This window comes from Lissotriton vulgaris, chromosome 4_1, assembly GCF_964263255.1.
Source record: "Lissotriton vulgaris chromosome 4_1, aLisVul1.2, whole genome shotgun sequence".
NCBI lineage: Eukaryota > Metazoa > Chordata > Amphibia > Caudata > Salamandridae > Lissotriton > Lissotriton vulgaris.
In genome coordinates, this window is record NC_141691.1 from 354,669,522 (window position 1) to 354,741,610 (window position 72,089).

The window sequence follows — 72,089 nt, forward strand, 5'->3', positions numbered from 1 at the left end:
ATGCAGTGGACTCCATCACCCAGTGAACCTTAGAATAAAACATGAGTGTCTGCACGCAATGTTTGAGTTTCAAGTGAGTGGTATATTGAATATTCGTATTTGTGTATACATCTGTACACAAATCGATATATGTGTGCGAGTTATCGAACGCGAGCTGCTCAAAGTATGTGTGTATGTATAGGTCCAAAGCTCGCATGCAAGCACAGTAAATTACACTATTGGGAACTTGGAGTAGGGAGCCATAATTCAATGTAAAGAGGTGAGGATGCCACACTCGCAAGGTGTCTACAATCCTCTCCTCTTTCCTGTGAGTGCTTGTTCGTAGCACATGTTGTCATTCCCCGTGTTCAGGCCATGCCCACCCCATTCCAGCTGACTGGTAGCACAGAAAGGTGTATGTGTGACAACAAGCATCTGTTCTTGTTAGAGAGGGAAGTAAAAACAAATGTTATTACTCGAAATGCCCATTTTTACCACTTGGCTTTCACCTTGATGAAGAATTCAAACACCCACAAGTATCAGTGCGAACTGAAGCACACAATGACGTGGACACTGCTGACTTTTTTACCAGCCTTGACGTCTAGGCCCCTCTGAGGTTTGTTGAACACAAATAAGACCGAATACTAACTACCAGGGTGTACTTTTAACACCAGCAGTCCTCAAGCGACCACAAAGGGGACAGGTGCATCAGCAGATGAGGGCAAGTGGTTGTGACTGTTCCAGAGGATACGAGGTCTCCACCCTTGAGATTCTGGTATTTATTCATCATATAGAACCACTGACCACTGCTCGATGGCTGGATGTCTAGATCCTCCAGTGTTCACACGACCAACAGCACTAACTCAAACTTTAGCATTGGCACGTGCCCATTGTCTCAAACGCTGCCTAGCTCCCATCTAAATCTTGGTCCCTAACCACCAAGGTATGCTCAACTACAATCAAACATGATTACCATCGGTGCAACCAAACTCCACAGTCTACTGGCCCAGCCTGAGCTCCATGAGTTAATGATGAATGGAGTTTGTTCAGTGAATGAGGTCTGTAGCTTGTGACAACCCAAAGGCAAAGAAATGGTAGCCGAACCACTGCTTGGGCTCACTGAAAGCACCAACCACTCCTGCATGATCAAGAAAAGGAGAACACAGAAAATGGCCAAGATGGAAATGTACACTTGTGACCCCCTCCCTCTTCTGACTCATTATGAAAACCAAGGACCTCCAGTCCTATAAACTTACAAACATAACAATCGATTTGTAAGCCATCGAATTATAAGTCAAACTTGGTGTTGATTCAATAAGGGCTTCGGTGCTGTACAAACAGACACAAGTACCCACATTCTAGATAGGTCAATCTTTTATGTCACTGGTAAACTAAAACAGTGGAAATGACCGTTTCACTGAAGAGCATCCCCAAAATGGACAACCAGGTAACAATTCACCAGAAAAAATGTGCAAGGAACATATACAGCGAATGACTTCAAGTTCAAAAGACCTTTATTCGAATTTGATAAAATTCATAAAAGTACCGAACACAGCAAAAACACACATTTACATATAATACAAAATAATTATATAAATAACATTCCATAATAACAAAATAGTTCATACAGTGATTGAGCAGTAAATTTCATTATCTTATAAAGTTTTTACAGTAGTATCATTATGACTGATTCTGATTTCAGGGACTTTCCATTGTCTTGCGTGCACGTATGGCTAGTCTTAAAAAAGTGCTGGTGCGAAAGGTCAGTTCATCAGTGTCCAGGGTAAGCAGCAACATATAGGATTCCTGAAGTGTGAGAGGTCTAAGTTTTCTAAAATATGGGGTTAAAAGCCATTTGATATATCTCACATAAAATTTGCAGAAAAACAGAAAGTGCAAATCATCTTGAGTGCTTATACCATCGCAAGGGCAGGGGGTAAGATCTGTACAATGTCGGTACCCCAAAGGAAAAGACAGCAAAAATTTCACAGTTCCTGCCCTTAGACGAAATAATAAAGATCGCTCCCAGTTTGACATGGGAAGTGAGAGGTAGGGCGGCATAATTTGCATACAGAGACCATTTCCTATGTATTTCTTGACCCTTGATTTCTGAGATTCTCTTCCAAGCCGTTCATTACGGTAAAGTGCATAAAGTGCCTTTTGGACCTCGAATTTATCCTTTAGTTCGATAGCCGTTGGATCAGTGAACAAGATACCTCTACCAATTTCATTAAGTGTTTTAAAAACTTCTTTGAACCAGGGGATCTGCATGCCATTTTCACAATTTAGGCAATCCTTAATGATGTTTTGTGTAAGGACAGCAGCATCATTCCTCCAGATTCTAATCCAGAAGAGAGCTGGTCTTGCTTTGATAAAATCACTTATGAAGGGGAGGTTGAGTTCATTATGGCAGATAAAATCAGAAGAGGAGATCGGTACACCCAGCAATTTTCTGCAGAAACGGTTTTCCTCTCTTTGGATACTAATGCTGCTGACCGATCCCCAAACTTCAGCTCCATACGTGGCAACAGGAGAACACTGTAATTTAAAAATCTTAACAATAGCCTTTGTGGCGCCGATTTTCTTTGGGCGGGGGAGACTCAGGACAGAATTGTTGGCTTTTGAGAACTTGCTCGTGGCGTGGGCCACATGCCCACTCCACGAGCTGTTCGCAGCGAAAACCAACCCCAGATAAGGAAACTTATGGACAGATTCTAATTTATCTGTTCCGATTCGAATTGTGCTGAGTTTCCTTTTGCCCGGCCCACAGGACATGATAAAAGACTTTTTAAAATTAACTTTCAAATCCAGCCCCTCCATAAAATTTACAAAACTATGTACAAGCAGACGTAGAGCGTTAGGTGTACGTGCCATAAGGACAGCGTCGTCTGCATATAAAAGCACGGGTAGGGGGTTGCCTAGAATTATTGGGACATCAGGGGTAGCTTTCTTTAGACAATTGGACAAGCCGTTAATATAAATGATGAACAGCAGGGGTGCTAGAACGCACCCCTGTCTCACCCCCCTCCCTATCTCAATGGCTCCCGATACCTCTCCGCCCATCCCGATACGTACCCGTGCTTTCAGGTCAGTATGGAGATAGGCTAAAAATCTAACAAGAGTGGCATCAAGACCATTCGACAGGAGAATTAACCAAAGCTTAGATCTGTTCACAAGATCAAATGCGGATGAAAGATCCATAAAAGCTAGGTAGGCAGGGGATGAGCGGGCAATGCAATATTTGTCGATTATCAGTTTTAAATTTAAACATTGCTCGACTGTTCCTACCCCGTTCCTGAACCCCATCTGACAAGGATCTAAGAAGTCAGTATCAGACGCCCATTCCAGTACCCTATTATAAATTATACGTCCTAGTATTTTTAGAGTGTTATCCAGAAGGGAAATGGGACGATAGTTTGCTGGGTCTGATCTGTCTCCCTTTTTATAAATAGGAACAATGATACTAGTAGCCCAGGTGGCAGGCATGGCTACTTGTGGGAGACTGTTAAAGATGTTAAGGAGTATTGGTGTCCATAGCGCAGCGTTATGTTTAATAATATCGATAGGGAAGCCGTCTGGTCCGGGCGCCTTGTTACCTAGACTCTCTTTTATGGCTTTCCTGACTTCTTGGTCCAAAATCTCTAAGCCTTCTGTTTGGCCCATATTAGGGAGAAGGTGCTCGTCAGAGGGGGCAGCATAAATATTAGAAAAATGGGTCTCCCAGGCTGCACTGGTTATATTGCAGCTGATTTGTGTAAGCTCTTTGCCCATTTCCCTTGTTCTCCTGACAGCCGACCAAAATGGGGCGCTGCCACCCAGATTGGCACTGATGACCAGCTTATCCCAGTGTTCGGAGAGCAAGTTTGCCTTCCTTTCCGATATTTTATCTTTGTAGTTTTTCCTGGCAGCTCGAACTACATCTTTACATCTGGGTTTAGCAGAGAGGGCCTTTCTTAAATCTCTGTTGGCCACGGAGCAAGATGTATCAAACCACCGTGGCTCTTTGTGTTCAGTAGGGAGTGGGACTGACAGGAGGATTTTTATATTTGAGCATAAAGCTTCAAAGTCTATGATCAATTTTTCATTGTTTGTGCTTGGGGAAGAGAGGGATTTCAACAAATCGGGATGTGCCTCCTGAACCGTATCTATGATGGCCCCACAATCAATTCCCCTCCATTTTAGGCGAAGGCCATCAATTGAGGGTGTAATCCCTTGCCCCGTTTAGATTCATAAAAATTGGACTGGGTACGAAATTAAAAATAGCTAACAATGGATTGTGATCACTGAAAGACGTTTGCACCACAGAAGTTTTAATTAAACAATCTGTTAGCAGAGGTGATGTAAATATGTAATCGATAATTGAACCGTTATCCCTGCCCTTAAACGTAGGGGCATAAGGAAAATTCATATCATACCCTACACTCATTACATCAACAAGATCAAAATCAGAAAGTATGCTGATCAGTTCCAAACCCCTGCGGTCATTACAGTAATCAAGGTTAGTAGATCCATAGTTCTCTATAAGTTTCACGTTAAAATCACCCCCAATCAGAATGCTAGTCTTGGTATCTACTGACAGGGAACAATCAATCGTGTTTAAAACCTTGGATAATGCAACAAAGTTTTTGTTCGGTACAGCGAATGACTTGATTTTTTTTAGGGATTTCCAGTCCTCTAACTTTCCTGGTAGTAACTTGGGTACCATTTTTAAATAGCCTCTTCTGGACTATGACAAGCACAGATGGGCTGCCTGAGGCCTGTGTGCATCCCAAGATGCAGGAAGTTGAAACAGTTTATGTAGTGCAACAGCGTTGGGCCACCTCCTCCTTGCTACCTGTTGCACCTTTGGACAGGGAGTCCCTCTGTTGAGCCATGATCGCTGTATGAATATCCAGACAAACATCGTTCACAATTCACCTGCTTCATCATGACCAACAATATCTGGGCCAAAATGGCATCATGTACAAGGCTATGTTCATACCTGAGCGAATGCAAGGATACAACTAACCACATACACACCGATAACCAGCTGCCTTATACTCACTTGTACACGTCCTCTGAAATTTCAGAAGGCTCTGTGCACAGCATACCTCTACTATCAGGTCTTGTACCTACCTCCACAGGGTAACACTCTTGATCAAGGGCGGGAAGGGCCTTCTCCCACATATAGATCCAATGCCGCAAGGAGCGGAGCTGGCCTCGCACCTCCGCCCTCCACTCGCTCCAGGATGCTCTCTTCCATTCCCTGAAAGGCAAAGTGAGCTGGAATATTCAATCAACATGCATCCTTTACAGGGAAAGTAATAGCACAGGACTCTGAAGAGCCTATGTTTCTAGTACATGGAGGTATTTCTAATTTTAATGCAGGCAAGATAACCTATAAGACATTTAAATTAATTAGATATTCAGAACATCGTTGGACACTATAAGCATTAAAAAATACATAAGCAATAGTGGACCTCAGTAAAACAAGCATTGGCATAGCCAATAGGTCTCGCCTTTGGGACCTTATAAGTTTTTATCCATGCAACAGTTGATGTTGTTGCACCAAGGATATTGTGCTGCACAACTAAATTCTTATAAGGTCCCAAAGACGAGACCTATTGGCTATGCCAATGCTTGTTCCCTTTTACCTTTACATCTATTTGTTTTGCCCTTCTTTTCTTTCTATCCCTGTTACTGGGCTGCGTCCCTGCATTCCATGTGTCATTCCCTGACAACAAAATGTTCTGTTTCTCCAGCTGGACTGCTGGCAGTTGGATTTTAGCTGCAGCCTGAGCTGGTGGTCCTTTAATTGTACTCCTGAAAAAAATCAGCCTAAAGCCTATGGAGCGTTTCATGAACTTCTTTAGAATGCACCAACATCTTTGTGCCCCAGAAAGAAGCCTGGCACTGTTGTTTTCTTTTCTTGTCTTAAGAAAAAATCCAAATAGCGTCTAACTACTTTCTGTCCCTGTGCTCCAGAAAAAGACCCACACCTTGCTTGGATTTCTCTTTTGGACTATGAAAAATCCAAAGAACATCTGGCCCTTTGCTGGGGCATAGAACAGTGTGCCTCTGCCCCAGTAAAGAGGCAAATTCTGCTTGCGTTTTTCATGTCCTAAGTAAACATCTGATCAGCATCTGGTGCCCTTGTTGAGGTACAGAACTGTGCATGTGCACCAAAAAGAGACAGACATTGTTTGAATGTTTTTCTTAGCCTAAGCATATGGTTCCTTTCTGAGGCACAGCCACACAGTTCTTTTCTATCACAATGCTTCTCATGCAGAGGGGAACATTCTGAAACAAAGGAGCTAGCCTCAAAATGAAAGACGTGAACGAGGAAGTTGGGATAAGAAGGGGAGCGGCTAGGGGCAATCTTAGTCCTTTCCCTTCTAATGCCCATCTCCTGGGACATTTCTTCAGTTTGTGGGAGTTAGGTGTGGTTGGAGGGAGGGTGATAGCAGCTGGGCAGTTCATCCCACTTTCCGCCCTCCCCACCAGAAGACAACCTAGATGAGCCAGTGTATTTGGATAGGGAAGTGCTGATGGTAGTGATGACTGCTCTCAGCCCCTCCCACAGCTCTACCCACCAGCACAATCTTGGGGAGGACCTGCAAGGCGCTTGTGAGTCTTTCCAGGAACTTGAACTTTCTCGATCCATCTGCTACATTCAATATGGTCTTTCATTCTTTTCTTTTCTTCTACTTTGACTCTGCCAGGCCAGCATTCAGAACCAACTCATGGCACTCCTCATTCCTCACTGGCTGTACTGGCTGTACTTCCTCCTTTCCGTTCCAATATCAAAAGATTTCATGAGGCATTTTGCCATGTTCTTTATTGAACCATACTTTATTCAACATTTATGTCTCCGCTCTTGCTTCTATTATTAAAATATTTGGCCTTAAGTTTACATCATATGCTGATGACACTAATATCTTAGGTAGAACAGATGGCAACACTTGACTCTAGAGCTGAAACTTTAGACTTTGCCTCTCCAAAGTTGCAGAGTGGGTGACTGCCAATTATGTTTAGCTCAACTCAGACCATACTGAGGTTCTGATTATTGGTGATTCTGTGTCTCTCTAGTCTTCACTCTGGTCGCCCTCCAATCTTGGCCCCACCCACTCTTACTCTGGGGATTGGCCCATATTATAGCATGTCATGTATCTTTCAGTCGAGCACGCCTGTGCTCCAGGCAGACTACGTGGCTGCAACCCAGGCCCCTTGAATCTCTTAAGGTATTGTTTGCACACAAGGTGCACTAACTGTGCAGAAAACCGGCTGTGAAGGCAGCCGATGTAGCTGCTTTCCACAGCCCCTTCCACACGCTTAGTCAATCAAATTATAGTTAGCGTACTATGCCTAGAGCAGAGACGGGCTCAACCATAAGACAGAGGAAATGCTCTAATATGAACCAATCCCCTGTGCCTTGACTAAAATCCACGACTCGCTTTGCTTAGGTCGCTAGTAGTAGGTGTTTCGATTCTTCTAATTCCTGGAAGTTAATCAATAATTGGTTATGGCACCTCTGTGCTGCCCGCAAATCTAGTACTGACTGGTGTATTTTTGTTGCCATAGATTTGGAATCATAAGTGGTAATTGCATAATACCAACCTTCAGAGGCATCTTGAGCTGAATCGTTTCCTTTTATCACTGCGTAGGCCTAATCCCAAAGGGGCAATCTTATTTAATTAAAGCCCTTTTTAGGTCGACGTGCTTCCATATTATTTTTAGGTCGATGTGTTTCCATATTAATTTATAGTATGTATTTTTTTAAACCGCATATTAATTATATCTCCCTCTATTGATTTACCACAAAGTTGGATGTCTTGTAACAGCTAATATAATTAAATGTTTATTTTGCATCTTTCTGCAGGCTCTCTCCCGTGGCTGCTTGCCGTTGCAACAGACTGAATATTATCGAGCCCCATAGCTGCCTTTTGTGATTTCCCGTTTGCGTTCTGTTTCTACTTATTTTCCCATTGGGTGTACACGTTCACTTTGCGGCCCGTTTATTATACAGTGCGATCTCGCCCCGAAGGTATTCAAGGGCATAATGTTTATTTCTGATCGTTTTGCAGGCTCACTCTAGTCGCTGCTTGCCGTAGATACATATTCAACCTCCCCCCAGCTCCATAACTGCTTTTGTGCTTTCCCATTCGGTTTCTGTTTCTACTTAATCTGTCCCTGGGTGTACCACTCCCCTTTATATTAGCCGTCACACTCCAGCACGGTGAAGATTTTATGAGGGGGCTGCATATAATTTCTTGACATAACGCTTACATAGTGATATATATTATAGTCACGAGAATTTCTTATCATCAAATTCAACTTTTCGGTATCAATGATCTCCTCTACATTTTATTTACTCTCCCCATGGTGAACAATTTAAATATATTTTAGCCGCCAAGCTCCCACATGGTGTAGCATTTTTGAGGGGGCTGCATCTGATTTTTTGACGGAGCGCTTACAAGGTGATAGATTTATAGCCAAGGGCATCTGCGTTGCAGTAATGTCCGTAATGTGATGCATCGCTAAATACTTATAAGGTCCCAAAGGCAAGACCAATTGCATTGCAAATGCTTGTTTCTATTGAATTCCCTGCTATTACCACAAATATTGCTTGCAACAAGCACAAATGTAAGCACTGCCCCACGCATATTAAAACACCTGCACACTGTGTCTTCCCATTTGGGCAACTTTTTAGTTATCCGATTGGCTAATGAGGGCTACTTCTCTGTTGGTGCCCGGCCCATCTTGTGGCCCAGTTCGACCCTGTATACCACACTATGTTAACCCCTGCTTGGAATGAGAACAGCATGTCTTACTGTTGCTAGCTATCACACGCGTAGGGTTTCCTGTTACAAGTCATGTAAATACTTCAGTACAAAACATTAGAAAAAAGCAGCTAGTGTTGGCTTCCTCCTCCACAATGCTCTGAGCGGGACAATTGTTCTCCAAAGGGAGATCTTTAACAGCCTACTTCCTCAAACCAGCAGCGGAACAGGCAGTCACTGTACCTCCCCGTTCCTATTTCAGATTACAAGGGTCGGCTTGTTATTAAAAGCAGGAACAAACTTTCCTCGTTGGAAAATAAATAAAGCAATGTTTCTATCACCTTTATTTGTTATATGTTTCAAATATTAGTCACCTAAATGCAGACAATAGACTGCATATACTGGCATTTGCAAAAATGAGTATGTGGCACACAGAAAAAAGGGTGACTCGTACCTTGATTTTACATTTGGAACTAGATATTTGAAAAGTTGTGAATGTTTCCATGAAGAAATAGCAAGTGATCCCTGTCGAAAATGTAATGGTATTTGGTTTCTCCATGATTACCCGATCGGATTTACTAGTAAGTCCCTGGCATAAGTCCCTGGCACACTGCACTGTGTGTGCACAGGTAAGTCACATGCTACTAGTGGGCCTGCAGCACTGATTGTGCCACCCACATGGGTAGGCAACAAAAACATTTTTCTCAGACCTGCCACTGCAGTGTTTGTCGGTGCAGTTTAAACTGCCTTCTGATCTGGCATGTGTACACATTTGACAGGCCCAAACCTTCCCTTTAAGTACATGTAAGGCACCCCTAAGGCAGGCCCAAGGTAGCCCCCTGGGCAAGGTGCAGCGTATTTAAAAAGGTAGTACATGTCCTGGTAGTGAAATATGGCTAATGTCATTTTTTTACTACAGCAAGGTCTATATGTTCCATAGGTTAGCATGGAAGCTGCTTTGTAATATCTTACAAGTGTACCTTCCAATTCGAAGCTGATAGAAAATTAACATACATAATTTAGTGAATTTGGTTTTTAAATTCCGGATCTGAAAATGACAATTATAGAAACTTGCTGCGGCAGCAAGCATCCTGGGACCGGTTTCGGTTTATCACCCCTCTTCAGCCAGGCTAGACATGGGTTCCTTGCTTGGTGTGCCACCGGATTCAATCTAGCCAGGATGCTTTTTTGCAGTCCTGAGAGGACTCAGCCTGGCAGTTCGGGCTGGATTGTTCCTGTGAGGAGCAGAGTCACGATTGATTTGCATATGGCTGGATCCAAACTGGGGTGGCATATTGAGCAAAAGAACAATGGATTTAACCCAGATCTCTTAAATGGGTGTGAGTGTTGGATTTATTCTTCATTCCGTCCATCATTTGTTGCTGCAGCACTTTTCTCCCTAAGTGGGATGGGTATGCTCAGAAGTGGGTCCCTTGCCCGCTGTGCTACTGGAATCAAGCATGTCTGTCTGATCAGGGGTGATACTCTAAAACCGGTCCCGGCAGGCTTGTTTCCAGTACAGGGAGGACCGGGCTTGGCAGTTCGGCCTGGACTGTTCCCATGTGGAGCAGGGTCAAGACTGATTTGCATATGTTTGGGTGGAAACTGGGGTGGCTTAGTGAGCAAAATAATGATGGATTCAACCCAGATCTCTTGACTAGGGGTGAAAGTTTGATTTATTCATCCTTTCGTCCGATATTTGTTGCTGCAGCACTTTTCACCCTAAGTGGGATGGGAATGCCCAGATATGGGTCCCTTGCTCACAGTGCCACTGCTTTCAAGCTAGCCTTGCTGATGAGGGGTGATACACCAAAACCGGTTCCAGGATGCTTGTTTCCAGTCCAGGGAGGACCCGGGTTGGCAGTTCAGGCAGGACTGTTCCCATGAGGAAGAGGGTCAAGACTGATTTGCATATGGCTGGGTCCAAACTGGGTTGGTGTGTGAGCAAAAGAATGATGAATTCAACCCAGATCTCTTGACAGGGGGTGGATGTTTTATTAATTCCGTATTCCGTCCATCATTTTTGCAGCAGCACTTTTAGAAAGTTGGCTTTTTTTTCTTACTTTAACCATTCTTTGCCTTTGCCTGTCTCTGAATACACATCTGGGTCTGGATGACAGCTGGGCTGTTTGTGCATTCACTCAGGGCAGTCAGACAAAGAGAGCTGAGGTGTGCCCTATATATCCTGACGGCCCATAACCTGGCTGATGGGCCTTCCTGAGCTAGAGTGGTGGGTGGAGTTGACACTTGCACCTGAATAGGGATGTGTCAGTGACCTTATAAAGCAGTCTCCACTCCCCTGTAGTGTTTCTGGAACCAGGGCATGAAAGGGCAGGGTCCTGTAAACTACAAATACTTTTCTTTGAAGTTTGCCTATTATAAAGACTGAAATGGCTATAAGTACTGGATGTCTGACACCATATACTCAGAACACTTCTGGGTTGAAGACATTCTGCCAGGAAGAAGAGCTGTGTTGCTTCAAGAGGGAATGCCACTTTGCAGTTTGCTTTGCTGTGCTGGCCTGTTGCTTGCTGCTTCTGTCCTTGGAGTGAAAAGACTGGACTTTGCTTTCTACATCCTGCTTTCTGAGGTTCTCCAAGGGCTTGATCTGAGCTTGCCTTATGTTAAGAAGTCTCAGGGCCATCAACGACTTCACCTGCCAGCACCTGGACTCCTTTGCTGAGAGACCTGCCTTGCCAAGTGGTGCCAAATCCAGGTCCTGGGCCCTTGGAAGCGAGTGCTGGTACAACAAGGAGAGAAAACAATGCATCGACTCCCAGCGTCATTCAGAACTGGTGCATCATATCAAAACCCGATGCATCACTGCTGCCATCACTGAACAGTGGTAACCCAATGACGCAAAAACTATGGCTTTCAGTGTAGGCCCTGAGTTTTTGCTGCCATGCTGCAGAAGAACCACCACTGCGTGAGTCTCGAGCACTGCATCACCAAAGTTTGTGATGCACTGTTCTGACTCCGACTCGGCGCTGGCTTCACCTGTTTGGAATTGAAGCAGTACTACTTGACCTTTGACACATCAGCTGATATGGGCGCCAAATTCATCAATGACACAGCACCGCAGTAAGGAACCGAGGTATTGTGCCAGCAAGCAACGCATCACCTCCCCACCGCCATGCATCATCACTGGGCATTAGTGGCTCAATGACTCTGCACCACCGTAAGGAACCGGCACATCACTCCCTACAGCGAGGCATCACCTCCTCTGCGCAATGCACTGTCACCGACCTGCATAGCAGTAAGGAACCAACATATCACCTGCCTCTTTAATGCCTCACCTCTTCTGCGTCATGCATCATCTTTGATTTTTACCGCATCTAAAGTACTTTGCATTGGCCAAGCGCAACCATTGATTTCTAAAGAACTATACTTTTCTTTAACTTTGAAAATTCATACCTTGAGTTGTGTATGTTGGATTTTTGTTGTTTGGGCTTGTTTTATTCAGATAAATATTGGCTAGTTTTCTAAACTGTCATGGAGTACTTTTGTGGTGTTTTCAGTGTGTGTGTGTGTGTGCGTGCGTGTGTGTGTGTGTGTACAAATACTTTACACATTGCCTCTGAGATAAGTCAGACGGCTCTGGCCAAGTTGCCAAGGGGGTGAGCACAGCTTATTCTGAGGGTGTAACTTACTTACCCTGACTAGAATCAGGCCCTGTCTCGGCTTTAAATTGTGGAACTCTCTTCCTGCAGCTTTAAAGAATTGTAATATTGTTATATTAGCCCACTCCATCAGACCACTTATCTGTACTAATGCCTTGCACCTGGAAAGCCTTTGGGGTAGCTGCATGTATTACAAGTTGCATAATAATAATAGAGTGAGGGTCCCTACTTGGACAAGGTGCAAACCGCTGCCAACTAGAGATCTAATTATTAACATCTATGCTGATCGCGGGATAACGCCGGTTGGACAGTGGGTTCTGGCGTGTAAGTGCGCACTGACTGCTCCTGGTATCCCTCCCCGTGGCTGGTGTGTGACACATCTGGGCTCAGCCTTAACAACTTGGGAGCCCCTGTTGACAGCATCATAGTGCCTTTCAGCTTTTGCCTCACGGGAGACCTTTTTGGCAAGTGCTGCTGATCATTGCAAGAACACAATATGGCGTCTACAAGAGGCCCTAAGTCCGTTCAAGTGAATAAACTTGATAAATATGCCTTCTCCAGAGAGAGTGTGGAGGGATATTCCCCCAAGCATAAGGCAGCCGGTGATCAGGGGAACCCAGACAAAGACCCCACACTCAAGGATGTCATGGCGGCAAACGCGGATATTAAATCCTCCCTTGAACATAAAATGGACACTATATCTCTTGAAGTCAACCTCATTCAGGCAGATCTTAATTAGAATAATGAAAAAACTTAAGCAGGTGGAACTTAAGACTAACAGCCTGATGGAGAAAACTTCTCACATACAATCTGAGATAGGTGAGCTGCAAGCCTTCAGGAAAATCGTAGAGACAAAAATGGACGATTTTGAAGGACGTCTTATACGCAACAACGTCTGAATATTAGGGGTTCCAGAAAAGGCATAGGGGAGGCAACAGATCTGTTTGTGGAAGACCTTATCCTTCAACACCTCAAACCCAAAGGCCTTGGGAACTTCTTTGTGGTGGAGCAGGCTCACAGACTCGCGGGGGGTCGTCCGAAGCCGGGGACCCCCCACGTCCGATCCTAGCTAGGATCCTCAATTATCTGGACCATGATGCCATACTTCAGCGCGCCACAACAGGGGTCCTTTTTCGATTTGAAAATGCTGACATTTCCTTCTTACCCGACTTCACTCAGATGGTTCAGAAACAGCGACAGTCTTTTCTGGGTGTTAAGAAACAGCTCTGAGATAAAGGTCTCAAATATGCAATGCTTTTCCTGGCTAAACTTCGAATGGAAGCAGATGGAAGGGCCTGGTTTTTTGATCTGGTTGGAGTCCCGTAAGGCATGAGTTTGGCAGCAAGGGGGCCGGGAGGTCTGGCTTCGGAGCACTGAAAACAAACTCGGAGTCATTTGAACGCTTGTATATCCCGCCAGAGAACTGAGGGTCCGGGGTGCAACCTTGGACGGCTGATGTGGTATTTCCTGAGAACGGTAAAAGGGGTGATGCCGATCAGACTTTTGGAACTCTCTGTGATAGATTGTTTCCTCGGGGGGCGCTAGAGGGCGCACTGCGAGATGGCTGACTACTAAGTCGGCTCCGCCGGACGGGCGCGTCTCCTCGAAACCCTTGGCCCTGAATCTGTCCCGATTCCAGCGGAAAACGGCGAAATGGACGGCTGATGGACTCGCCTCCACACTGTGGCGACATCGGCCGGGAGAAGAACCGCACGCCGAAGAAATCGGCATAACTTCTCACGGAGCGGACCGGCTAACCAAAATGGCGGCGCGCGGCCGAGACGACCGCAGTTAAAACCAAGCGATGCCGCCCTCGGACGGCCACAGGACAAACCCCCTCTCAACGCGCTAGCTCTGGGGCGCTAGAACCAGCGACTTTCAGGTACGATGTGCCTGTGCAACATGCAAAAATCTCGGCGGACAATATGCGTTCCACGGCGGCCAAAATGGCGGCGGCGGTGAAACGCAAACTCGGCGACCCTGCGCCAGACGCTGCCAGCTCCCTATATCGATGCACCAGCGTGACACAAGGCGCGGAAATACCACTTTGTGCAGCTACTGCGGCGCAATAGGAGGACGGAGGTGAGCTGGGAAGAGCGCGCAAGTTGGAAGCTGCTCGCCGCTGCTGTGCGCTGCCCTGAAGGCGCGAACTAGACCCGCCATCGCACACGAGACCGCCCCACACGGCCAGGGAGGTACAGGGACACGGCAAACACCCTGCACCATATGTACCGCCACAGGACACTCCTGCACAGCGCACTGGGCTGACCTGCACCACTGTCGGGCTCAGTGCATGGCCCAATGAGTAGGGCTTCAACGCGGAGGGCGACTGGAACACAGCTGCGACACACACGGACAACGACCAAGCCAGCAATCCCAACGAGCCCACTAGTCACTAGCCCAGCTGCTCCCCCGGGTACGATGAGTAAGCCGGACAAGCAGCAGTCGAAACTGCCCTTTGAAGCAAGGAAGCAAGCGACGAAAACGGGCGCTGCCCAAGACACTGACGGAGACCAGGCACTGGAAGAAGGCGCCGGCATGGAGGCAGTACTAAGGGCTATCCAGCAGAGTCTACATGACATGAATGGCAAGATGGACAGTGTCGTGGCGCGGGTGGACTCTCTGTCTAACAAGCTGGAAAACCACGAGGAGAGACTGGTGGAGGTGGAGCGCAGGATCTCCTCGGTGGAGGATCACTCCAGAGACATCGCAAAAACACACAGCGCCCTTGAGAGGACCCTGGAAACCCTGAAGGCGAAGGTGGAGGACCAGGAAGCGAGGTCCCGCCGCAACAACGTGCGCATCTCGGGCCTGCCGGAATCCACCAACACGGGCAAGATGGAGACGTACGTGGAGAACATGCTGAAGGACATCTTTGGGGCTGGCAGCTTCTCTGATGTCTTCCTGATCGAACGCGCCCATCGTTCTCTGGCCCCCACTCCGAAACCAGGAGCTACGCCTCGAATAATCATCGCCCGAGTACTCAACTACAGGGACAGGGACACTATACTCCGACTGGCGAGGGAAAAGGGCGCCATTACCCATCAGGGCAACTCGCTGGAGTTTTACCCAGACCACACCATGGCGGTGCAGCAGGCCAGGAAGGAGTTTGCTCCAGTGAAGAAGAAACTCCGTGAGCTGGACATTGGATACGCGATGCTGTACCCTGCAAAACTTAAAATCCTGACGGATGGAAAGCCGGTGGTCCTCACGACGGTGCAAGCCGCGCAGGAATACGTCAAGACCCTCACCAAACGTCGGAAAAATCAGGAGAATGCGGGCAGAATGAGCGACAACGACTGACAATGCGATGGCTCAATGTGTGTCTCTTTGGACTGCTTCAGCACTGTTGGCGACGCACGACGGACACTACGATCTGGGTGAAACATCGCGTGGCACGCCACGAGACTGGGGCTCCCACTGCTGACGGACTCTGGATGGGAGTCGTGCATGGCGGTAACGCAGTGAGTACTATGGGGAAACGTTAATGCAGAACCCGCACATGAGCATTGGGCCTCCACTGACTAATGACAAGTAGCTAGCACGATGAGCTACCTGCGACCTTACTGTGCAACTCCGAGACACTGACATTGAGGGTGGTTGGCACTGCCTACGTGTGTTCCTATACTTTGGGGGGGGGTAAGAAGAACGATGATGGTCACTAAGTGCCTGCGAGGGATCGGGGATGGGGTAGGGGGGATAGGGTATAAATGTTGACGATGTCATAGCATGCAAATCGCGCCCGTCCACATCCACTATGTGGATGGAGATGTGTGCTTCGGGCGGCACCCCCAGGAGGGTGTTCCCCACAAAAAGTTTACTCACAGTTCTGAAGTTCGGGGGGGAATGGCTTTGGCAAAGTTTGGGTGCTAAAGTGGGAGGTGGGGGGATGGGGAAGCTGATTGTAGTTACTGTGTTTGCACTGTGTCTGAGAAGCATTGCGACCTCTTTTGTTGCCTTCATTGCGAATGTTAAGAATGCACTGTTTCATAGGTGGCCACACAGATCACACGGCGCACGATATCGCCGGACCACGTGCTAATGGCGCGCTTTGACACACTCAACTTCATCACATGGAATGTCAGGGGGCTGGGGAACCCGAAAAAGAAAAGGCAAATGTTTGCGTACTTTGACAGGCTTAAGGTCGATGTGGCCTTCCTACAAGAAACTCACATGGCACCCACTTCCACATGCAGGCTGGGGAACAAATGGGCAGAATCCACCACTGGCTCATACTACTCATCGTACTCCCGTGGCGTCAGCATCTTGATCAAAAAAGGGACTCACTTCAAAATCACAGACACGCACACTGACACAGGGGGACGCTATGTAATAGTGGTAGGCGAGACGAGACACCATAAACTGGCTCTTGTGAATGTATATGGCCCGAACGTGGATGATGCAGGTTTTTTTGAAAGGTTATGGCATATTGTAGCTGATGTACAAGCGGACAATGTTATCTGGGGAGGGGACTTCAACGTCACACTCAGAGATGGGCTCGACAGGGCAGCGCACACACTTGAGCAACATAACAAGGCGAGGGAAATGCTGCTTGACGCAATGTCTAATTTGCACGTCAGTGACCTGTGGAGGATACTACACCCGGGGGAACAGGTAGCCACACACATCAACGCTGCAAACAGGAGCTGGTCCAGATTAGACTTTTGGCTAGCCACTCAGGACGTCCTTACCTGGGTGGAGCAGATAACGCATCTCCCGAGAACACTGTCGGATCACAGTCCTGTGCTCCTACGGTTAAGGATCCCACACTATGTCCCACCGCCCTACACCTGGCGCTTCAACGCGCAGGCCTTGCGCGATCCGCTTTATGTGGATACAGTCCAAACAGCGATCACCGACTACTTTGAACTAAATGCCCCCACCACGGAGGACCCATGCCTCCTATGGGAAGCATTTAAAGCGACAATACGGGGCGTGTGCATTAACACGTCTGCTGGTATACTGAAAGATATTCGTCACCAACTTAACAGGAGGGAGGAGATGCTCCGAGACCTGGAACAGCGCTACACGAACACTGGGGACACGGCACTACTAAGTGACATACAATAAATATTGTTAGAATACAACACGTTTGCCGATGACGAACTCAAATACATTTTCAAGAGAACAACGGCCAGGAGATATGGGGAAGGGGGTAGGCCGGGCAGGGCCCTAGCAGAGAAGATTTGCACGGGAAGGGCGCCACAACATATAGCGACTATACGTACCAAACACGGCACACGCGCACATGACATGCCGACCATTATGGGCGAATTCAGGGAAACCTATGGGGCTCTATATGAGGCCAGAGCACAGGTGCCACGGGAGGAGATTCTGGAATACATGGCTGACGTAGAGATCGCCTGGTTGGCGGACGGGCACAGGGAATATTTAGCTAGGCCCCTCACGACACAAGAAGTCGTTGACACTATCAAAAGACTCCCTAATGGCAAAGCACCGGGCCCGGATGGCTTCGTCATAGAATTCTATAAAACGTACGCTGGCACGCTAGCACCACATCTAGTGAATCTGTACGAGGCCGCACATGAAGCCCAGACTCTGCCACCGTCCATGAGAGAGGCGTTGATCATCGCCATACTGAAACCTGGTAAAGACGAAGAACAATGCGACTCATACCGCCCTCTCTCATTGATAAACGTCGACACCAAGATCCTAGCCAGCATTCTGGCGGACCGACTGAAGCCACTAATGCCGATGTTAATAAGACCAGACCAGGCGGGTTTCATCCCAGGCCGGTCGACCACACACAACACTCGCACCCTTTTTGCTCTGGCGCACTACCTGGCCCCGGATATCAAAGCGGTTGCTGTCTTGCTGGACGCGGCTAAGGCATTCGATACGATTGACTGGCCGTTCCTGCACGCAGTCCTACTCCGGATGGGGTTCCCCCCCTTATTCATTGGCTGGATCACGATGCTGTACTCGGGCCTGACGGCCCGCATACGGGTAAACAAACATCTATCATCCCCGATAGACATCGGACGTGGCACCAGACAAGGATGCCCTCTATCGCCTATGCTGTTTGCCCTTATACTGGAACCCTTGGCTTGTAAAATAAGACAGCACCACCACTACTCAGCTATTCAGTTACCTACGCGGCCCATACACATTGCCCTGTACGCGGACGACATGGTCCTATATGTGAAAAACCCGGAGTCAAACCTCAACCCCCTAATGCGGGAATACATTAAATTCGGCCAATACTCGGGTCTCCACATTAATTGGAGCAAGTCCCTCATACTCCCACTGACTGATGGCACCCAGCCCACGCCGCTGGATTATCCCCTGGAATGGCAGGAGGAGCCGACGAAGTACCTAGGCATCTGGTTCCACAGGGATCCAGAGCTAGTCATCCGCACCAACTACGGGAGGACTGTCTCTGCATTGGAGGACAAGGTCAAGAGATGGATTAGTCTGCGCTCTCACTGGCAGACAGACTTGCCATTGTGAAGATGGTGCTCCTGCCCAAATTCTTATATCTTTTTAATAATATACCTATTAAGCCCCCGGCGGAGGTGTTCTGTAATATTAAATCTCTCATGCTCTCCTTAATCTGGGCGGGTAAACAGGCCAGACTGGACCTGCAGACTCTGACACTCCCATACGCTAAAGGAGGTTTCAAGGTGCCAGACATCTACCTATACTATCAGTGTGCACAGGCGCAATACGCACATTACTGGTTTCACGAGATTCCTTTTTTGACGCACGTGGCTGTTGAGCATGGAGATGCTGACCCCATCCCACTAACGAGTATATTAACACACAAACGCCCCAGATTACACGAACATGATATCAACCCAGTGAACACCACAATAGAAGCATGGAGGACACTAAGTAAGATGGCGCGTTGCACACCACTCTATGCACCGACACTCCCATTGGCTCACCACCCGGCACTGTCTGTCACGCAAGAACAGGTGGGGATGGACCTTCTTAAACGCGCTGGCATAGACACCCTTGGGGACTTGTACAGAGAAGGGCAATTTGTACCGCTGAATCAGCTAACATACATCCAGAATCCAACTCTGTTGTTTAGCTTCAACTATTATAGACTTCAGAGGGCGGTGAAGGAACACTTTGTGACTTTCCCAGCAGAACCGCAAGCACTCGCACCACTGACACTCGTGATCAACACCCCCTCAGCCGCACACTTGGTGTCTCGACTGTCCCGCAGCGCGCAATCTAGCAATGGTGGTAACACTACAAGGGCCAGGGAGAAATGGCAAGCGGTACTGGGGGAAGATCTCACGGAAGAGGAATGGGAGGCCTCCTGCATGCTTACGGGGATGCTGACGCCTAACGGGAATCTTAGACTGATCCATTACAAATATTTGCACCATATGTACCACACCCCTGCACATCTACACAGATATGGTCTGAGAGACAACTCTAATTGCACTAGGTGCGGGCAGGAACACGCGGATTTCATACACTTGGCATGGCACTGCGATGCGGTGGCACAATACTGGGATCAGGTGATACGGACACTCAACACTATGTTGGGGGCCCTATTGCCGTGTACTGCCAAAGTCTGTCTCCTGGGATTGGTGCCACACTTGCGAGCGAGACGGCGTAAACTTTGTGTGATTGCGCTATTGATGGCGAAGAGAAGAATATCCCTACATTGGAACAGTAAGCGAAAACCAAAAGTGAAAAACTGGCTGGAAGATTTGGCCTATTGTAGAGACACCTTAGTCACGTATGAGGAAGAGTTGCCTATGGGGTCCCGCCCCAGAGACTTTTGGGAGCCCTTCCAACAATATCTGGTGTCAGTGGCATCTGATGATAATGAGGGCTGAGCGCTCAACTGCTAAAGATTTATTGCCACTATGAGATACAATTGGTGGGGCAATGAGGGTGGGAGAATGCTGTGACACAGTGCTTTGAGTTTTACAGGGGGTTATTGCTTTGTTGTTTGTAACGTCCCCCCTAGGTTATGGGGGCTTTTGTCGAAAATACCAAAAAATGTAAGACTGATCAGGCAAATGTACCATGCGGATGCACTGTCGACATCATCGCCTACACTGCTACCGAACATGCGCCGCCGGACCTATGGTTGTCGGCTGATGGGCTGTGTATGGATAAGCTGATCATTTACTCTTGCGTACTTTGCAAAGCCGGCCTTCTAAGGTTGTAGGCGAGATTGACTGTACTATTTCTATGACAATGCGCAATAAATGTCTTACCCAAAAAAAAAAAATAGATTGTTTCCTCTCAGAGCCTAGCTAAATGCTTACCTGGGGAGGGTTGTGGGAACCGGGGGACATCGCACTCCCCAATTTTCTTCATGTAGTATTAGACGTTGGGCGACAGGCACTTTGCCAGTTTGGTTTGGGCAGTTACTAGTGCAGAGGGCAGGGCAGCAGGGAGGGGGGTTGTTGGTGGGGGGTTTGAAGTGGTTTTTTATTATTATATTTCTCATCGATGAAAATGCTGCAGGCGCAGCGAACAATCAATAGACTTCCTAAATTACCAATGCATACACAGTGGGATAAAAGTTCCAACATATTAAGGTGGAAAGTTAATGGGCTTGGGGTCAAAGTTAAGAGAAGTATCATCCTTCAATATATCAGGAAACAGGCCCTGATGTTGTGCTTCTCCAAGAGACACACTCATGTATAGCATTGAGCAGGAGTGGATATAAACTAGTGGCGCATACAGGATTTATGACTAGTTCCAGAGGGGTGGGCATTATGACAAAGAACACATTCCCCCTTAGCGTGGACTCCACTTGGACCGACGACAGGGGTCGATATGTAGGCATCACTGGATCCTGGGAGGGGCACGTTATTACGTTATTGTCTTTGTACATTCCAGCTGGCCTCCTGACCACCACGTATCAGGATCTCCGCACTACCCTTCTTACTCTGCTGATGGGACTGTTGCTGCTGGGAGGTGACTTTAACTCTGTAGGTTCGAGTGGGTTGGATCGTTACCCCCCTTGTGATTTGGGGGCCTGCCTCTCGCTGGCTACCTGACTTCATTGAGGCTATGGGGTTGGTAGATAGTTGGCGTACATCGAACCCCGAGAAAAAACAATACACTTTCCACTCCGGTGCCCACCACAGCTTCTCTTGACTTGACTACATTTTGGTACCCAGCTGCTAAATCTCGCATGTTCACGAGGTCCGACACTTAGCCGGAGGCATATCTGACCACTCACCATTATGGGTACATATACTCCTGGATCACGTATGGGTGGGCAGGGTTGTTCCGATCAACCCCTGATTCCTTTGTCATCCCAAAATCCGTAAGGGTCTTCCAACCACTAAGGCCTGTTATTTTAGTGAAAACCAGGGTACTGTGGCCTCGGTCCAGATGCTCTGGGAGGCTTTTAAAATAAAAATTAGGGGGCAAGCCTTGTCCCTAATATCAGGTCACAAGAAGAAACAAAAAAGGGAGGTGTCCGACATAGAAGACAACATTCATTGACTTGAGAGGGAGTTGGAGAGGCAGGATACACCTGAAACACTCCATCTATTGTGGCTTAAACAGGACGAATAGGAGTTAATTACAGACGCAGCTCGAACACGGGGGAGAGAAAAACTTGGGAGACTCTACGATCTGGGTGACAAAGCTCGGAACGTAATAGCCTGGCTTGACAAGCGGGAATGGGCAAGTAGACTGGTCCCGGTCCTCCACGACACTACCAACACCAGCATAGAGACCCCCCAAGATATTGAACGTCAATTCGCCATTCACTTCGAAGCAGTGTATAAAGCGGTGGCACCCTATACTGAAGACGACTCTGCCAAATTGTTGAGGGACATACACTGCCCACCCTCTCTTTGACTGAAAGACAATTAATGGATAGTCCTCTAACTACAGACGAAGTAGCACCTGCAATTAGATTGCTTCACTCTGGCAAGGCCTCTGGTCCCAATGGGATCCCAATAGAACTGTATAAACTTAGCCCTGATAAATTGGCAACCCACCTGAAAGTTATGTTTAAAGAGAGCATGTTCCGCGAAAAGACTGTATATGTTGCTCTGGGCTGCCCCAAAAAGTGGTCCCGGATATGGGGGCCTTGGAACTCGTACAGAGGGGACATTTGTACTCCATCTCAGCAACTTGCCCTAGATGACTTGCTTTCTCCTTGAGTTGTCCTAACTGTGTAAAATGTGCATAATTGTTGTCAGATTTTGCCACGCATGAACAGAGATTGTATTGATGCCATGATTATTTGTAAGTCGATGATTGTTAATAAAAAGTTATTAAAAAAAACCTCCACCATTGAGGTCCGTCGTAAAATCTGCCAGACATGGTGACAAGCCGCCGGCCCCATATGCATGTTAAGGTGACCAAACATGTGGGAGCTCACAATGTATTCACAATTTTCTAGCAGAAATTCCACCTGTGGTGGCAGGTGCTGATGGAAGTCCTGCCACCAAGTTTTCTCACGAAAATGTCCCTGACCATGGCGGATACAGCCTCTTTGTAGTAGCAACATCCGTAGCCGTCACAGAACACTCTCTTGGTGAGGGTAGAAATCCTGCCACATTCCTGGACTGAAAATCAGGCAATAAAGCTTTAAATTATGCTTTCAGATGTCGCTCCATTTAAAATTGTTTCTCAGTTTTGAACAGAATAACCTCCTTAAAGCTTTCTAGTTTGCCTACAAACAAAAGATCAAACTCTGCAGGAGGTCTGGAAAATTAAATACTTTCTAACAATAGCCTTAGCCTGTTGTGAATATTTTCTACGTGTATGTGCATCATATAATATGGTGGCATTGTATCGTCAGATGTAGTTTAAAATTACTTGAATTGCATTGTTATCATACGTGTGATATTAATTGCTTATTGTAAAATATCGAGTAAGCTCCTGGTGCTTCATAATCTTTCCAGTAGGATCAAATATAGCCCCTTTTAAGAGAATCATAAGCATGTTTCAGTAGGATAAAACATAGGGGCATATTAGCAAGAACCTCTTTAAAATTATCGCAGTTATAGCGGCAGGAAACTGCAGCTAAAACGGAAATAATTGGCTAGCTAATATGCGTTATAGAATTCCAATAGAAGCCCAGGTTAGATGTGCAGGACATCTAACCTGGGCTTCTATTGGAATTCCATAACGCATATTAGCAAGCCGATTATCGCCGTTTAAGTGGCAGTTTCCTGCCACTAAAACGGAGCTAATTTTAACTAGGTTCTTGCTAATATGCCCCATAGCTCTTTAAAAAGCATCATAAACGGGGGGCGTGGCCAGCAACATGGCCGAGTGAGTCGCACATCGTTGCAGCTCCGGCGAGCCAACTAAATCCATCGTCCTTTACCCCATCCAGCAGTCAAAATAGCCCTGAACAATGGTGGAGAGCAGGTCGCAGCAAGCCACGGGGGATTTAGACACCTCCAGGAGAACGGCAAGTGGAAAAAAACACCGACACAGATCAGCGCCCGGAGCCGGAGCCGGAATCAAGATGGCGGATTGGGAGCTGAGCCAGAGGCCGGGACCCGCGATTATCCGGGGAGAAAGAGAGCAGCGCACCGCAGCGACCGAGGGCCGCCGAGCAGTAAGTGAGCCCCAGGGCGTCTGGCCCCGACATCTAGGAGGGAGCGCACAACGTGAGGGCTCTGAGGGTAGGCAGTCCAAACCTTCCATGGCAGCTTCCGGAAGGGAGGGTGTTGCGACCCAGAGAAACGTCTCCCTGTGGAGGGGAATACAATATGCCTCCCCCCAGCCTACCGGGATCCGACGGCACCCCGAGGGGCAGGGAGAGACCGGGAGCCCCTTGCAGCGTACCCGTCGCCCTCTCCCCTCCCCCCGACTCCCTGCGGACTGCAAGGAGAGGCGGTGAAGAAGGAGAAAGGCCCACGGACGGGAAAAGACCGCAAAAGGGGGCACTCAGCCCCAGAAACACACTGGGCATTTTGGGCGGCGATAGAGGGACACGCCGAGTGGAGGGAAGGTACCCATCCCCCCCCCGCCCCCTGCCTCACATTGACCGGTGGACCCGGAGTTGGCATAACGCGAGGGACAAGCACTGCATCAAGGAAATACCCGGGACTGACATTGGGACCTAGGGAAGACCGGGGCAGGCCCACATGGAAGACAGACGCTGAGGACGTCTGAAACCACTTAGTCCGGGACCGAAGATAACCCCCCCCCACCCTGCCCTTCCACCCTATAGTGATGCCCACCAACTCTGGCCCAGGTATACCGCGCACCACTGACAAGACGCGAAAGGGAGCCCAACAACTCCTAGGGGGACAGCTGAGGTGACGCAGACCCTGGGTCCACAGTTGATTCACACACCTAACAACACGCGGCACAATAACACTGGACAGGGCCAGCAGAGAGGCGACGCTGTGGACGGCAGAGGTGGACGCAGGACCGCGAAACGGAACACAGATATTACCCTCCCTCGTCCCCGGTTAAGGGACCGGTCCAACATGGGGAAGAAAGACGCGGTCCCCAGGACCTCGCGGCAAGCTCCTATAGACAAATTTGCAGTGGTACCACAGATAAACGGTCTGGAGGGAGCTGGAGCAAGCTCAGACACGGCACTGCTGATGGGGGCGATACAGGCGTCCAGGGAGGACATTCAAGCCTCCCGAGCAGCCCTGGAGTCGAAGATAGGAGAAGTGGGGGTGGAGGTCAACTTACGAAGCCAGGATGTTCGAAACCTTACGGAGAGAGTCACCACAGCAGAAACGAGGTTGAGCAAGGCAGAGGACATCATACACGCCCTACAGATGTACGTTAAAGAACTGAAGGACTCGCACAAGCAGCTGCAGTGGAAGGTGGATGACGCAGAAAACAGGGCGAGACGCAACAACCTCCGCTTCGTGGGATTTAGGGAAGGAATTGAAGGGTCCAACATGGTGGAGTTCCTGAGAATGTGGCTAATCAAAACACTACCCCAGGCGACATTCTCCAACTACTTCATTATAGAACGGGCACACAGAGCACTCCTTGCCAAACCAGTGGTGGGGGCACGGCCCAGGCCGATCATTGCGAGATTCCTAAACTTTGCCGACAGAGATGTAATCCTACGCGAAGCCAGAAAGCTGGGTGAGATAAGGGTAGAAAATTCGCAAATAATGATCTTCCCAGACTACAGCCAAGAAGTGCAGGAGATGAGACATTCTTTCGACACGGTGAAAGCAAAATTGAGAGACCTAAAGATCCAATATATGCTCCTCTTTTCAGCTAAACTTAAAGTCATCTATAAAGAAAAAACATACTTTTTTACACATCCAGATGATGCATGACAGTGGCTGGAGGAACGCTAGCCGATCCAGAGACGAGGGGACAGGGAGCGAGATGCGGCGGCGGCGGGCCCCACAGCAAGGAATCACTGGGAGACAGTGAAAACACAAAAGAGACGCACGAGGAAGGCCCAAACGACGCCATACCCCCCGCAGAACCGGAGTCCCAGGAGGCAACAAGACCCTGGATCTCCACAACAAGACAGTCAGGCAGTGTTGGACTTGGCCTTTTCCCGCAAAATTTTTCGCTTTTGACCCCCTTGTCTAGGATGTCTCCCCCATGGGATTAAACCTGTATAGGCCATGAGTGGTGTGAGACACCTTGTTGAAAATGTAATGACATGTAATAATGTGAGCACTTGTAAATTTCCCATTTTAGAACTGCACCTGACTGAACTGTATTGTATTTAAAATGTATGCCATGGCCATGGGTTTTGCCACTGGACTGCCATAGGTCAGCGGTCTAGATAATATTACCCAGCTACCCCTAGCTTTTGGAGGGAAAGCCTGGCACCCAGGGTACTCACCCCCTCCCCTTGAGCCAGTTTAGGCCAGCTTTGCCAACATTCTAGAAGGTTCTGGAACTGCCTGGGAGGAGGGTATAAGTAAGGGGGAAGTGCCACCAGAGAGTCAGTCAGCGCTGGGACAAGATAGAGAGGGGACCTGCTGTGAGGTGCTACCGCCACATGGGCCTGTGAGCTGGGCCCTGCACCCCTATAGACCCCCCCTCTGCTGACCCAATGGGGCTCTGACAAGGGAGGGCACCAACCCAGGTCCCTGACACTGTGGGGACCGGGAATTACGCCAGCGCTGCTCTGAAAGAGCGCCAAGAAGGGAAGGAGCCGAGTGGATTCCCCCCAGGAGGTGAGGAGTGTGCCCCTGGGACCGGCTGTGGGAGTGTCCGCCCCCTTGGGAAGCTGTGGCCCCCTTTGGATGCACGGGGCTGTGAGGAGCCTACTTAGAAGCCCTGGACTGCCTACCTAAGCGCTGTGACTCCCAAGACTGTTACTGCCCGAGCGCTGTATTCTGAAGGCCTGCTGTGCTTCCCCCTCAGAAGTACTGACCTAAACTGTACTGCCTGGGAAGCGCTATAACTTGGAAGCGCTAGAGAAGGGCTTGAGTTGTGCCCCCGCTGCGTGGCTCGAGTAAGGAGCTGGGGAGTGTAGCCTGAGGGAACTGAGGTGATTACCAAGCGCCCCAGGAGCCTGCCACACGGTTTGGCGCGCTTTTGTCGTGAAATAAATAATTAAATACGAGGGAGCCTACCCCTTATCACAGCCGGAGATCACCGTCGCAGCCCAGGCGCTGAGGAGACTGTGGCGCTGCTGGGAGATTGCGCCTGGGACCGTAAATCACCGCTGCGACCCGGCACCGTCGTGGGGAGCCCCCGCTGTGAGGAGCATCGTTGCGGCGGCCCCCGGTACCAGGAGCGGGCCGCCGAAGTGCAGAGAGGGCCGCGCTAGGCCCTGAGGCCGTCAGGTTCCCCCATCACATGACGGGGGCCCGGCCGCGTCATCGGCCCGCCCCCGCCGCGCACTGATTGGCCTGCACGACAGTGACCCTTGAAGGCCACGCAGGGATTGGCTGCCGGCCGGGCAACCAGCGAAGGAGAAGCCGAGGCGAAGCCCCGGGCCCCCGTGAGGTAGGAGGGGGACCCGGTTGAAGCTTCGGTGCAGGGCCCCCGTGGTCAGGAGGGAGCCCTGTGAAAAACGACCGAAGCGGGAGTCCACCCCGCCGGTCTGTGGCCTGGATCGAGGAGGCCGCGAAGAGCAACACAAAGCCCTGGGTCCCCGTGAGGGAGGGAGGACCCAGGTGAAGCACCATTGCGGGGACCCCGTGTCAAGGAGGGAGCCCCAAGAGAAGCGACCGGAGCGGGGGGCCACCCCGCCGGTCTGTGCCCCACGCGAGGGACCGGTGAGGTAGGCAGGGCCGGGGCACACTGTCGGTGCCAGCCCCGCCTCCCGACCTGTGGGGGCCAGAGAAGGGAGCCCCGCTGGGGCCGCCCAGAGGTGCAGTGACCCCCCCCGGACCCCCGAGAGGAGAGGGGGGGCCCGAGGGATGCCACAGGGAGGGAGGGGCCTCGAGGCACATTGCCGGTGCCTGCCCCCTCCCCTGGAAAGGAGCCCTGGTTCCTACGGTGGAGAGCCTCGGGACCCTGAGAAAGGGGCGGAGCCTAGAGGAGGCCCAAAGCCAGCAGGAGTTGTGTAACGGGGCCCCCATAGTGAAGAGGGAGCCCTGGTTGCGGCGCTGAGGCCTGAGTGAGGCCTTGTGGGCCCGAGTGACCGGCGCAGATCACCGGGGAGTCCTGCGATTCGAGGCACATTGTTGGTGCCTGGTCCCCCCCTGCAGAGGAGACCCCAAAGGATGCCTGCAGGACCTACTGAGCCCCGCAGGAGCCATCGAGGAGAGTCCGGTGAGTGGGGCCTGTCTTAAGTTGGTGGAGGGGGGGCAACGGGGTACATTGCCGGTGCCCGCCCTCTGGGACTGTGTTACCCTGTCAGGCACCCCGTATGGCAGAGGGCACCTGTGACTTGGGCTCCAGATTTGTTAAACTGCCCTACCTTTCCTGCAACTAACTGCCCTACCAGACAACTCAGGAGCAAGTCGGTTGCCCTTATTGCATATTCTGGGGTAGAGAGTCTTATTCCCCCTCATTGTAAATATAGGTACCTACCTTATGGGTTGTCCTGAGGTCCCCAGTTATAGAGGAAGTCTGGGCAAGGAAATGTCTAAGGGAGTCTAGAAGTAATGAGGGTTGGCTGTTGTGTACACCCTGATGTTGATATCCCTAGGTTGTTGGTAGAGGGAGCCTAGTTGTTTCCTTACAGGTGTTCCTGGTCTATGAGGAGGGCCCCTACCTGATATTTATGCTGGGCGATGTATGTTCTGCCTTATGTTGGTCAATAGGTTGGCCTGATGTGTTATTCCAGGCCCTTGTTTATGTACCAGATTAATGGGCCAGACGGGCTGATTCAGTACAGGTGTTCCTGTCCATGATGTGCCGTGATGCCCTAATGTTTTTCCCTTACAGGGGTTGGGTTGGCGTTATTGTGCATGATGTATTTCTATGCTAATGTAGAATTTTGCAATTACAGCCTTCCCTTAAGGATGAGAGTCTGAGTTGGCCCCGCCAGATTGGCCCCAGATCGAACGTCATTTTGATCCCATCCTTTTTCTTCCTTTCAGCATGGCCTACTTCCTATGTAAATAATTCCCCCCTTTATTCACTTGGCTCTGGGGCCAATTGGCGTCCTGTTGTGACACTACTGTTTTGCATTCTTTTGCCTTGCAGGTTGGAAACACTACTAAACTACGTATCTTTTTCCAACTCAAACTGGTGTCCTGCCTCTTTTGTGGTGTGCCTGGTGTGTTGACTGTGGGTACTGCGTGAATGCTTCACATGTCCTCGAAGTTTGGCTTGCCCGCTTGATGCCATGCTACCCCTTTGGAGATATGGGTAACCCCCATTTCTTACAGGCTGGATCTAGGTTTCGCAGTCTAGCAGCCCTGGAACGCTCCGATGGAGAGGAAGACACAGGTGGCATCACGTCGGGTAGCGACGAGGAGGAGGACAAGTCACTTCACCCTCTGGTGGCAGCGATCAATGAACTGGAACGGGATGCTGTCATTGAAGGGATCCCCATGCAGGGCGAGAGTAAGGAACTTAATACCTGAACGGCAAAGGAGCTGGATGGGCGAGATATCGCTAAAGGACTGGAGACACGCAAGTGACTAACTTTTATTTTATACAGTGTTCTTTGTTTGTCATTTTATTTTTGCCTCTCTTGTACTGCACTACTGCACAGAACTGTGGACTCTGTGGGAATACATCCTTAGTAGTTGTTGTTGGACAGACAGGTTGGGGTAGGTCTGTAGAGGGGAGGGTCACCAGGGGGGGGCGACAGACCTTTGCCTGCCAGTAAGTCCTATCGCAGTGGGGGGTAGAGGATGGGACTGAAGGGGGAGGAAGGTAGGGTGGGGGGAGCGGGGAGTAGTTGGGGTTGCTCGAAGAGTCAGAATGAATGGGGGGCAGGCAGTTGGGGAGGGAGGAAGGGGGAGTTGGGGGAGTTGGTGGGGAGAGGGGGGGGAAATCATATCATGAGGACCGCACAAACTGGAAGTATTGACACCATCCACACGCAAGAGACCAGAATCATAATCCAGGCAACAAAGCAGGATGTCGGGTGATACACAGGGACAGAATCGTGAGCGAGAGGGCTTTAGTGTACTAACATGGAACGTAAACGGACTTGGCAGAAAGATAAAGAGAGAGTGAATGCACATATAAAAAGGCTAAACCCTGACATAATACTGTTACAGGAAACACACCTTAAGGGGACGCACTGTGCCTTCCTGGCAAGAGGTCAGTATAAAGTGTTGGTGCAGGACCCTCACCAAGATGGCGGCGAGAGCGGTCGAGTGACCCCGTAGCTCCCGCCGACTGCAGAATTCTAGCACCGGTTTTGACGTGCCGGGACCCGTGACACAGGGTCTCTGAGCAGTCGGAACCACAGCAAGCACCAGCGACGCCAGAAAACCCACTGGGGGGCGGTGACAGCGCGTGGGGACGGCGAATTGCTTGAGCCGCGGAGACCGCGGACCGCCCCTCCCCTCGTGGCGCTGCGGCTGCGGCCTGGCCGGATCGGGGACACGGACCCCTGGCAGCTCTGCGGCGGCGGGTGAGTCGACCTTGGCGGCCCGACCCCGAGTGCTCCCAGCGCACTAGCGAGTAGGGAGGGACGTCTACACCCCAGAGGCCGTGTGGAGCCCAACCCCCGAGTCGCCGTGGAGGCAGCTGGGCCTACATCGAAGCAGCAGCAGGTGGCAGTGTACTGCAGGCCCCGAGTGGCGGCCCCCGATGTGGGCTGTGCCCTGACCCCCTGGGACCCACGAGTGCATGCGGGGGTGCCCTGTCCTGGCGCCCGGGAGAGGAGAAGACGGGCGGTGTGCCTTGCGGGGGAGGCCCGCAGTGCGCGGTGAGTGGTGCGCTTCGCCACCGACCGGTCGAGGGCATTGCAGTTCCTGGGGCCTGAAAGGAGGTGGCACGGAGGGCGCCCGAGATTAGTCTGGACTGGCAGTGAGGTGCAGGACGCGCTTGATGGGAGACCCCGGCACTGGCACCAGAGACGCGGCGCTAAGGCCGGAGAGGAGGTCTTCCCGTGGCAGACTTCAGGGCCCACCCCCAGCAGGGACCTGCGGGGCCACGTAGCGTCTTGCCAGCCTGGGGCCCGTCGAGTTGTGAGTCGGCCTTGGAGATCGGCGGAGAGTGGGGACTCCAGTGAAGGCCAGTGGACGCACAGAGGCTCCCATTCCTGGACGTCACCAACCCGTGAAAGCAAGGTACGGTGCGCTGGGGCTGAGAGGTGGTGGTGCACGGCTGGAGGTCGGATCGGACTCGTGGCGGAGTGCCGCTACATAGAACAGTGAGCTGCGGGGAGGCAGTCGTGCGTGGGCACAGGAGGGAGCGCCTAAGCCCGACGAGGCTCAAGACCACCCAACAGAAGTATCGCAGGGTCAGATACACCGGACCGCATATTAGGTCTCGGAGCACCGGCTGGTCCGACAAATAGGCGGGAGAGATGTCCGTGGGCCGACCGCCCAGGGGTAAGACTGTGAAAGAGATGTTCGCCAAGTCACAATCCCCCCCACAGAAAGGCTCAACGACTCAGGCCCCGAAGATGATGGAGCAGGCCTCGGACGCTGGAACAGAGCCCATAACGAAGGCCTTTCTGGAGTCCCTCTTCGCTTCTCTGCGTGATGACATCCAGACCTTTAAGACGGAGTTCGCCAACGAACTCCGAGAAGTGCGGCGCGAGATGGATGGCATAGGGGAAAGAGTGGCGGACCTGGAGGCTAAAAGCGATGAGCGGGATACAGAACTTTCCACCCAACAACAGGAAATTATCCGGCTACACGATCAGCACGTAGACCTGCAACTTCACCTGGAAAATCTGGAAAATCGCTCTAGGCGCCATAACATTCGAATTCGTAATGTGGCCACGTCAGACGCTACTCAGGATGTGTTTCGCTACGCCAGGGAGCTCTTTAACCATGTCCTGGAGCGGCCATTGGACTCCCCTCTGCAGCTAGACAGAGCTAACAGGACCGGCCCGCCCGCGCGGCGACGGCGCCCCCCCCAGATATCTTGGTGTGCGTCCAGGATTATCGTACCAAGGAGGAGATACTGCAGAAAGCACGCCGGAATCATCCGATTTCGTTCCAGGGCACATCCCCGCTACTTTTTCAGGACTTGGCGGCACTTACACTGCACAAGCGGAGGCTCTTCAAGCCGGTTACACAACATCTACAGCAACATAACATCCCATACAGCTGGGGCCACCCCTTTCGCCTCATCTTCAATGTGGGAAACAAGCAGCACCAACTCCGTTCGGTCTCTGAGGCCTGCACTTTGCTGGGTATTCAAGCACCTACGGACGAGGCCGAAGCCCAAGGATCTTCTCCGGAGACAGAGGGGCGAAGGCCGCAATGGACTCAACAGCGCAGGAGGAGGCGAGTCAAGAAACCTCTGGCGACCGAAATCGAGGCAGGACAGCGCGCGGCAGTGGAGGCAGTAGCTACAGACAGGCTCCACGGGCTGAAAGTCCCAACAACCCTGAGTGACTGAATTGTGCACACTGGCCGCATGGCCGTTGGCGAGAGGATGCTCCCGGACAGACTAGTAAGACTACCTTACTTTCCCTTTTCTTTTTTCCTATTCATCCCTGGATGAGAGACAATGACAAGTTACAGTTGGGGGGGATGGGGGAGGGAAGTTTCAGTCGGGTGAGTTTCTCAGTGTTGGGTGGGGGGTGGGGGATGGGGTGGGAATGTGGTTCATGGTCCGATGGTGGTGTGGTTTGTCTACCTCTCTGGGGAGGGGTTGGTGGAGGATGGATGAGGTGGGTTGGTTCCCCGGATGGGACACTGTGGACGCAACTTTAATGGCTACCTGTTGGAAATTTTTTCCCTGAATGGCCCCAGCTGACTTTGTGGTTCTTACCCTAAACGTGAGGGGGCTGAATAACCCGGTGAAACGCAAAGCAGTCCTCCTGCTCTTAGAGCAGTCCAAGGCAGACATTTGCCTCCTACAGGAGACACACCTTCTTGCGAGAGACTGTCACCGCCTCCAATCTAGCAAGTTTCCTTTGCAGTTCTTTTCCTCATGCACAGAGAAGAAGGCAGGGGTGGCAATCCTGGTGGCTCGCAAATTTAAGGGAAAGGTGCTGGGTAAGATAGCGGATATTAAGGGTAGGCTGCTGGTTTATAGGTTTGCACTGGGAGACCTGACATACACGATCGGCTCGATATACGGGCCCAATGAAGGCCAGGAAAAGTTTCTGCACAGGGCGCTCACGGAGGCCACTGACACCATGGACCGTCACCTTTTGCTGGGGGGGGGGCCTGAACTTGGTTTTCGATAACCTACGGGATAGGTCCTGTCAGCGATCTAGTCAGGTGGGTGCTTTGTCAGCAGCGGGCCTGGCCCGACTGAAAGACCTGGGGCTAGTGGACACTTGGCACGAGCTTCATCCAGGGGAGACTGACTACACGCACTTCTCAGCGGCACATAAAACTTATGCGCGACTAGACTACCTGCTTGCCTCCACAGCTGCGCAGACGCTCGTCACCAGTGCGGAAATCGGTACCGCGTCCCTCTCGGATCATGCCCCTGTTACGGTCTCGCTCACTGGGCCGACGGGCCCGAGGGTGGGCAGGGTGTGGCGACTAAGGGACTCGTTGCTCTCCAACAAAGGGGCGGTCTCCAAGATTCAAGGAGCCATAAAAGACTACTTGTCCCATAACAGTAACGAGGATACTAATCTGGCTACTCAATGGGCGGCGCTCAAGGCTGTATTGCGGGGTGAATTTATCATGATCTCCACTGCGGAGAATATAGAACGTCAGGTCAAGAGGGATGAGCTAACCCAGAAGACAAGGGAACTGGAACAAATGCATAGAAGGACAGGTGCCCCGAGGATTTGGCGCCAACTGAAGGCTGCTCGTCAGCAGCTGGCGGCGCTGGACATGGATAGGGCAGAGTATGCTGCCCTACGGTTGAAACATGCATTCTATACAGGTGGAGACAGGTGCGGGCGACTGCTGGCACATAAGCTGCGCACAGTCACCCAGAAACGGGAGGTCAAGGAACTGAAGGGGAAAGATGGTACCCGTGTCACCGGAGACTGGGCGATAGCAGGTGCTTTTCGCGACTTCTATGCTTCCCTGTATGAGGCGGCTCCACCCGACCCGGAGGCGGAAATGGCCTTCTTGGAGTCAATCCCGTTACCGTCCCTCACTCCTGAGCAATCTGAGGGGCTGGAGCAGGATATTCGTGTAGAAGAAGTTATTTCGGCGATTTCCCGACTGAAACTCGGCAAGGCACCGGGACCTGACGGCTTCCCGGCGTCCTTCTATAAAACCTTTTGTGCCCAATTGGCGCCGCAGCTGGCCACCCTCTTTACTTCATTCGCGGAGGACGGGGGGATCCCTGGGGAACTACTCGAGGCATCCATCGCGGTCATACCCAAGCCAGGCAAGGACCTCACTGACTGCGGGGCATACAGGCCCATTTCCCTCCTGAATGTGGACCTCAAGCTTTATACCGGGATCCTCGCCTCCAGACTGGGCCCTTGCATGGGGGGTCTCATCCAGCCAGATCAGTCGGGCTTCATACCGGAGCGTCAAACCTCCGATAACACTAAACAAGCCCTTCACCTCATTGAGAAAGCATCCCGCACGCAGGGCGAGTACATGATGTTGGCCATCGATGCGGAGAAGGCCTTTGACAGGGTGCATTGGCCCTACCTTGAGAAGGTGTTAGTGAAGGCCGGACTAGGGCCCAAGTCCCGGACCAGAGTGATGAACTGCTATAAGTTCCCCTCCGCAACGGTCAGGGTTAATGGCCTATCCTCCCCCCGATTCCAGATCGAACGAGGCACCAGGCAGGGGTGCCCACTATCCCCTCTACTATTCACCCTTTATATGGAGCCGCTAGCACAGTTGCTCCGAACGGACCCGGAGGTCAAGGGGATCAAATTTGGAGCGGAAGAGCATGTCGTAAGTCTCTACACTGATGACGTCTTGCTGTCCTTTGCCGAACCCCGGAGTTCTCTCCCCGCCTGCATGGTTGACCTAGAGAGGTTTGGCAACGTATCTGGCTTTAAAGTCAACATGACAAAGTCTGTGGCCCTTGATCTGTCTTTGTCCTCGAGCACGCGCTCTGAGCTACAGGGTAAGTTCCCTTTGCAGTGGGCAACTGATGCAGTTCCGTAACTTGGCATCCAACTTTCTTCCTCCTTACAGACCACGGTGGAAGTCAACTACACTCACCTACGGCGGACGGTCAGACGGGAGTTGGGACAGTGGAAACATCACCCGCTGTCATGGCTGGGCAGGGTGGCAGCGATCAAAATGACTGTTCTCCCCCAGATACTCTACATCTTTCGCACTATCCCCATCGCTCCCCCCAAAGGCTGGATCAAACTGATGCAATCGGGGCTCTCACAATTCATATGGAATGGTAGGAAGCCACGCCCGAAAGCCCAGATTGCGATGCTTGCCCCAGAGCAAGGAGGGATTGGGATCCCGAACCTGGCCGCATACTTTCAGGCGGCGCAGCTACGTTACATGGCAGAATGGGTCCAATGGGAGTCAGGGAAGCACTGGTTGTTCCAGGACCAAGCGGTCGCTGGAAGGACATTGCAAGTGATCCCGTTCATGCACAACCCCCACAACAACCCCACAACCTTTACGCGTCCTTCATCACTCGCGTCCCGCTGGAGATTTGGGATCGGGTTGGGGTTGCACTCGGCTTCACCACCTTGCCGTCACCACTTACCCCCATCCTTGATAACCCTGACTTTCAACCGGGGTTGGACGGGAAGGCCTTTGAACGCTGGAAACCGGCTGGTTGCCGCTCCCTTTGCCACGTGTATGGCCCCGAAGGTATAGTTCCCTTTTCGCAGCTCCGCCAGGAATTCGGCCTCCCAGAATCCGAGAGGCACCGCTACTTCCAGGTTAGGCATTGGGCTCTTAGCGCGGCGGTGCGACCGGAGGCAGACAGGCGGCTGACGGATTTCGAACGCTGGTTGATCACGCGCAAGTCTGACAAGCAACTGATCTCTGACCTGTACAAAATGCTCACACACCACCATAGGTATGCTTACAGCGCGAGCAGGGCACGCTGGGAGAGAGAACTGGGGAGGTCCCTCACACACAAGGAGTGGGAAGGGATCTATTATAGAGCGCGACATTCAGCTTACCATATGGGGCTCACAGACACTCTCACGAAGGTGGTGACCTATTGGTACTACACGCCGGAGCGGCTGTACGAGATGGACAGTAGCAAGGACCCCTTATGCTGGCGGGGATGCGGGCAACTGGGTACCCTCACACACATACTCTGGGAGTGTAGACTGGTGCAGGAATATTGGCGTCAGTTATTGGATGACGTCGACACCCACTTTGACACCGAAATCCCACGCTTCCCTTCATACGTCATTCTAGGGCTCCCCAACGCACTGACCTACCCCTTACGATCACGACGGGGACGCTTGATGGCCATAGCAATAGGCTCGGCGCTGCAGAATATCCTGGCACATTGGCGCTCGGCCACTACTCCCACGCACCAGGGCTGGCTCCACCGAGTATGGATGGTCTTGGGTATGGAGAGGCTTTCTCTGAATAGAGCGGGGGAAGGGGCAAAGTATGCTGAACTTTGGCAGCCGTTTCTGGCCCTTCTGTCCTCGGAATTTGTGGAGGTAACATGCCCGAGATATCTTAGATTGTTGAGGCTGACAGAGACAGACCGGGAGGGAAAGGACACCAAATCTGTCTGTTAGGTTGTTAGACGAGGCTGTAACACTAATTGGTACGAGACCATGGACCAAGGGGGAGGGTGAGGGAGGGTATGGGGGGCCGGGAATGTTGGGGGGGTTCACGGGGCTTGGGGGAATCGGGGAGGGGGAGGGTTTGGTTTCTTAAGTTTTGGGAGGGGGTTGGGGTTTGTTGTTTAAGGAGTGTGTCGACCACCGGAGTTATACGGCTCTTCGGGCGGGCTCCGAGCCGCTAAGGCGAAAGGGGTTTGGGTCTACTGAGGGAACAGCAGCGGTCACAACAAAGTACTGCAACGCTTGAAACGCGGCCGGCCCATGACGGGTTGTAGGCGGCTTGCTGTGTATAATTTCGCTTCTGGAAATGCAGTATCATCCTGGCCTCCCTTTACTGTACCTGAACGCTAGCTTTGTAACGAACTGCTTGGCAACCGCCCACGCTTGTTTGATGATCACTCTGTGTTGACATGCTCAATAAAAGATATTTAATACTAAAGTGTTGGTGCATGCAGGGTACACTATGGGCTCGAGAGGGGTGGCAATACTCATTAAAGAAGATAACACCATTCTGCATAGCTCAGACATGGACAGACTCACAAGAGACATATGTTGGGGTGAAGGGAATGTGGAGGAGATGAGAATACACGATAATTTCGGCATATGCCCCTCCGAAGCTGCAAGCCACTACGCTCAGGGGGATCCGGCAATACTGCTGGACACTGCTGACACCATACAGGTTCTCAGGGTGGATTTTAATGACGTAATGGACCCAGCGCTCGAAAGGACGGGGGTGGGCTCTAGACACCGGACTCAAACCACACTATCCAAAACAATATCTAATGTGGGGCTGATTGATGTGTGGAGGTGGATGTACCCTGAATGAAGGGCCTTCTCCTTCTTCTCTGGTGCCCATAAAGTAAATTCAAGACTAGACTACATCTTTCTGCCCAGACAAAACTTGAACGTAGGGAACATAGCTGAATACAAAGCTAGAGGGATCTCAGACCATTCCCCACTCCTGGCGAGGGTGGGGGGAGGGAGACATGACACTAGAGGATCCTGGAGACTGACGGCTTGGGACTTACAGAATGCAGCTATATTGAAAGGTATAAGAGCGGACGTAAAGGTCTATATAGCGGACAATGAAGGGACGGTCCAGTCCAGAGTAGTTTTCTGGGAGGCGCTTAAAACAGTCATGAGGGACAGGGTGCAGAATAGTTGGCAGGGGAGACGAGGAAGCTCAATGCTGAGATAGAGGCGCTAGAGGCACAAATATTAGACCTTGAGAATAAGTTGGGGTGTCTATTTTACCTGGGATCACAGTGGATAAGGTTAACAATCTTATTGGCAAAGTGAAGTCAGGATGCCCGACTGACCTCGTCCCTGCCCGAGTGATGCACACAATAGGTGACACACTTAGCCTGACGATCCAGACCTTGATTAACCTCTCTTTATCAGAGGGTACAGTTCCATCAGAGTGGAAGAAAGCTCTGGTAAGGCCGATCAGGAAAAATTCTTCCTCTCCCTGGTCAGACATGTCCAATCTAAGGCCCATATCTTTACTACCCTACCTAGGTAAATTAACTGAGAAGCATGTCAATTATCACCTCTCAAGCTTCATAGAGCGTGCCGGATGCCTGGACCATTCTCAATCAGGGTTCAGGCCAAAATACAGCACCGAAACCGCTCTATTATCTGTCACGGATAATATTTGTATGTCTTTAGATAAGGGTCTGTCCATGGTGTTGGTGCTGTTGGACTTATCAGCAGCATTCGACACCATATCTCATGCCATCCTTCTTAAAAGGCTTGAGGAGATTGGTCTGCAAAATTCAGCTCTAGCTTGGTTTACGAGCTTCCTGACGGATCGTACACAGTGTGTGAATATGGGGGCATTCCGCTCTGCTCTGTCAAAAATTACCAAAGGGGTCCCTCAGGGCTCCTGTCTCAGCCCCACATTGTCTAACGTGTATGTTGCCCCTTTGGCCGGAATTATGAGAACTTATGGCTTCGTACCTATATCTTACGCTGATGATACTCAGTTGTTATTCACTTTTAAAACCTTTACTCCAGCTGTAAGACAAGCCTTCTCGAGAGGCATGACAGCCTAACTTGATGGCCAAAAACTTCCTCCAATGTAATGTGGGGAAGTCTGAGGTCATGCTGTTCGGAGAAGCCAAAATATTATGGACCCCAGATTGGTGGCCAGCCAGCCTAGGTGTAGCTCCCCTCCCTAGACAGGTGGTAAAAAATCTGGGAGTACGCCTGGACCAGAACCTCACATTACAACATCATACCAACACCACAGTGGGGTCCTGTTTTCATGTCATCAGCTTACTCCGGAAAGTGTTCCCTCTCTTGCCTGACAGTTCCAGGAAGACTCTGGTCCAGGCTCTTGTACTTAGTCGCCTGGACTACTGTAACAGTTTACTGTTAGCAGCAAATGAGGGCATCCTAAATAGGCTCCAGGTAGTGCAGAACACCGCCCCAAGACTGGTGTTAAATGCCCCCCCCAGATCACCATCGCGACCTCTTCTTGATAAACTACACTGGTTACCAATTCGACAGCGAATTGAATTCAAGATTTGCTGTGTGGTACATAAAAGTTTGCACGATCTAGGTCCTTCATACTTGGCCGAAAGATTTGTCCCCCATCTCCCCACACGTAATCTTCGATCAAGTAATCAGCTGTTGTTACAGATTCCCAGAGTCAAGAGGGCCAGACAAGGAGGATGTGCCCTCTCTGTAATGGGCCCTGTATTGTGGAACAATCTTCCATTTTCCCTTAGACAGTGCACCAATCACCTTACTTTTAGGAAAAGTCTAAAAACAGTGTTGTTTCAATATTAGTGCTTCTGTCTCTTGTTTAACATTTTTTTACAGCTGTCTGGCGCGGAGATACTCCTTCGGGTGTGATTCCAGCGCGTTATAAACCTACAAATAAATAAATAAATAAATAAGTACCTGGCATCAGGGGAGATAGGGACCCTTAGAACACTGGCAGACGTGCAGCAACAATACCGGGAGGCAGTGACGGGTGAGGCTAAAACACAGGCACTGGCCACACTACACAGACTGTATGACGTAGGGGACAAGTCAGGTAAGCTGATGGCATGGTAAGTAGGAAGGAGGGAGCAGCTAGATGGGTGGAGCAAGTCAGAAACCCCCAAGGGAAGCTACTCCGATCGGACTCTCAAATCGCGGAAGCGTTTGCTGCCCATTATGAACATTTCTATGGGGCCAGAGATCTTGGGACCTGTGAGGAGGCATTGCACTATATGGCAGCGATTGAGTTGCCGGCCCTGCCCACAGAAGCTCAACAAGGTCTGGATGCAGACATCACTTTAGATGAAATCAGGGTGGCCCTGGCTAGGCTGCGGACGGGGAAATCGCCGGGCCCAAATGGTTTCCCGGCGGAATTTTTTAAACGAACGGCAGACCTCCTGGTGCGCCACCTCAAAGGGCTGTTCGAGGAGGCGCTTCTGGAGGGAAGACTCCCACCAGACCTATGTATGGCAACAATAATACCGATAAATAAAGAGTGAAAACCGAAGGACGACTGTACGTCGTACCGCCCCATCTCCCTCCTGAACATAGAGGTGAAGCTGCTGGCGACTGTCCTGGCACTACAACTGCGGACGGTAATTGATGGACTGGTCCACGTAGACCAGACGGGCTTTCTCCCTGACAGGGCCACTAGATTTAACCTCAGACGTACTCACAACTGGCTGCAAGAGGTACAAGGGAGAGAGGACCCACATTGGTTTCTATCCCTTGACGCCGAGAAGGCCTTCGATGAGGTCCATTGGCCATTCCTTGATGGCGTGCTAATTAAGTTCGGCTTTGGCCCGAAAATTCCAAAAGTGGGTCCGACTGCTGTACACGGAGCCCAGAGCCACGGTGAGAGCGAATGGGATTGTCTCTCGGGACTTCCCGGTCCGGAGGGGGACTAGACAAGGCTGACCATTGTCTCCTCTCCTCTTCGCACTCACGATAGAGGTGCTGGCGGCCAGGATACGTCAAAATAAGTTCATTAGGGGATTCAGAAGGGGGGAAGAAGACCTAACAGAGGAGAAAATATCCCTATACGCAGACGACGTCCTGCTATACATTACACAGCTGGAGACCACGATCCCGGAGCTGTTCTTGGACCTGGAACGATATGGAACGTATGCGGGAAATCAGATAAATTGGCACAAGTCGATCCTCTATGACCCTAAGGGGCGAGAGCAATGGCCGAAATTGCCTGGAAAACTGCTGACGACACTAGAGGGGTTCACATACCTCGGAATATACATTACCTTGGACCAGAGACAATCGTATGAGCAAAATATAGAAAGAATAATAAGGAACTTTACCGAGGACGCAGCCCGGTGGAGGCAGCTTCCCCTTACCATATTAGGGAAAGCGGCAATGTTCAAAATGATCACGCTACCCAGATTCCTATAGGCAATGCAAAATGAGTATTACACGTTACCACAAAAGGTGTTCAAAGGGATAAATGCAGAACTTAGGTCCTACCTGTGGCTGGTTAAACAACCAAGCATACAAATTAAAAAGGCAGTGACAAAAACCTAATATTTGCAGCGAAACATGGCAGTCAAATAGACACCTAAGGCTATACACAAAGACATCCTTAGCTAGCACTGCCCGTGTCACAATACCACAATAACACTACATCGTACAGCTTAAAAGAACAACCCAGACCGACCCAAAACTCTCCTCCAGTATTTCAGGTTTTATGTGAAACTGTTAAAAAATGTGCTCTTGAATGGTGTGTTTGCCACAAACCCAAAAGGATGGAGTCTTTGGGTAGTGAAACACAATGGTTTGACTCAAGGCACCATCTAGGCTTTCCATCTGTGGTGTGGTTTACACTCCTTGCTGAGTGTTGAATACTCTACAGCGCCATCAGTACAGCGGAGGGTTGTCACTACCGAACCTGGAGGTGTATTATTGGGCAGAACAAATAGCTCCAATCAACGACTGGCTCCATACACAGAAAGACCACCCCACGTATGCCCTTGAACGGCATCGCATGTCAGCGCGGACACTGATGTATTATCTATACGGTGGGAAAAGGGACAGGAAGCTTCTCCTGGCCACGGCACTTACCCTGGGGTTGTGGGACACAGCAACTAAACGCACCAGATGGGGGAAAAAAGCAACTCGACAGACGCCGATTTGGCACTGCACGTGGCTGACGGAACTAAATAAGCGGAAGGGTTTCCAGAGATGGGACGATAGAGGGATATCGACACTGGGAGACATAGTGGCAAAAGGAGAGCTGAAGCCATTTACGGCTTTGAGGGCGGAGTTTGGTCTGCATCACACGCAGTTTCTCAAATAAGCACAACTGCAGCATGCCTGGAAAGCAGAACAGATCCAATCGGACACGCTCCCAGAATACGCACCTTTGGAGGGCAGATTACTGCAAGAGCGGATACAGGAAAAGGCGGTATCACTCACGTATAAAACACTAATGAACAATATGACTGACGGCCCTGGGCAAACTCAGGGGGCAGTGAGAGAGTGAAGTGGGAACTATGGATGACGTAGACTGGGACATGGTTTTAATGCACACTTGGGAAGTGGCTATAAAATCCAGGCTGAGACTAATCCAATTTAATATACTCCACTGAACCTACTATGACAGAGAAAGACTACATAAGATGGGCAGGTCGGACGATACGAGATGCCTCAGATGTCGTGCCACAGAGGGGAACTTCTATCACACCATCTGGTTGTGCCCTGTGATTCAGAGTTACTGGCAGGGAGTGTTTGGCGAGCTGAGCGAGGTATTAGAGACTCCCCTCCAGCTAGAGCCTAAGCTATCCCTTCTAGTAATGACAAATGATGTGGACCTGGCCCGCCCTTTATTGAGCTTCCCGGTATTGGCCTTGGTTATTGCTAAGAGAGACATAGCTAAGTACTGGGGAGCGGCTGCCCCGCCGGAGCTGGAAGAATGGAGGTGAGAACTAGATCTCTACATGGCTGCTGAAAGGGTCATGTACAAAGCGAGGGGCTGTCCCAAGAAGTTCCGCAAGGTCTGGGGCAAGTGGAGAAAGTATCATGGGTTGGATGGGGGACTATGAGCGGGGATGCAAGAAGCTAGGAGGGGTAAGAACATTAGAACACAAGCAACGGAAATATAAGGAGAGGGATACGCCAGACTATCACAGAGCCATGCATGTGAACGTAGGATGAGATGACCAAGGTGTTATTAATGATGCAATGCTGGGGGTGGTGGGTGGAATGGGAGGAAATGCGGTCCGACCATGATATGATGTTATTGTTGATATATGATAAAATGCAAATAAAAAATGTTTAAAAAAAAAAGCATCATAAACATTATTTAGCAGTGACCTTTGAAATCTGACGCATACAAATCAAAAAGGCAGTGACAAAAACCTAATATTTGCAGCGAAACATGGCAGTCAAATAGACACCTAAGGCTATACACAAAGACATCCTTAGCTAGCACTGCCCTTGTCACAATACCACAATAACACTACATCGTACAGCTTATAAGAACAACCCAAACCGACCCAAAATTCTCCTCCAGTATTTCAGGTTTTATGTGAAACTGTTAAAAAATGTGCTCTTGAATGGTATGTTTGCCACAAACCCAAAAGGATGGAGTCCTTGGGTAGTGAAACACAATGGTTTGACTCAAGGCACCATCTAGGCTTTCCATCTGTGGTGTGGTTTACACCCCTCGCTAAGGGATTTTATGCATTCCATCATCATTCCATCACATCACATATAATGATTTATAAGGTACGGCAGTGCCTTATTATTTCGGGTATAGGGACTCACTAAGAAACCATACCAACGGTCTTGTTTAAGACTCAAGGATCCAATAATGTGTGTTGTGTGTACATTATCATAACAAAATGTTGTGACTTATCTAGTGTGTTCTCGTACACTTACACAAATTGTGCATTCCTGTAATAACTTCCAAGCTGTCCTTTAAAACAACTTCCCTAGCTATAGATAATTTCTATACCACCATGCTTAGCTCTAGGAGACAGAACTCAGTAGTGGGTAAGTATGAGCTCTCATTCACCAAAGGGCTACTATGCATCTGAAACTGTTGCTCAAATATGAATTTACCTGAAATAAATGAAAACACAAGGGTGTTTGGCAAAACAGGAAAAAATTGGTTTTATTAACCCCTTCGCTGCTCATGATGAGCTCAGCTCGTCATGAGGCACGGTTGAGCTGTGCTCATGATGAGCTGAGCTCGTCATGAACAATGAGATATTCCATTTTTCAGCACAGGATGAAAATGCCTCTAGCAGCCAAGGTGTTAAACAGCGCCCTGGAGAGTACTGACAAAGGCACATCAGAAGACAGTCTCAAAGTACAGAAGTGTTGGCCGCACACACACACACACATATATATATATATTTCAACACAATCCACTCCAATCCGGTTAGAAGAATGACCAGCACACCGATATCATATGGTGATTTTCTTTATTTCAAGCCCCTACCCCCACAACAGACGCGTTTCGCCAGAAGGCTTTCTCAGTGTCAACCTGTGCAGGATTACACGGCGCCATTTAAAGCCACTTTTTCTATTTACATCAACAACATAGATGACGGTACGTTTGTAATAGAACAGCTAATGCAGCGGCCATCTTTTAGTGTGCAAATACGCAAACCAGTTCGTTTTACCACGATGGCGCTATGTACAATAAAGTGCTCTAGTGCATATTAAAAACAGATGTAGCAACAAGTTACTATTTCATTATAAAGTGCATACATATTGAGACATATTCATTGAGCAATTTGAGCAGTTTTCTCTAAAGGCTGGGGTATTGGCAGCTATATTTAGAAATATATACATTTTATCACCATAACCTCGCCTATGACACAGAAATACTGCCCTGAATGGGCCAGTCTGAAATCTCAGTTTGGACGGCTTAATTGAGCCCTGGATGGGCGATTTTTTAGTCCTTGAAAACAGTCGAACATCAGTTGTATCAGTATTTCGCAAACATGTATCTACATGATTATGTAATTGCGTTGAAAGATGTTATTTACAATGCTGTCGCTGGAATTAACAAAGATTTGTATCTACAAATGTACCCACATCTCTTCATTGTTATTTAATCCCCAGGGGGCCATTGTTTTTAAGCCGATGATGTATTTTGACTCTAGAGTACGAAGTGATCTTTCTCTGTCTCCTCCCCTTTCGGTGCGCTACACCTGGTCTATACAGTAAAAGCTGAGCAGGTCCCTGTCGCTTTGGTGGAGTTCTGCGAAATGCCGTGCCACAGGGTACGACTTATCTTTGTTCGCAATTGCCCGCATGTGTTCAAGGATTCGCATTTTGGTAGGCTTGATAGTACTGCCTATATAGCGTTTCCCACATGGACAGAGGAGGCAGTAGATCGTGTACTCAGAGTTACAGTTAAGTAATTTTTTGATGGTTCTCTCTGGCTCATTTTCATCGGTTCTGCCTGGGTATGATTTTGTTGTTTTGCTGTTTTTACAGGCCTTACAGCCTCGACATGGGAAAAATCCTTTTGATTTTGAGAGTTGCGCAGATTTTTTCATCTTGGACGTAAAATGGCTATGGACAAGATGGTCCGCCAGTGATTGACTGCGCCTGTATGTGATTACAGGTCTCTCTGGGAGGACTTTTTTCATAATGTGATCAGTGCCAAGGATATGCCAATTTTTTTTAAATATATGCATAATCCTTCCTGATTTCACATTGAAAGTTGTGATCATTCTGGGAATTTCATTTTGTTTTTGTACCGGTTTAGCTACCAGAAGTTCTTCTCTCCGGATTTTTTTGGATTTCTCCTCAGCAATGTTTAATACATTGTGGGAGTATCCTCTGATCTGGAATCTTTTTTTGGCTTCTTCCTTTGCCTGAGCGTACTCCTCCTCGTCTGAGCAGTTTCTTTTCAGGCGTGGGAATTCACCGTAGGGGATATTTCCGATAAGGCATTTGGGGTGCTGACTTGCTGCATGTAAAACAGCGTTCCCCGCCGTGGGTTTTCTATATAATCGGGTTTGAATCTTCCCCCTGTTGACATAGACTTCCAGATCTAGGTAGTAAACACTAGTGTCACTAATTGTACTAGTGAATTTGAGATTCCACCCATTGTCGTTTAGTGCGGCAATATATTCCTCAGCCGAGGTTCTACTACCGCGCCAATCTACAAACAGATCATCTATGTATCTTGTCCATAGTAAGAGGGTGTCTGTCCACTGGTCATTATCCTCCCCCCAGGCCTCGTGCTTCTCCCACCAGCCGACGAACAAGTTCGCGTAGCTGGGAGAGAAGCACGAGCCCATAGAAGTCCCTCTAACTTGCCTGTATAACTGTCCTGCAAACAGAAATATATTATTATACAAACAGAATCTCATCGTTTGTATTAGCATTTCATTGTGATTCCGGAATTGATCATGTTTTTTATCCAGGAACCACTTTGCCGCAGCAAGACCGTTTTCGTGGGCAATGCAAGTGTAGAGGTTAACAACGTCAAGAGTTATTAGCAGGAAACCAGTTTCCCAAGCAATACTGTCAATCAATCTCAAAAAGTCTTGTGTATCCCTCACATAAGAGGGAAGTTCTTTGAAAATTGGTGCAATATATCTGTCAATGAATCTGGATGCATTCTCCAATAAGCTGCCAATTGATGAGACGATTGGTCGTCCTGGAGGTCTCTTTGAGTTTTTATGGGCCTTTGGCAGGTGATTGAACGTTGGTAGAATGGGTGTTTCACATTTTAAGTATAGGAATTCGTCCATATTGAGCATTCCTTGTTGTTTCCAAACTTCCAGTAATTTCTGGAAGTCCATTATGCTCTTGATGTATTCTGCCCTGTTGATTACAGTGTAGCAATCCGTATCTCTCAATTGCCTGAGGGCCTCCTGCTGATAATGTTCTTTAGTGAAGATCACGATGTTTCCACCCTTATCAGAGGGTTTGATCTCGATGAACTCATCATTTCGCAGAGATTTAATTGCTTCCCATTCTTTGTGTGTTATATTTGAGTTTTTGACGTTCATTTTCTCTTTTGCCAACTTTTCAAGGTCCATGAGAACTGCATCACTGAAGACATCAATTGCATCATATTGAGTTTTAGGGAGTTTTTTTGATTTATTTTTCATATTGCTCGGCTCTCTGATCTGTTCGCTTCCACTGTGTGAGGGTTGCTCATTGCCACTCTGATTATTTGATGTTATAGATACTGTGTTGTTTAGTGTATCTAATAGTTGTGTCAGGGTTTCGGTTTCGGTGTCATAATCGTTAGTTTGTATTTCCATATTTGGGGATCTATTAGGTTGCATTGCTTAAATCTTTTGGAATTTCAACTTTCTGATATATCTGAAGAGGTCAATCTTGATATCGACTAAATTGAAGTCGTTAGATGGACAGAAGCTTAGGCCTTTTTTGAGTACAGTTTCCTCCTCTGTAGTTAATGTTCTTTTAGAGAGGTTAATGATAGTTTGATCTCTTGTTTCTTTTACCATTTCGTGCGTCTGGAGATGCTCCTCGTTACTCTTGGCGAGGCAGTAGCAGCGTTTCCCCCTCTTGCCCCTCCTTGTTTTCCTCTTTGATTTTGTGCTGGGGGGTGATTGCGTTGATGCGGCCTCTGTCTTGTTTCTTTTATGACCTGAAATTCGTCGAAAAAAGCATTTTCTTTCTGTGCATCTTTAGCTCTGTCTTTATTCACCTGTGCCCCCACTCGTTCCTCATCTGAGATTTCTCCTTCAGATTCTGAGGTTTCTACATTGTTGGGTCCAGAAATGCCTCGCGCAAGGCGTTTTCTCGTGGCACCAAATTTGCGAGCAAACGTCAGAATTCTCCCCGACATGTAGTCTTGCTCGTCTCTTTGAAATTTATTTTGTTTTCTCTTCCTGATTCCTAGTTCGTATTCTTTTACTCTTTTTAACATTGTTGATCTTAAGTCGTCACTAGTTTTCGTGTCTTTTTCATTTGCGATTATTTTTTCCAAGTCTGCTATTTCCTTTAGATATTCATCTCTGTCTATCCAGGCGTATTTTATCAGCATCTTTACCATCCCTTTCGCACTTTCAGCAGTATATTCTGCTCATTCTTTCAATAGGGCTGGGTTTGGTCTTTCATACGATGGTACTGTGAAAATGCGGAGGCCTCTTGGAATTCGATCGCAATCCACGTAACGTTGAAGGGAGGTGGCTTCCCACCGTTTTCTAACTTCTCTCTGGGGTAACTAGTCATAATATCGGAATAAAATATCAACTGGACAGAATATTGAGTTTTTTATATAGAATGGACAGACTGTCGAATTGCAAAGATATTGTGGTACAGAATATCGAAATGCAGGTAAGAAATATTGATTTCCATAATCTCGAAGTTAGTAATATCACATTTTTAGTGTTTCATGTACTAGTATATGTGTTAAAAGTTTGTATTATTTTTGTAATGTATTTTTGAATTTTGTAAAAGTAATGAATTTTATGTTAATTCATTTTCGTGTAATTTAATTCCTAGCGAGTTGTGGGTTTATAGGTGAATAGGGAGTAATTTAATTGAAATGTATTACCTTATTACCTAATAATGTAATATTTAATAATTTATATTGGTAATTAATTTGTAATTCATTAATTATTAACAATTAAGTTGTAAATATGTTAATTGTGTACTTTTTTATCAGTGGGTTGAGGACTGATAGGGAAGTAGGGAAGTAGGGTAAGAAGTAATTTATATTTAATATAATTTTTATTATTTGTTATATTATAATTTTTTAAGTTATTTTATAGTGTTAATTGTGTGAATTAATTGAGATTTGATTATTATTAATTATATTGTTAATTGTAATTAGTTACTTAATTAATTGTTTATTCATTATGCTAACTTATCAATATGTTACAATATTGTAGGTAATGTTTACAAGGTAAAATGGTGGGAGGTAAATTATTATTTTTTAAATCATGAATTGTTTAATAATGTTATTAAATTGCAGGAGTGGGTATATCAAATTATTCCCCTACGCTCTCCAACACTTTCCTTACTGTTGCACTCACTGGAGTAGGAATAGTAATTTTTACCATCCCGACATCCAACACTTTCTCTACTGTTACACTCACTGGAGTGGGAATAGTAATTTGTACCCACCCGCTATTCAACACTTTCCCTACTGTTACACTCACTGGAGTGGGAATATTAATTTTTATCCTGCCGCTATCCAAAACTTTCCCTACTGTTGCACTCACTGGAGTGGGAATAGTGATTTTTATCCACCCACTATCCAACAATTTCCCTACTGTTGCACTCAATGGATATGGAATAGTAATTTTTTCCCTACTGTTGCACTCTCTTTTATTATACAGTTAGTTAAAACCGTAACATACAAACATCATATTGATACTTAATAAATTTTAAGGATCAAAAAAATTGTATACACATTTATCAAATCTGGCTATATAAAAAATATGTTAATTCGAAAAGCAGCATTTCAGGTTGATGGCAATATATCACAATTAGCCGTTTAGTCCAAAAGGGAAGTGTATAGTAAGAAAACAATAGCAAAAGTGTCACAATGCTTATTACTGATGGTTAACTTTCTTCAACGTTCATTTGTGCAATAAAAATAGAACTTGTCAGTTTCATTAATGCTGGCCTTTATGCAGTGCAGTTAAAATAATATTAACAAACTTCCCAGCCATTGCTAGAACTTGGGCTGAATTATTACTGAAGCACAAATCAGATGCTTCTCTGCAATGTCTCAGTAGCTTTTCCCGATAGACTGGTAACAGTAGACGTCGGCAATCATTGGCAAGATGAGGGAAAAAACATAGCAGATTTAACCAGGACTCGTGGATAATTGCAGAACCTACAAGTTAGCTGACCATTCCTCCAAGCCCACAGTGGGTTAAAGTCATGAATTGGAAGGGCTAACAGCCTCATATAAGTAATTTTATTACGAGTCTGTGATTGGAGAGAGTAATTAATGTATGGTTGAGGTTTCCCCTTGATATACTGTTGCACTCACTGGAGTGGGTAGAGTAATTTTTACCCTCCCGCTCTCCAACACGTTCCCTACTGTAACACTTGTTGGAGTGGAGAAAGTAATTTTATCTTTTACGCTATGCAATCTTTTCAGTATTGTTATATTTAATGTAGTGTTAAATATTTTTTTTTATGTTTTAACTTATTATATATAATTCATTTGTATATTTATATTGTAGGTGTTTTGTATATATATATATATATCCAAAACTAAGATCACCCCACTTTGAAGAGCCTCCAAACAGGTAGGTTTAAATCTTTGTTTTTATTGCAGGTTACAGCGCAGAGAGGGAAGAGCAGAAGTCCTGTTTAAAATGAAAGCCTGACGCGTTTCGTGCTCACTGGAGCACTTCCTCAGAGGCTTGTTCGACACTGCGCTGAGCATAAGAGTTCTTTAATCACTTGCACCTGCCATGGTGGGCGTTAGCACTCCCAGTGCTTGCTGGTGCCTGAAGTCCAATTCATCACGCTGCAGTGCGCTGCTCGCTCAATGTCTGAATTGTTCAAAAAAATTAAACCACAGTGGGCCAGGAAATTGCAATCCTCATTCCTGCGCCGTGAATTCCCCCCTGCAACACGACCTTCCTGCAAGAATCACGCTGCTCTCCGTTAGCTGCAGCATGAACCACTGTTGCGTGGTGGGGCTCTTCCCGACCGGGACCGGCCGGTTAAACATCCAAAACTAAGGTCACCCCACTTTGAAGAGCCTCCAAACAGGTAGGTTTAAATCTTCGTTTTTATTGCAGGTTACAGCGCAGAGAGGGAAGAGCAGAAGTCCTGTTTAAAATGAAAGCCTGACGCGTTTCGTGCTCACTGGAGCACTTCCTCAGAGGCTTGTTCGACACTGCGCTGAGCATAAGAGTTCTTTAATCACTTGCACCTGCCATGGTGGGCGTTCGCACTCCCAGTGCTTGCTGGTGCCTGAAGTCCAATTCATCACGCTGCAGTGCGCTGCTCGCTCAATGTCTGAATTGTTCAAAAAAATTAAACCACAGTGGGCCAGGAAATTGCAATCCTCATTCCTGCGCCGTGAATGCGCCCCTGCAACACGACCTTCCTGCAAGAATCAAGCTGCTCTCCGTTAGCTGCAGCATGAACCACTGTTGCGTGGTGGGCTCTTCCCGACCGGGACCGGCCGGTTAAACATCCAAAACTAAGGTCACCCCACTTTGAAGAGCCTCCAAACAGGTAGGTTTAAATCTTCGTTTTTATTGCAGGTTACAGCGCAGAGAGGGAAGAGCAGAAGTCCTGTTTAAAATGAAAGCCTGACGCATTTCGTGCTCACTGGAGCACTTCCTCAGAGGCTTGTTCGACACTGCGCTGAGCATAAGAGTTCTTTAATCACTTGCACCTGCCATGGTGGGCGTTAGCACTCCCAGTGCTTGCTGGTGCCTGAAGTCCAATTCATCACGCTGCAGTGCGCTGCTCGCTCAATGTCTGAATTGTTCAATAAAATTAAACCACAGTGGGCCAGGAAATTGCAATCCTCATTCCTGCGCCGTGAATGCCCCCCTGCAACACGACCTTCCTGCAAGAATCACGCTGCTCTCCGTTAGCTGCAGCATGAACCACTGTTGCGTGGTGGGGCTCTTCCCGACCGGGACCGGCCGGTTAAAGATCCAAAACTAAGGTCACCCCACTTTGAAGAGCCTCCAAACAGGTAGGTTTGAATCTTCGTTTTTATTGCAGGTTACAGCGCAGAGAGGGAAGAGCAGAAGTCCTGTTTAAAATGAAAGCCTGACGCGTTTCGTGCTCACTGGAGCACTTCCTCAGAGGCTTGTTCGACACTGCGCTGAGCATAAGAGTTCTTTAATCACTTGCACCTGCCATGGTGGGCGTTAGCACTCCCAGTGCTTGCTGGTGCCTGAAGTCCAATTCATCACGCTGTAGTGCGCTGCTCGCTCAATGTCTGAATTGTTCAAAAAAATTAAACCACAGTGGGCCAGGAAATTGCAATCCTCATTCCTGCGCCGTGAATGCCCCCCTGCAAAACGACCTTCCTGCAAGAATCAAGCTGCTCTCCGTTAGCTGCAGCATGAACCACTGTTGCGTGGTGGGGCTCTTCCCGACCGGGACCGGCCGGTTAAACATCCAAAACTAAGGTCACCCCACTTTGAAGAGCCTCCAAACAGGTAGGTTTAAATCTTCGTTTTTATTGCAGGTTACAGCGCAGAGAGGGAAGAGCAGAAGTCCTGTTTAAAATGAAAGCCTGACGCGTTTCGTGCTCACTGGAGCACTTCCTCAGAGGCTTGTTCGACACTGCGCTGAGCATAAGAGTTCTTTAATCACTTGCACCTGCCATGGTGGGCGTTAGCACTCCCAGTGCTTGCTGGTGCCTGAAGTCCAATTCATCACGCTGCAGTGCGCTGCTCGCTCAATGTCTGAATTGTTCAAAAAAATTAAACCACAGTGGGCCAGGAAATTGCAATCCTCATTCCTGCGCCGTGAATGCCCCCCTGCAACACGACCTTCCTGCAAGAATCACGCTGCTCTCCGTTAGCTGCAGCATGAACCACTGTTACGTGGTGGGGCTCTTCCCGACCGGGACCGGCCGGTTAAACATTTTTATTGCAGGTTACAGCGCAGGACTTCTGCTCTCCCCAGGGGGGCATTTACGGCGCAGGAATGAGGATTGCAATTTCCTGGCCCACTTTGGTTTAATTTTTTTGAACAATTCAGACATTGAGCGAGCAGCGCACTGCAGCGTGATGAATTGGACAGGCACCAGCAAGCACTGGGAGTGCTAACGCCCACCATGCTTTTATTGGTACTGCCACTGCTATGCATGCATACATCAGGGTGTACGTGATGGACAAAGCAAACACAAAGAGATGATGAACAGAGTGTTGAAACTCTTCAAACACTCACCCACAGTCACAGATCTGGGTTGAATCCATCATTCTTTAGCTCACTTTGCCACCCCAGTTCAGACACAGCTACATGCAAGTCTGTCTTGACCCTGTGTCTCATGGGAAGAGTCCAGAACGGAATCAAGCATCCGAGGACCGGACCGGTTTCGAGGTAACACCTCTCATGATTCCGTTCTGGGAAGGACATGGCTTTTGTAGTTCGGACTGGACTGTTCCCATGGGGCACAGGGTCAGAGCTGATTTGCATATCGCCATTGTCTAACCCGGGGTGGTGTGGAGTGCAAAAAAACGATGGATTAGGACCCAGATCTTTTGACTGGGTTGAATGTGTGACATTGATCCACATTCGGTCCATCACATGTTGTTTTTGCAAATACCGCTATAAGTGTACTGGGGATGCCCAGACGTGGGTCCCAGGCACTCCACACCACTGGAGTCAAGCTAGCCGGGCTGATGAGAGGTGTTACCTCGAAACCGGTCCGGTCCTCGGATGCTTGATTCCGTTCTGGGAAGGACATGGCTTTTGTAGTTCGGACTGGACTGTTCCCATGGGGCACAGGGTCAGAGCTGATTTGCATATCGCCATTGTCTAACCCGGGGTGGTGTGGAGTGCAAAAAAACGATGGATTAGGACCCAGATCTTTTGACTGGGTTGAATGTGTGACATTGATCCACATTCGGTCCATCACCTGTTGTTTTTGCAAATCATGGGAATAGTCCAGCCCGAACTACCAAGCCATTTCTTCCCTGGACCGGAAACAAGAATCCTTTGACCGGTTTTGGGCTAATAGCCCTCTTCAGCCAGGCTAGCGGGAATCCAGTGGCAAAGTGAGCAAGGGACCCACGTCTTGGAATACTCTGCCAACTTAGGGCGAACAAAGCAAACGTTAGGAGATGACAGACGGAGTGCTGAAACTCTTCAAACACTCACCCTCAGTCACAGATATGATTTGAATCCATCATCATTCTTTAGCTCACTTTGCCACCCTAGTTCAGACACAGCTATATGCCAATCATTCTTGACCCTGTGCCTCAAGGGAACAGTCCAGCCCGAACTGCCAAGCCATGTCTTCCCTGGACCGGAAACAAGAATCCTGGAACCAGTTTCGGGGAAGTAGCCTTCTGCAGTCAGGCTAGCTTGAATCCAGAGGCAAAGTGAGAACAGGAACCCACGTTTGGGCATACCCTGCCAACTTAGGGCAAACAAACCAAACACAAGGAGATGATGGACAGAGTGTTGAAACTCTTCAAACACTCACTCCCAATCACATATCTGGGTTGAATCCATCATCATTCTTTAGCTCACTTTACCACCTCAGTTCAGACACAGCTATTTGCAAATCAGTCTTGACCCTGTGCCTCATGGGAATAGTCCAGCCCTAACTACCAAGCCATTTCTTCCCTGGACCGGAAACAAGAATCCTTTGACCGGTTTCGGGCTCATTGCCCTTTTCAGCCAGGCTAGCGGGAATCGAGTGGCAAAGTGAGCAAGGGACCCACGTCTTGGAATACTCTGCCAACTTAGGGCGAACAAAGCAAACGTTAGGAGATGATAGACGGAGTGCTGAAACTCTTCAAACACTCACCCTCAGTCACAGATTTGGGTTGAATCCATCATCATTCTTTAGCTCACTTTGCCACCCTAGTACAGACACAGCTATATGCAAATCATTCTTGACCCTGTGCCTCAAGGGAACAGTCCGGCCCGAACTACCAAGCCTATTCTTCCCTGGCACGGAAACAAGAATCCTTGGACTAGTTTTGATCTAACAACCCTCTTCAGTCAGGCTAGCTTGAATCCAGAGGAAAAGTGAGCAAGGGACCCACGTCTGGGCATACCCTGCCAACTTAGGGCAAACAAAGCAAACCTCAAGGAGATGATGGACGGAGTGTTGAAACTCTTCAAACACTCACCCCCAGTCACAGATTTGGGTTGAATCCATCATCATTCTTTAGCTCACTTTGCCACCCCAGTTCAGACACAGCTACATACAAGTCTGTCTTGACCCTGTGCCTCATGGCATGAGTCAAGCCAGAACTGCCAAGCCATGTCTTCCCTGGACTGAAAACAAGCATCCTGGGACTGGTTTCGGGCTAACAGCCCTCTTCCGCCAGGCTAGCCTGAATCCAGTGACAAAGTGAGCAAGGGACCCATGCCGGGGCATATCCTGCCAACCTTTGGTGAACAAAACAAACACAAGGAGATGATCGACGGGGTGCTGAAACTTTTCAAACAGTCACCTCCAGTGACATATCTTGGTTGAATCCATCATCATTCTTTAGCTCACTTTGCCACCCTAGTTCAGACACAGCTATATGCAAATCATTCTTGACCCTGTGCCTCAAGGGAACAGTCCAGCCCGAACTGCCAAGCCATGTCTTCCCTGGACCGTAAACAAGAATCCTGGAACCAGTTTCGGGGAAGTAGCCTTCTGCAGTCAGGCTAGCTTGAATCCAGAGGCAAAGTGAGCACAGGAACCCACGTTTGGGCATACCCTGCCAACTTAGGGCGAACAAACCAAACACAAGGAGATGATGGACGGAGTGTTGAAACTCTGCAAACACTCACTTCCAATCATCACAGATCTGGGTTGAATCCATCATCATTCTTTAGCTCACTTTACCACCCCAGTTCAGACACAGCTATTTGCACATCAGTCTTGACCCTGTGCCTCATGGGAATAGTCCAGCCCGAACTACCAAGCCATTTCTTCCCTGGATCGGAAACAAGAATCCTTGGACCGGTTTCGGGCTATTAGCCCTCTTCAGCCAGGCTAGCGGGAATCCAGTGGCAAAGTGAGCAAGGGACCCACGTCTTGGAATACTCTGCCAACTTAGGGCGAACAAAGCAAACGTTAGGAGATGATAGACGGAGTGCTGAAACTCTTCAAACACTCACCCTCAGTCACAGATTTGGGTTGAATCCATCATCATTCTTTAGCTCACTTTGCCACCCTAGTTCAGACACAGCTATATGCAAGTCAGGGTTGACCCTGTGCCTCATGGGAACAGTCCAGCCCGAACTGCCAAGCCATGTCTTCCCTGGACCGGTAACAACCATCCTGGAACGGGTTTCGGGCTAACAGCCCTGTTAAGCCAGGCTAGCGGAAATCCAGTGGCAAAGTGAGCAAGGGACCCACGTCTGGGCATACTCTGCCAACTTAGGGTGAACAAAGAAAACATTAGGAGATGATAGACGGAGTTCTGAAACTTTTTAAACACTCACCCCCAGTCACAGATCTGGGTTGAATCCCTCATCATTTGTTATCTCACTTTGCCACCCCAGTTCAGACCCAGCGATATGCAAATCAGTCTTGACCCTGTGCCTTGTGGGAATAGGCCAGCCCGAACTGCCAAGCCATGTCTTCCCTGGACTTGAAACAAGCATCCTGGGACCTGTTTCAGGCTAAAAGCCCTCTTCAGCCAGGCTATCTTGAATCCAGTGTCAAAGTGTGCAAGAGACCCACGTCTGGGCACACCCTGCCAACTTAGGGTGAAGAAAGCAAACAGAAGGAGATGATGGACGGAGTGCTGACACTTTTCACACACTCATTCCCAGTCAAAGATCTGGATTAAACCCATAATCATTCTTTAGCTCACTTTGCCACCCCAGTTCAGACACAGCTATATTAAAATCAGTCTTGACCCTGTGCCTTATTGGAACAGTCCAGCCCGAACTGCCAAGCCATGTCTTCCCTGGACCGGAACCAAGAATCCTGGAACCAGTTTCGGGGAAGTAGCCTTCTGCAGTCAGGCTAGCTTGAATCCAGAGGCAAAGTGAGCACAGGAACCCACGTTTGGGCATACCCTGCTAATTTAGGGCGAACAAACCAAACACAAGGAGATGATGGACGGAGTGTTGAAACTCTTCAAACACTCACTTCCAATCACAGATCTGGGTTGAATCCATCATCATTCTTTAGCTCACTTTACCACCCCAGTTCAGACACAGCTATTTGCAAATCAGTCTAGACCCTCTGCCTCATGGGAATAGTCCAGCCCGATCTACCAAGCCATTTCTTCCCTGGACCGGAAACAAGAATCCTTGGACCGGTTTCGGGCTAATAGCCCTCTTCAGCCAGGCTAGCGGGAATCCAGTGGCAAAGTGAGCAAGGGACCCACGTCTTGGAATACTCTGCCAACTTAGGGCGAACAAAGCAAACGTTAGGAGATGATAGACGGAGTGCTGAGACTCTTCAAACACTCACCCTCAGTCACATATTTGGGTTGAATCATCATCATTCTTTAGCTCACTTTACCAACCCAGTTCAGACACCGCTATATGCAAATCAGTCTTGATCCTGTGCCTCATGGGAACAGTCCAGCCCGAACTACCAAGCCATTTCTTCCCTGGACCGGAAACAAGAATCCTGGGACCGGTTTCGGTCTAACAGCCCTCTTCAGTCAGGCTAGCTTGAATCCAGTGGCAAAGTGAGCCAGGGACCCACGTCTAGGCATACCCTGCCAACTTAGGGCGAACAAAGCAAACACAAGGAGATGATGGATGGAATGTTGAAACTGTTCAAACACTCACCCCCAGTCACAGATTTGGGTTGAATCCATCATCATTCTTTAGCTCACTTTGCCACCCCAGTTCAGACACAGCTACATGCAAGTCTGTCTTGACCCTGTGCCTCATGGCATGAGTCAAGCCAGAACTGCCAAGCCATGTCTTCCCTGGACTGGAAACAAGCATCCTTGGACTGGTTTCGGGCTAACAGCACTCTTCAGCCAGGCTAGCCTGAATCCAGTGACAAAGTGAGCAAGGGATCCATGCCTGGGCATACCCTGCCAACCTTTGATGAACAAAACAAACACAAGGAGATGATCGACGGTGTACTGAAACTTTTCAAACAGTCAACTCCAGTGACAGATCTTGGTTGAATCCATCATCATTCTTTACCTCACTTTGCCACCCCAGTTCAGACACAGCTATATGCAAGTTAATCTTGAGCCTGTGCCTCATGGGAACAGTCCAGCCCGAACTGCCAAGCCATGTCTTCCCTGGACCGGTAACAACCATCCTGGAACTGGTTTCGGGCTAACAGCCCTGTTAAGCCAGGCTAGCGGGAATCCAGAGTCAAAGTGAGCAAGGGACCCACGTCTGGGCATACTCTGCCAACTTAGGGGGAACAAAGAAAACATTAGGAGATGATAGACGGAGTTCTGAAACTTTTTAAACACTCACCCCCAGTCACAGATCTGGGTTGAATCCCGCATCATTTGTTATCTCACTTTGCCACCCCAGTTCAGACCCAGCGATATGCAAATCAGTCTTCACCCTGTGCCTTGTGGAAATAGGCCAGCCCGAACTGCCAAGCCATGTCTTCCCTGGACTGGAAACAAGCATCCTGGGACCTGTTTCAGGCTAAAAGCCCTCTTCAGCCAGGCTAGCTTGAATCCAGTGTCAAAGTGTGCAAGAGACCCACGTCTGGGCACACCCTGCCAACTTAGGGTGAAGAAAGCAAACAGAAGGAGATGATGGACGAAGTGCTGACACTTTTCACAGACTCATTTCCATTCAAAGATCTGGGTTAAACCCATAATCATTCTTTAGCTCACTTTGCCAGCCCAGTCCAGACACAGCTATATTAAAATCAGTCTTGACCCTGTGCCTTATTGGAACAGCCCAGCCCGAACTGCCAAGCCATGTCTTCCCTGGACCGGAAACAAGAATCCTGGAACCAGTTTCGGGGAAGTAGCCTTCTGCAGTCAGGCTAGCTAGAATCCAGAGGCAAAGTGAGAACAGGAACCCACGTTTTGGCATACCCTGTCAACTGAGGGCGAACAAACCATACACAAGGAGATGATGGACGGAGTGTTTTAAACTCTTCAAACACTCACTTCCAATCACAGATCTGGGTTGAATACATCATCATTCTTTAGCTCACTTTACCACCCCAGTTCAGACACAGCTATTTGCAAAACAGTCTTGACCCTGTGCCTCATGGGAATAGTCCAGCCCTAACTACCAAGCCATTTCTTCCCTGGACCGGAAACAAGAATCCTTTGACCGGTTTCGGGCTAATAGCCCTCTTCAGCCAGGCTAGCGGGAATCCAGTGGCAAAGTGAGCAAGGGACCCACGTCTTGGAATACTCTGCCAGCTTAGGGCGAACAAAGCATACGTTAGGAGATGATAGACGGAGTGCTGAAACTCTTCAAACACTCACCCTCAGTCACAGATTTGGGTTGAATCCATCATCATTCTTTAGCTCACTTTGCCACCCTAGTTCAGACACAGCTATATACAAATCATTCTTGACCCTGTGCTTCAAGGGAACAGTCCAGCCCGAACTACCAAGCCATTTCTTCCCTGGACCGGAAACAAGAATCCTTGGACTGGTTTTGATCTAACAACCCTCTTCAGTCAGGCTAGCTTGAATCCAGAGGAAAAGTGAGCAAGGGACCCACGTCTGGGCATACCCTGCCAACTTAGGGCAAACAAAGCAAATCTCAAGGAGATGATGGACGGAGTGTTGAAACTCTTCAAACACTCACCCCCAGTCACAGACCTGGGTTGAATCCATCATCATTCTTTAGCTCACTTTGCCACCCCAGTTCAGACACAGCTACATACAAGTCTGTCTTGACCCTGTGCCTCATGGCATGAGTCAAGCCAGAACTGCCAAGCCATGTCTTCCCTGGACTGGAAACAAGCATCCTGGGACTGGTTTCGGGCTAACAGCACTCTTCAGCCAGGCTAGCCTGAATCCAGTGACAAAGTGAGCAAGGGACCCATGCCTGGTCATACCCTGCCAACCTTTGGTGAACAAAACAAACACAAGGAGATGATCGACGGGGTGCTGAAACTTTTCAAACAGTCACCCCCAGTGACAGATATTGGTTGAATCCATCATCATTCTTTACCTCACTTTGCCACCCCCGTTCAGACACAGCTATATGCAAGTCAGTCTTCACCCTGTGCCTCATGGGAACAGTCCAGCCCGAACTGCCAAGCCTTGTCTACCCTGGACCGGTAACAACCATCCTGGAACCGGTTTCGGGCTAACAGCCCTGTTAAGCCAGGCTAGCGGGAATCCAGTGGCAAAGTGAGCAAGGGACCCACGTCTGGGCATACTCTGCCAACTTAGGGGGAACAAAGAAAACATTAGGAGATGATAGACGGAGTTCTGAAACTTTTTAAACACTCACCCCCAGTCACAGATTTGGGTTGAATCCCTCATCATTTGTTATCTCACTTTGCCACCCCTGTTCAGACCCAGCGATATGCAAATCAGTCTTGACCCTGTCCCTTGTGGGAATAGGCCAGCCCGAACTGCCAAGCCATGTCTTCCCTGGACTGGAAACAAGCCTCCTGGGACCTGTTTCAGGCTAAAAGCCCTCTTCAGCCAGGATAGCTTGAATCCAGTGTCAAAGTGTGCAAGAGACCCACGTCTGGGCACACCCTGCCAACTTAGGGTGTAGAAAGCAAACAGAAGGAGATGATGGACGGAGTGCTGACACTTTTCACACACTCATTCCCAGTCAAAGATCTGGGTTAAACGCATAATCATTCTTTAGCTCACTTTGCCACCCCAGTTCAGACACAGCTATATTAAAATCAGTCTTGACCCTGTGCCTTATTGGAACAGTCCAGGCCGAACTGCCAAGCCATATCTTCCCTGGACCGGAAACAAGAATCCTGGAACCAGTTTCGGGGAAGTAGCCTTCTGCAGTCAGGCTAGCTTGAATCCAGAGGCAAAGTGAGCACAGGAACCGACGTTTGGGCATACCCTACCAACTTAGGGCGAACAAACCAAACACAAGGAGATGATGGACGGAGTGTTGAAACTCTTCAAACACTCACTTCCAATCACAGATCTGGGTTGAATCCATCATCATTCTTTAGCTCACTTTACCACCCCAGTTCAGACACAGCTATTTGCAAATCAGTCTTGACCCTGTGCCTCATGGGAATAGTCCAGCCCGAACTACCAAGCCATTTCTTCCCTTGACCGGAAACAAGTATCCTTGGACCGGTTTCGGGCTAATAGCCCTCTTCAGCCAGGCTAGCGGGAATCCAGTGGCAAAGTGAGCAAGGGACCCACGTCTTGGAATACTCTGCCAACTTAGGGCGAACAAAGCAAACGTTAGGAGATGATAGACGGAGTGCTGAAACTCTTCAAACGCTCACCCTCAGTCACAGATTTGGGTTGAATCCATCATCATTCTTTAGCTCGCTTTGCCACCCTAGTTCAGACACAGCTATATGCAAATCATTCTTGACCCTGTGCCTCAAGGGAACAGTCCAGCCCGAACTACCAAGCCATTTCTTCCCTGGACCGGAAACAAGAATCCTTGGACTGGTTTTGATCTAACAACCCTCTTTAGTCAGGCTAGCTTGAATCCAGAGGAAAAGTGAGCAAGGGACCCACGTCTGGGCATACCCTGCCAACTTAGGGTGAAGAAAGCAAACAGAAGGAGATGATGGACGAAGTGCTGACACTTTTCACAGACTCATTTCCATTCAAAGATCTGGGTTAAACCCATAATCATTCTTTAGCTCACTTTGCCAGCCCAGTCCAGACACAGCTATATTAAAATCAGTCTTGACCCTGTGCCTTATTGGAACAGCCCAGCCCGAACTGCCAAGCCATGTCTTCCCTGGACCGGAAACAAGAATCCTGGAACCAGTTTCGGGGAAGTAGCCTTCTGCAGTCAGGCTAGCTAGAATCCAGAGGCAAAGTGAGAACAGGAACCCACGTTTTGGCATACCCTGTCAACTGAGGGCGAACAAACCATACACAAGGAGATGATGGACGGAGTGTTTTAAACTCTTCAAACACTCACTTCCAATCACAGATCTGGGTTGAATACATCATCATTCTTTAGCTCACTTTACCACCCCAGTTCAGACACAGCTATTTGCAAAACAGTCTTGACCCTGTGCCTCATGGGAATAGTCCAGCCCTAACTACCAAGCCATTTCTTCCCTGGACCGGAAACAAGAATCCTTTGACCGGTTTCGGGCTAATAGCCCTCTTCAGCCAGGCTAGCGGGAATCCAGTGGCAAAGTGAGCAAGGGACCCACGTCTTGGAATACTCTGCCAGCTTAGGGCGAACAAAGCATACGTTAGGAGATGATAGACGGAGTGCTGAAACTCTTCAAACACTCACCCTCAGTCACAGATTTGGGTTGAATCCATCATCATTCTTTAGCTCACTTTGCCACCCTAGTTCAGACACAGCTATATACAAATCATTCTTGACCCTGTGCTTCAAGGGAACAGTCCAGCCCGAACTACCAAGCCATTTCTTCCCTGGACCGGAAACAAGAATCCTTGGACTGGTTTTGATCTAACAACCCTCTTCAGTCAGGCTAGCTTGAATCCAGAGGAAAAGTGAGCAAGGGACCCACGTCTGGGCATACCCTGCCAACTTAGGGCAAACAAAGCAAATCTCAAGGAGATGATGGACGGAGTGTTGAAACTCTTCAAACACTCACCCCCAGTCACAGACCTGGGTTGAATCCATCATCATTCTTTAGCTCACTTTGCCACCCCAGTTCAGACACAGCTACATACAAGTCTGTCTTGACCCTGTGCCTCATGGCATGAGTCAAGCCAGAACTGCCAAGCCATGTCTTCCCTGGACTGGAAACAAGCATCCTGGGACTGGTTTCGGGCTAACAGCACTCTTCAGCCAGGCTAGCCTGAATCCAGTGACAAAGTGAGCAAGGGACCCATGCCTGGTCATACCCTGCCAACCTTTGGTGAACAAAACAAACACAAGGAGATGATCGACGGGGTGCTGAAACTTTTCAAACAGTCACCCCCAGTGACAGATATTGGTTGAATCCATCATCATTCTTTACCTCACTTTGCCACCCCCGTTCAGACACAGCTATATGCAAGTCAGTCTTCACCCTGTGCCTCATGGGAACAGTCCAGCCCGAACTGCCAAGCCTTGTCTACCCTGGACCGGTAACAACCATCCTGGAACCGGTTTCGGGCTAACAGCCCTGTTAAGCCAGGCTAGCGGGAATCCAGTGGCAAAGTGAGCAAGGGACCCACGTCTGGGCATACTCTGCCAACTTAGGGGGAACAAAGAAAACATTAGGAGATGATAGACGGAGTTCTGAAACTTTTTAAACACTCACCCCCAGTCACAGATTTGGGTTGAATCCCTCATCATTTGTTATCTCACTTTGCCACCCCTGTTCAGACCCAGCGATATGCAAATCAGTCTTGACCCTGTCCCTTGTGGGAATAGGCCAGCCCGAACTGCCAAGCCATGTCTTCCCTGGACTGGAAACAAGCCTCCTGGGACCTGTTTCAGGCTAAAAGCCCTCTTCAGCCAGGATAGCTTGAATCCAGTGTCAAAGTGTGCAAGAGACCCACGTCTGGGCACACCCTGCCAACTTAGGGTGTAGAAAGCAAACAGAAGGAGATGATGGACGGAGTGCTGACACTTTTCACACACTCATTCCCAGTCAAAGATCTGGGTTAAACGCATAATCATTCTTTAGCTCACTTTGCCACCCCAGTTCAGACACAGCTATATTAAAATCAGTCTTGACCCTGTGCCTTATTGGAACAGTCCAGGCCGAACTGCCAAGCCATATCTTCCCTGGACCGGAAACAAGAATCCTGGAACCAGTTTCGGGGAAGTAGCCTTCTGCAGTCAGGCTAGCTTGAATCCAGAGGCAAAGTGAGCACAGGAACCGACGTTTGGGCATACCCTACCAACTTAGGGCGAACAAACCAAACACAAGGAGATGATGGACGGAGTGTTGAAACTCTTCAAACACTCACTTCCAATCACAGATCTGGGTTGAATCCATCATCATTCTTTAGCTCACTTTACCACCCCAGTTCAGACACAGCTATTTGCAAATCAGTCTTGACCCTGTGCCTCATGGGAATAGTCCAGCCCGAACTACCAAGCCATTTCTTCCCTTGACCGGAAACAAGTATCCTTGGACCGGTTTCGGGCTAATAGCCCTCTTCAGCCAGGCTAGCGGGAATCCAGTGGCAAAGTGAGCAAGGGACCCACGTCTTGGAATACTCTGCCAACTTAGGGCGAACAAAGCAAACGTTAGGAGATGATAGACGGAGTGCTGAAACTCTTCAAACGCTCACCCTCAGTCACAGATTTGGGTTGAATCCATCATCATTCTTTAGCTCGCTTTGCCACCCTAGTTCAGACACAGCTATATGCAAATCATTCTTGACCCTGTGCCTCAAGGGAACAGTCCAGCCCGAACTACCAAGCCATTTCTTCCCTGGACCGGAAACAAGAATCCTTGGACTGGTTTTGATCTAACAACCCTCTTTAGTCAGGCTAGCTTGAATCCAGAGGAAAAGTGAGCAAGGGACCCACGTCTGGGCATACCCTGCCAACTTAGGGCAAACAAAGTAAACACAAGGAGATGATGGACGGAGTGTTGAAACTCTTCAAACACTCACCCCCAGTCACAGATCTGGGTTGAATCCATCATCATTCTTTAGCTCACTTTGCCACCCCAGTTCAGACACAGCTACATACAAGTCTGTCTTGACCCTGTGCCTCAAGGCATGAGTCAAGCCAGAACTGCTAAGCCATGTCTTCCCTGGACTGGAAACAAGCATCCTGGGACTGGTTTCGGGCTAACAGCCCTCTTCAGCCAGGCTAGCCTGAATCCAGTGACAAAGTGAGCAAGGGACCCATGCCTGGGCATACCCTTCCAACCTTTGGTGAACAAAACAAACACAAGGAGATGATCGACGGGGTGCTAAAATTTTTCAAACAGTCACCCCCAGTGACAGATCTTGGTTGAATCCATCATCATTCTTTACCTCACTTTGCCACCCCAGTTCAGACACAGCTATATGCAAGTCAGTCTTGACCCTGTGCCTCATGGCAACAGTCCAGCCCGAACTGCCAAGCCATGTCTTCCCTAGACCGGTAACAACCATCCTGGAACCGGTTTTGGGTTAACAGCCCTGTTAAGACAGGCTAGCGGGAATCCAGTGGCAAAGTGAGCAAGGGACCCACGTCTGGGCATACTCTGCCAACTGAGGGCATACAAAGAAAACGTTAGGAGATGATAGACGGAGTGCTGAAACTCTTCAAACACTCACCCTCAGTCACAGATTTGGGTTGAATCCATCATCATTCTTTAGCTCACTTTGCCACCCTAGTTCAGACACAGCTATATGCAAATCATTCTTGACCCTGTGCCTCAAGGGAACAGTCCAGCCCGAACTATCAAGCCATTTCTTCCCTGGACTGGAAACAAGCATCCTGAGACCTGTTTCAGGCTAAAAGCCCTCTTCAGCCAGGCTAGCTTGAATCCAGTGTCAAAGTGTGCAGGAGATCCACGTCTGGGCACACCCTGCCAACTTAGGGTGAAGAAAGCAAACAGAAGGAGATGATGGACGGAGTGCTGACACTTTTCACACACTCATTCCCAGTCAAAGATCTGGGTTAAACCCATAATCATTCTTTAGCTCACTTTGCCACCCCAGTTCAGACACAGCTATATGCAAGTCAGTCTTGACCCTGTGCCTCATGGCAACAGTCCAGCCCGAACTGCCAAGCAATGTCTTCCCTGGACCGGTAACAACCATCCTGGAACCGGTTTCGGGCTAACAGCCCTGTTAAGCCAGGCTAGCGGGAATCCAGTGGCAAAGTGAGCAAGGGACCCATGTCTGGGCATACTCTGCCAACTTAGGGCGAACAAAGAAAACATTAGGAGATGATAGACGGAGTTCTGAAACTTTTTAAACACTCACCCCCAGTCACAGATCTGGGTTAAATCCCTCATCATTTGTTATCTCACTTTGCCACCCCAGTTCAGACCCAGCGATATGCAAATCAGTCTTGACCCTGTGCCTTGTGGGAATAGTCCAGCCCGAACTACCAAGCCATTTCTTCCCTGGACCGGAAACAAGAATCCTTGGACCGGTTTCGGGCTAATAGCCCTCTTTAGCCAGGCTAGCCGGAATCCAGTGGCAAAGTGAGCAAGGGACCCACGTCTTGGAATACTCTGCCAACATAGGGCGAACAAAGCAAACGTTAGGAGATGATAGACGGAGTGCTGAAACTCTTCAAACACTCACCCTCAGTAACAGATTTGGGTTGAATCTGTCATCATTCTTTAGCTCACTTTGCCACCCTAGTTCAGACACAGCTATATGCAAATCATTCTTGACCCTGTGCCTCAAGGGAACAGTCCAGCCCGAACTACCAAGCCATTTCTTCCCTGGACCGGAAACAAGAATCCTTGGACTGGTTTTGATCTAACAACCCTCTTCAGTCAGGCTAGCTTGAATCCAGAGGAAAAGTGAGCAAGGGACCCACATCTGGGCCTACCCTGCCAACTTAGGGCAAACAAAGTAAACACAAGGAGATGATGGAGAGAGTGTTGAAACTCTTCAAACACTCACTACCAGTCATAGATCTGTTTTGAATCCATCATCATTCTTTAGCTTACTTTGCCAACCCAATTCAGACACAGCTATATGCAAGTCAGTCTTGACCCTGTGCCTCATGGGAACAGTCCAGCCCGATCTACCATGCCATGTCTTCCCTGGACTGGAAACAAACATCCTGGGACTGGTTTCGGGCTAATAGCCCTCTTCAGCCAGGCTAGCCGAAATCCAGTGGCAAAGTGAGCAAGGGACCCACGTCTTGGAATACTCTGCCAACTTAGGGCGAACAAAGCAAACATTAGGAGATGATAGACGGAGTGCTGAAACTCTTCAAACACTCACCCTCAGTAACAGATTTGGGTTGAATCCGTCATCATTCTTTAGCTCACTTTGCCACCCTAGTTCAGACACAGCTATATGCAAATCAATCTTGACCCTGTGCCTCAAGGGAACAGTCCAGCCCGAACTACCAAGCCATTTCTTCCCTGGACCGGAAACAAGAATCCTTGGACTGGTTTTGATCTAACATCCCTCTTCAGTCAGGCTAGCTTGAATCCAGAGGAAAAGTGAGCAAGGGACCCACGTCTGGGCATACCCTGCCAACTTAGGGCAAACAAAGTAAACACAAGGAGATGATGGAGAGAGTGTTGAAACTCTTCAAACACTCACTACCAGTCATAGATCTGTTTTGAATCCATCATCATTCTTTAGCTTACTTTGTCAACCCAATTCAGACACAGCTATATGCAAGTCAGTCTTGACCCTGTGCCTCATGGGAACAGTCCAGCCCGATCTACCAAGCCATGTCTTCCCTGGACTGGAAACAAACATCCTGGGACTGGTTTCGGGCTAACAGCCCTCTTTAGCCAGGCTAGCTTGAATCCAGTGGCAAAGTGAGCAAGGGACCCACGCCTGGGCATAGTCTGCCAACCTTTGGCGAACAAAGCAAACACAAGGAGATGATCTATGGGGTGCTGAAACTTTTCAAACACTCACCCCCAGTGACAGATCTTGGTTGAATCCATCTTCATTCTTTACCTCACTTTGCCACCTCAGTTCACACACAGCTATATGCAAGTTAGTCTTGACCCTGTGCCTCATAGGAACAGTCCAGCCCAAACTGCAAGCCATGTCTTCCCTGGACCAGAAACAAGCATCCTGTACCAGTTTTAGGCTGTGTCTCTATTGGAGTTTGACCCCCTCCCATAGGGCTCAGTTCCCCTAGCGTATTTGAGGTGGATAGCCCTACACTGGAATTCCACACAGGGGCTCAATTTATCAATATAAATAAGGTCAAAAATATGTTGAGGGCCATCCAGGGACCACAGACAGAAGTGGGAGTGGACTTATTTGAACACTGGAATAGTGAATTCACCACCTTTGAAAACCTCTTTTCTACAAAGTCTCGGGCCAAACAGTGTCCTACCCTACAGTTCTCCATCTGCACATCCTGTCTAACTGTGTTACTAGGTTGAGTAAAAAGGTATAGTGCTGTGGGATTGACCTCATATCTGTAGATCTTTATTACTTCTTTATGTGGTTCGGTACTACTGGATTGGATCTTTGGCCTAATCCAACAGAGATACAGGTGGATGAGACATTTGGATTTCTCCGGGGCTATCTCTTGGGGTAAGTAATGTCTGTCTGCACCTATGGCATGCGGTATCAATGAGCATATGTAACATGATGTATTCCTGGTTTAAGTGCCCACAGTGGTCATGTGTTGATACCATGTGTTGTGTAAGAGCGGGCTGTGTAGTGCGTGTGGGATGCTAGAGTTGGGTTCATTGTATGTGTATGTGAGGTGTGAGACGTCTCTGCGCATGCATTACTAGAATGTCAAAGCGGGCCTTCATGGAACTAGTCACATTTCAAGAATTGATGGGGCATGTAAGCACACGCCTAAGCAGAGTGTGTACAAAAATAAAGGGGTACATAACTTGAAAAACATTTGCCTGTCATCTTTGGGCCTAGAGGTGTCTTGTCTTGTCTTGGTGAAGAGTGAAAAAGAGAGTCTGTTATCAAAAAATGACGTAAACTCAATTTGTAGTCTGTGCTCTTGAGCGGAAGTCCTTTCAGAGGCTATGATAGAAATTTCTTTTGGAGGCTTTGGCTGAAGAGGTGCCAGCTTCTGCAACGATGGTGCACATGTGGTTAGATCACCAACCTGTAGGATAGGAGCTGTGGGTTGTTTGTTAGCTTGAAAGAAGCACATTGTTAGACAGTTTTTGGAACAATTCCTAGGTTTCTTTGAACAGTTATATTCTATGGCTTCCAAGGAGTGTGAGGCTTCCTAGCAGGGTGCTGAAGAATGGTTGTTAAAGAAGAAAGGAGTTAGGTCCTTAGAAAATGGGGAAGGCTGGACCTTGTAAATACTTTTGACACAAAAAATTGCTGCCCCACTTATTCCATTAGCCCTTGGTTATAGGCAACACATCAACTTTGGTCAGATATGTTAGGTATTTTATTTACCTTTGTTTTCAAATCTTTTTATGAAAAAATCATAACTTCTCATGACAGAGAAGGAACACTACACGTATAACACATAAGTACATCAACTATAATACAACATTTATCAAATAAAAAAAATCACAAAGTGAAACATACAAAACAACTGTACCAATTTCAGACTGTTCAAAAAAAGGCAAGTCAAATTTACAAGCCTCAATAACCATCAATGAACGAAATCTTAAGAACAGTATTAGACAGAATCACATTAACAAGGAGATGTCACATTGCACAAATGATATGAGTCTAAAGCTCTCAATGATCAAGAATTTCATCTCCTTTCATGCCGACGCGTTTCGAACTCCAAACAGTAGTTATGGGTTCTCTTCAGGGCCTTGTCACTTTCTGTCTGTATGTATATAAGAGAAAGGTAACAGTGTGTGAATGTAATTGTCTATGGCCTCCTTGTTTTATACTGCTAGTGGTGTACCACATTCAAATACAATAGTACCTTATTTGTCACTGTAGTTATCCTATGGGTGTTTGTGCATCTTTGGAACTGTCGTCTAAAGGAAATTAAAATCAAATTGTCAGTTTCAAGTAGCGTTCTACGCTAGCTCTGCGGTAACCTCATACCAAAACACTGCTGGACGTACCTTTCAATATTTTTGGGTCCGTGTATGGGCCATCCCTATGGTGCGGTGAAGTCTTTTGGACCTAGGGGGAAGGCGGGGATAGGGTTACTATCATTGTGCTTCTATCGTAATCTCACTGGGCAAAGAAGATTGTGAAAACAATCCTACCTTATTCGCGTGCACCGCGAGCTTAGGGAGCCGCTGGCTCCGTTGTCAGCTGATTTCGCTCGGGTTCTGTTTGGACGGATCCCGTGTTTAGTTCCGTATTTTCTCTCTAGTCGCGCACTGTTTAAGAAAACGGCGGAATCAGTTTGTGTCCCTGTAGCGGGCAGCATTTGTATCTAAAAACCTTCTATTCAGCTCACCTCGTTTGCCGCGACTTGCTCCCACTCAGACTCCGTTCGCTATGGAAGGCGGCGGCCTGGTTGCCTAGTAACTAAAAAGCAATTCTAGGACCGTGGGTGTTCTGGGATATGTAGTTCAATGGGAATGCGCCAAGTGCAACAGATTACGGAAGCATTATTCTAACGTCCCCAATGTTCTACCCTTCAGTCAAGGGGGCCATAACAACCCTCGTGGAGCCCCACGCAATTATGGCATTATAGCCTAGACACTTCGGAAAGTGAGTTTAATCCATTTTGTGTGCTGTTAAATTTTAGAATGAGGTATGCCTCTTTCCTAAGAAGTGTTTCTTCAATGTCAATTGGACCCTTATTGCCACTTGGCGCTATTGTCCAGAGTACAGTCCATTTAAAGTCCATTTCACTGTGGTTTAAATCCAGGAAATGTTGGACCATAGGAGCGCTTACAACTTTCCTCTTGATTCTTGATCTGTGTTGAGTGACCCGGCTGTTGACCTGTTGGGTAGTTTTACCTATATAGATCTTCTGGCAGTCACAAATGATCGCATATACCACGTTTCGTGTTTTACAGTTAGAAAAACTGGCATGTTTACATTTGACACCCCTATGGTCAAACTCGGACCCTTCAATTGTGGAGTCACATGATATGCAGTTTCCACACTTGTGGTGTCCTTCAATTGGTTTAAGGCCCCATATTGATAGTAAGTCACTTTTGGGCTTTGGGGTTGTCACGTCTGCTCTAATGACGTCCTGGCCAATACTTTTGTTTTTCTTATATGCGAACAACGGTCGCGGAAAGGGGCATTCAAGTCCTTCAAGCAAATGCCAGTTTTTCAGGACCATTTGTCTTACTTTATGTGTGTCTGGTCCGAATGTTGTCACACAGACCAGCCGGTCCATATCTTGCTTAACCGTTCTCTCAAGTAAGCACTCCCGGGGGGTATACTTTGCCCTTTTCTTTGAATTATTCAGTAGTCTCTTAGGGTAACCCCGATTCTTCATCTCATTGCAGAAACGAGTTGCATGTTTTTCATATTCTGTTACCTCCGAGCAGTTTCTCCGTATCCGAAGCAACATGCAACTCGTTTCTGCAATGAGATGAAGAATCGGGGTTACCCTAAGAGACTACTGAATAATTCAAAGAAAAGGGCAAAGTATACCCCCGGGAGTGCTTACTTGAGAGAACGGTTAAGCAAGATATGGACCGGCTGGTCTGTGTGACAACATTCGGACCAGACACACATAAAGTAAGACAAATGGTCCTGAAAAACTGGCATTTGCTTGAAGGACTTGAATGCCCCTTTCCGCGACCGTTGTTCGCATATAAGGAAAACAAAAGTATTGGCCAGGACGTCATTAGAGCAGACGTGACAACCCCAAAGCCCAAAAGTGACTTACTATCAATATGGGGCCTTAAACCAATTGAAGGACACCACAAGTGTGGAAACTGCATATCATGTGACTCCACAATTGAAGGGTCCGAGTTTGACCATAGGGGTGTCAAATGTAAACATGCCAGTTTTTCTAACTGTAAAACACGAAACGTGGTATATGCGATCATTTGTGACTGCCAGAAGATCTATATAGGTAAAACTACCCAACAGGTCAACAGCCGGGTCACTCAACACAGATCAAGAATCAAGAGGAAAGTTGTAAGCGCTCCTATGGTCCAACATTTCCTGGATTTAAACCACAGTGAAATGGACTTTAAATGGACTGTACTCTGGACAATAGCGCCAAGTGGCAATAAGGGTCCAATTGACATTGAAGAAACACTTCTTAGGAAAGAGGCATACCTCATTCTAAAATTTAACAGCACACAAAATGGATTAAACTCACTTTCCGAAGTGTCTAGGCTATAATGCCATAATTGCGTTGGGCTCCACGAGGGTTGTTATGGCCCCCTTGACTGAAGGGTAGAACATTGGGGACGTTAGAATAATGCTTCCGTAATCTGTTGCACTTGGCGCATTCCCATTGAACTACATATCCCAGAACACCCACGGTCCTAGAATTGCTTTTTAGTTACTAGGCAACCAGGCCGCCGCCTTCCATAGCGAACGGAGTCTGAGTGGGAGCAAGTCGCGGCAAACGAGGTGAGCTGAATAGAAGGTTTTTAGATACAAATGCTGCCCGCTACAGGGACACAAACTGATTCCGCCGTTTTCTTAAACAGTGCGCGACTAGAGAGAAAATACGGAACTAAACACGGGATCCGTCCAAACAGAACCCGAGCGAAATCAGCTGACAACGGAGCCAGCGGCTCCCTAAGCTCGCGGTGCACGCGAATAAGGTAGGATTGTTTTCACAATCTTCTTTGCCCAGTGAGATTACGATAGAAGCACAATGATAGTAACCCTATCCCCGCCTTCGCCCTAGGTCCAAAAGACTTCACCGCACCATAGGGATGGCCCATACACGGACCCAAAAATATTGAAAGGTACGTCCAGCAGTGTTTTGGTATGAGGTTACCGCAGAGCTAGCGTAGAACGCTACTTGAAACTGACAATTTGATTTTAATTTCCTTTAGACGACAGTTCCAAAGATGCACAAACACCCATAGGATAACTACAGCGACAAATAAGGTACTATTGTATTTGAATGTGGTACACCAATAGCAGTATAAAACAAGGAGGCCATAGACAATTACATTCACACACTGTTACCTTTCTCTTATATACATACAGACAGAAAGTGACAAGGCCCTGAAGAGAACCCATAACTACTGTTTGGAGTTCGAAACGCGTCGCCATGAAAGGAGATGAAATTCTTGATCATTGAGAGCTTTAGACTCATATCATTTGTGCAATGTGACATCTCCTTGTTAATGTGATTCTGTCTAATACTGTTCTTAAGATTTCGTTCATTGATGGTTATTGAGGCTTGTAAATTTGACTTGCCTTTTTTTGAATAGTCTGAAATTGGTACAGTTGTTTTGTATGTTTCACTTTGTGATTTTTTTCATTTGATAAATGT